The 72,089-nt window shown below is 37.6% G+C and overlaps 1 pseudogene; it reads left to right on the top strand.

The window, feature by feature from the left end:
* The first annotated feature begins 16,194 nt into the window (after positions 1 to 16,194).
* Positions 16,195 to 49,803, top strand: LOC149211655 (F-box/kelch-repeat protein At5g15710-like; annotated as a pseudogene).
* The last annotated feature ends 22,286 nt before the right edge of the window (positions 49,804 to 72,089 follow it).

Raw genomic sequence — 72,089 nt, 5'->3', positions numbered from 1 at the left:
TTCTAGAATGATTTCTGGATCCATGTGGTCAGATACTTCTATGTTTTCTACTCCTGAATTTACTTTATATGGTGGCCCATCAATGCTTCCTGGATATCAATCTCTTTCTGGGACATATTTACGAGTTTCTCCCTCAAATCAAACCTAATATGTCAACGGGTTTAATTGATCTTAAACTTTAGGGTTTGACATTTAATCAATACATAAACATGATTTCCGACAATGTAGGTAATCCTCAAACAAACCCAACAGGAAGTTATTACCTGCCTGGGGGGAAACCATCATATCCTCCTCTTGAAGGACAAATTTTATCTGGATCTTATCCTACAGGTGGAGGGTAACCTCCTATCAGAAATTATCCACCTTATGGTTAGATCCCTCAAGCCAGTTTGGGTCAACCTGTTGTATCTCAACCTGTTGTTGGTACTCTAGTCCCTAGGATGAACACAATGTAGAATCCTTGATATAACTAACATCCATTTCTAGCATTCCTCAAGTGCCAATCTATCAACCTATTCATCAAATGCATGTTCAAGGCATTAATATACAATTCCAACAGCCAGTTCAGGGTAATCCATCAGCACCTACTCGGTAACCATTACAGAAACCTATCCCAAGTTCTCCACAAACCCTGGTTCAATTTTCCATGCAAACATCTATTCAAAATCTAGTTTTGAGTTCCCCATAAACTCCCATCCCAGGAGTATCACAAGTATCTGTTCTAATTACTTTTCAAGTAACAGTGCAACCAACTACTTAAACTATTCCTCAGGTATCTGCTTATCAGACTCATTCTATGATTTAGTCTATACCCCAAATATGTATGGTGCAGTATGGGATATCATATGTCCAAACATAGTTTCAAGGGCAGGTTCTGCAAGGTCAACTCTAGAGTCAATTTTTTCAAGGCAAACCTTTTTAAAGTCAATTCTTGCAAGTTCAACCATACTAGAATCAACCCTTTATAGGACATTTTATCGAGGGTTAAATGGGTCAGGGTCATCCTTTCCAGAATCAACCATAGCCCGATCATACTTTTCAAGTACCTATTCAACCGCAATTCAGTATGGCTCATCCTCGATATCCAGGAGGTATGCAAATTCAAACTTCTCAAGTTATTCCAGGATATCCTGGGTATCCTCCTCCAGGAACATGACTTGTCCCTCAAGGTTATCAATACCCACAACAAGATCCTAACCATCATTTACCATTTATTGCAAATTTGGATTTATTGGACCTATCTGGGTTGACAAATGATCCCATTTTTAATCTACTATTTTGGCCACCAATCTCTACAAAGTTACCTAGTGAAATTCTGACATTGAAAGGTAAATTGGGAGAAGACCCATCAAACCATGTCATGACATATCCTCTTCGGTGCACGTCGAACTCGCTAATCATTGATTCCATTAGATCACATCTTTTCGAATGGACCTTAACCGATTTGGAAGCCAAGTGGTATGTTGAGTTACCACGAGGTTCTTTCAATGCCTTAACCACTGCCTTTCTGACACATTTTCAGTTACCTGCTCATTATGATAATTGTACCAAACTTTTAACTTCTTTAAAACATTCAACGTTAACCCATATTTTAGATCATATTCATGAATGGAGGTGAAGACGTCATTTAGTTAAAGTTTATATTCCAGACCAAATTTTGGCATAATGATTCATAAAATCACTTTTACCAGTAATTACTGAAGATGTTACCAAGGGTGTTGTTGTAAGTGAAGAAAAAGTTATTGTTCATGCCCAGTACTTAGATCTCATTTATACTCAATCTAGAACTTTGTATGAAAAAATTCCAGATCTGCCTCGTCTAGGTCAAACCAATCCAGCCTTGAAAATATCACACATTGCGGATGATGTGATTTGTTATGTGAGCCAACAATCTAAGCCTAAAAAGAAAATTTCTAAGAATACTCATATTTTGGCTTTACCTGATTCACTTGAAGAAGATCTTTCTCCTGAAATTACTTCTGAAATTAATGGCGTAGATTCGTCTACTGGAAAGAACAAACAAGGTGGAGGTAAAAAGAAAGGAAAAGGTAAAATTAAAGAAAGAACTTCCCCTAAGGAATAATCAAACAATAAATAACCATCTGACGAAAATACGAAACCTCGTTATCCTTGTTTAATCTGCGATGAAGATCATTACACCAAGGAGTGCCCTCATCACGCCAAACTTTCCAAATTTATTAAGGGTTCACCTACTCCCTCCATTTTGAAGGACCCATTTCCTCCTTCACATATTAAGATGGAATCCCATATACCATCTTCCTCTTCCACATCAACGAAGATCATGATGATGTCTTCACCAGTTATGGTAGCTACGAGATCCAAGTACTATTGATCAAAAAGTCCTATTGTTGATGGAGATGATTCTAGTTTACCTGATCAAAAATCCACATCTTCTCCTCCTACTTTTGAACCTTTACATATTAAGAAAACTAATACTGATATGGAAATTTGCTCGCTTGCTAAAGATGTTCTTCAAAATTCATCTTTTAATCCTCATGCTAGAATTGCTTAGAATTACAACATTGTTGAAGATTTGGACATGTCACCTTCTGCAATGTCAAATCTTGAACTGCTTCAGACTTGCCAGAATAAAAGAAATTATTATTATCAGCTATAGGAGGAGTAGTTCCGTAGGAATTGAATCTAATCATTTTGTATCTCAAAAATCATGTACCAGGACTCACACATCAACTCACATTTTAGTTACTAGTTTTTATCAAATCTAGACAAGTTTTTCAAATAGTAATTGATGAAGGAGCATATACATGCATTATGTCCATTGCTTGTTGGAAAGATTTAGGTTCTCCAATGATCAATCAGTCTCCCACGACTTTGAAAGAATTTGATAGAAGAGGTTTTTGACCTTGTATAATTTTGAACGATCTGCCCATAGAATTACAAGGTAAAACAGTTGTGATTGAAGTTGAGGTCATCGATGCTCAACTTGAGTATAATTTTTTACTTGGACGAAGTTGGACTTATGCCATGTCTGCAGTGGTCTCCTCATTTTTTCGAATGATTATGCCTCCTCATAAAGGAAATATTGTAAAAGTAGACCAATTTTCCTATTATACTTCAGACCTTAACTCTGCTGGTAGCATTCCTTTTGTTGGAAAATAGACTACTCTGTATGAAGATGTTGGTGTTGGTCTTCTTAATTACTCATCCCTTATGGGAAATTTTGCATTCCTTCCACCAAATTTTCCTCATAATTTTACCCTGATAAATATGATTACATCAAGCACTTTTGAGTCTTGTGATCCTTGGAAAGTGCCTTTAGAGTCAGAATTAACCTTATACAGAAGTGAGATTCCTCTTAGCCCTTTTAAATTGGATTATCTGGCAATTTAGTCCTTTTCTGACTGAACAACATCTGAAAATGATCGAGTGAATAAGATCATTGATGATTATTCTCATTTGTCTTGTTTAGAATTAATATCAATGCCTGAGCCTTTTGATAGAAAGTTCATAAACGATGAAGGGATTATGGAGGTAATGATGTGGGATGAAATGCCATGGGATAATTACCATCATCATCGATCTTTCTTACCTTGCCTTGAAAAAATCGAGAATGATTTTTCGTCTATGTTTTCACCAGAGATTATCAATGATCCTAAATGTTGGATTTCTATCCATTTTTTCAAATCTCAAAAGAATTTAGGAAATATATCAGTAACAATGCCCATTAACATCTCAGTGAAACCAAGGATTACCCAAAATATTCATGTAGGCGCTTCTTGTTATTTGGAAGAAATTTCAACATATAAATCCCTATTTCAGGAATTACAGGACATTTTTAACTCATCTTACGAAGAGATGCCAGGAATCAATTATAGCATTGTAGTGCATGAAATCAAGACTTATCTGGATGCCAATCCTATTAGGAAAAGATTGCGTCAGATTCATCCACGAAAATTTGTTGCTATAAAAGATGAGGTTGAAAAACTATTAAATGCAGATTTCATTTACCATGTTCCATTAACTAATTGGGTATCAAACATTATACCAGCCAATAAAAAATAAGGAGCTATTAGAGTATGTGTCGATTACAGGGATATTAAAAAAACTTTTCTAAAGGACAATTACCCAACCCCGTATATCGATTAAATTGTTGATGTTTGTGCCAGAAATGAGATATTCTCTTTTATGGATGCATTTTCTAGTTATAATCAAATAAACATACTCCCCGTTGATCAACATAAAAATGAATCCATCTATCCATGGGAAACTTTTTCTTATCACAAACTCCCATTTGGTTTGGAAAATGCCGGTGCAACTTTTCAAAGAGAAATGTCTTATGCATTTTATGATATCAAACATATTGTTCAACCCTACCTAGATGACCCACTGGCTTGTTCAACGAGATGGAAAGATCATCCATCACATTTGAAAGCAATTTTCATCAGATGTAAGCACTACAATATTTGTTTGAATCTGTACAAATGCATTTTTGCATATAATCTGGTCGACTTCTTAGTTTTATAGTTTCAAAATAAGGCATTCGTGTCGATCCTTTGAAGGTAGAGGCAATTCTAAATTTGCCTGCTCCTTCTACACTTTGTCAACTCCAAAGTTTGTAGGGGAAAGCAAACGTTTTGCATAGAGTCATCCATAACTGTGCCGAATTGACCCAGGTTTTTACCTGAATTTTGAAAAAGGGAATTCCTTTCATTTAGGATGAGCTTGCTGAAAAAGATTTTGATGCATTAAAATACGTGTTGACCCATGCAATGTTATTTCATCCACCTGATTATCACCAAGATTACTTTCTATACCTAGCTGCGTCAGATGCCACCATAGGCATGGTATTAGTATAAGAAGATGAGTCTAACAATGAACATGTGATTTACTATCTAATTTGAAATCTCACTAAAACTGAGATCAAGTATGCACTTGTGGGAGGAGCTAGCCTTGGCGACTATTCAAGTTGTTCAATGTTTTTGTCACTATATACTTTTGCGAAAAACAAGTGTCATTTTGGATTGTAGCCCTATGATGTATATTCTTACCAAACAATTGCTAGGTGGAAAATACTCAAAATGGATAGTATATTACATGAATTTGATTTAGAATTTCAAAGAGATAAATCAAAGAAATCATTAGTTTTCACTAAGTTCTTATGTGACTTTCCCTATACTTCAACTGAAACAGAGGTTGAAGATTCTCTTGTCGATGAATCACTCTTTCTAATCAGTACATCTGATCCTTGGTTTGGAGATATCATTATATATATTCAAACCCAAACTTTAAGGCCTTAGTTATCTTGAACTCATCGTCGTTGCATTCACTACCAATCCCAGCAATTAGATATTGTTGGAGACACTCTTCATCGCCACAATGATGATTGTATTTTCTGACAATGTTTAACTCCACAAGAGGTTGAAAAAGAAATGCATGATTTCCATTCTAGAGTGTGTGGCGGTCATATGTCTGGGTATGCCACTGCCCAAAATATATTGTGCGCTGGTTACTTTTGGCCATCCATGTTTAAGGATTTCATTATCGCAATTCTAAGTCACATAATTTCCAGCTTTATGATCACAAGATGCGAGCATGCCCAACTCCTCTTCACCCTATTATAAATGTTGGTCCTTTTGCAAAATGGGGCATATATTTCATTACATGTAACCCTCACTCGACCGAGGGGCATGGGTATATTATTCTTGTAGTTGATTATTTTACGAAATGGGTCAAGGAGATGCCTACATACAACAATGACAGTGAAACTGTAGCAATTTTCATTTTCAATCATATAATTTCTCAGTTCGGTGTACCATAGGACATAGCTACGGACCATGGTATCCATTTTTGAAATTTTATGATGACTGAACTATCTACACATCTTGGCCTACACCATGATAACTCTACGCCTTATTATCCTCAAGAAAATGGCGAAGTTGAAGCTGTTAATAAATTTTTGACAAACAAAATCAAATAGATAGTTGGTATTCATAAAGGAAATTGGCATACAATGCTTTTCCCAGCCTTGTGGGCATACTGTACTATTGGAAAAACATCCATGAGTTTTACTCCCTTCCAACTTGTCTAAGGTTTGGAGGCAGTTTTTTCGATTGAACGTGAAATTCCATCTTTGAAACTAGCCATCGAATTATTACCCGCTACCTCTACAAAGGAAGAGAGTTTTTTGTACTTACGACGTCTAGATGAAACTTGACGTGAGGCCGCTCTAGCCAACGAGGTTCATAAAAAACAAGTTAAGGCTCAATTTTATTAAAGTGAGAACCCTTGTTCTTATGAAGAAGGTGACCTAGTCTTGGTCTATGATTAAGCTCATGATAAACTAGGTGCAGGTAGATTCGACCCCATGTGGCATGACCCTTACATTATAAAATATGTATTAGCTAAAGTAGCCTATGAGCTGGTCGATTATGATGGTGTCTCGTTGGGAAAGCCTAGAAATAACCTCTACCTAAAGAGATATTATTTATAAACATTTCATGAATATTTGTACAATATTTACATTTTATTTTTGTGTGCGGTAAATTTATCATTTTTTACAATCTACTACTACTTATCCTTCTTATCTTATTTTACACTTTATTTGAAAATGTCGACGTCTCCTCAGACTTACATTGGCTTTGCTGATGGCGCTAGCCATAGTACTCAGAATTTGTCTTCCGCAACTTGGGTTATTTATTCACCCAGCGATGAGTTAATTTCCATTCATGGGATATGCCTTGGTCAAAAAAAAAAAATAACATACCAAAATATAGGGTAGTTATTGAACTGTTATCTAACTCCATTTCATTTGGCATTCGATGTTTGATCATTCGGTTATATTTGCAACTCATAGTATTACTTTTAAATAGTGTTTGCACAGTAAGAAGTTCGTCAATGTTAAGAATGTTTTTATGAGTTCATCCTTTGGAAAGGAAGATTGATTATATTGAATATCAACACATTCCAAGAAATTTAAACACATTAACCAATGCATTACCCAACCATGTGTTAAATACACATTTGTAACATTTGTAAGTAAAAGAAATATTCATCCACATATTAAAAAAAAAATTCTGAAATCAAAAGTAGTAGTTTTTCAGTTGATAAAGTTTGTAGATGGTGTGTTTTCCAAAAATATGTCATCCAAGGACATAAGACCCCATGGCTTTTATTTTCCAAATATTCCGATACAAAAAAATCAAAATGTAGCCGTAAAATAATAAGCAGCTAAGCGTGATGATGATCATGATAGCAGACTATGGCGCAAGCAACTCAGTGTAATAAGCACCTGAGTGGTCTTGGAACCCTAGTCACGTGCCACTGGTACCAAAGAGGCAAATCTTCCATCCTATTTTCTTAGATGTCAATAGTCAACCTCTCTAGGTTGTGCTCTATCTATTCTAGTGCCTCTGCCACCTCTGGCTTGGGTGCTACAACTGCTATAGGGTGGTCATCGTGCTTGTCAAAATGCAACGGTCTTGCTGGTCGAACTGGGCCTACATCTGCATATGCATTTCGAATAATTAGACTTGAAAGACAAAAAAACACATAAAAATTAAAAATTTAGAGAAAAACATCAAAATGAGAAATTATTACCTAGGTTACCCCACTATGTCCCCGTTGGAAGAGGGATATTTTGGTCGCCTGTATAATCCATCCCTACTCTATAAACGTCAGTCTTGGGAGCTCTAGGCTTAGTGGTTGACCCTTGGTCATTTCATGTAGAAATAGACCAAGAGCACAGGAGCATAATAACAAAGAAATTTCGGCCCCGATAGGCATAAAGTGGCTTTGTACCTCAAGGACTAGCCAACGGTCATAGTGACCTGGTCCTATGGTAGAACAATAGGTAAGGGATGAGAAAAAGGTGCTAAAGGATAAATTAGGTGGAACTATAAGTTTGACATTGCTTTTGGAAATAAATCCAAAGTTAACAACAAACAAAACATAAGAGACATTGCTAAAACCTATAAAAGGCTAGAATTGTTAAAATTAGTGAAATTAAGAAGTTTAACTAGCATAAAAGGATAATCAGGGTCAAATAACTTTGTGAACAGAGTTAGAACACTGAAATAGACAAGACAAAACGAAAAATTAACAATACATGCAACAATAGAAGAAAAGAAAAGAAGGAAAAAACATCAAGCCAAAATTCTATATAAGTAGGCTTGAGCAAGCTAGTTGAAAGATATGAATAGATATGTGTTTTTTGAACGAGGCGTGGTGAAGTTGGTGGTGTTTCCTCAGTGGTTATAAATTGCTGAAGGTATTGGTTATTGTGGAAATTAATTTATTTTGAAAGAAGAGAGGGAATTCATGGATTTAGTATGAAAATGGATGAAACATAAGTCTTTGAGTGTCAAACAAGTTGTAGCTTGCAAATCAGGGGTTGGTGCTCCTTCCAGTGGGTGTTGGTAAATATTTGGGGTTGCAGATCCATTTAGTTGTAGCCCAAAAATCAGGGATTTGTAGCTTTTTGTTGGTTATAGCCAGAGAATTGTAATAGAAAGTTGAAGATTGCCTTGTGAAGTAATAAAAGAACAGTCTTACCCCGACCAAGTAGATACAAATATGTAAAAATGCATGTGGTCTCACCCCGACCAGGTTTGTTGACCAATGTTATCACCATGGTAGAGAGATCCACAACCTTATAAGCCTTACATACTAAAAAACAAAAGGAACTAGAAATACATCGGTTAGCATAATTATTCATCATAAGTGATTGAATCAACATTATCTAGCCCCATTCTTGGAGGAGGAGTAGGACACTATAGGCAGTTGACATGCTTCTCAAAGTAAGAAATCCAAGCTTCCAGCTTTTGGATAATCTCGGTCAACATATTTTAGCCACGTCAAACAACAATAATTCTTTCATGGACGTGGTATTGAAAGTAATGGATTTGCTCTAGTGTGGCCATAACGACCTCGTGTTCTTCCCTCCAAACTCTATCATGAGACTCCAACATGTCCATGACAAATTGGAACATTGCCAGATGCATTTTATTTCTCTTGGTTCAGCTAGCTAATTCACACCTAATAGACCCCACGCTACCCATTTTGTTACTTCACCCCCATGCGCTCAAAACTCGGCCACATCCTGTGCCCCTTGTGCATGTTTCCTACTCCATGACCATTGTGATCCAGAATCCTAATACCCCTTCCATTAATAGGATTAACAGAAGTTGTTTCCCCACCAAGTACTCAACGACCCCTACACACAATGCCTTTCACAATTCTAACACCTTGGTTGCTGATATCGACACTTTCTCTCACACTACCACCCCAAACTCCATGAGGCACAATTAGCCTCTCTCTAAGCTGGGAAACATTCATCTTCACCTCTACAAGGGTGCGTGAGGAACGTGAACTCAACTTCATATTGATGGTCATGTCGTAACTCAGACTACAAAGACTAACCCAAATCAACACCAAGGTCCACCCAATCAGACCCAGAACCACGCATTGAGTTACAACGCACTGTACAAATTGGCAGACCTCCACTAGAAACCCAACACTCCGCACCACATTATGAGAAGGAAATATCGCATAGATCCAGTGGTCACCTCAACCTAATTTCAGCATGAAACAATCTCAAATATAGGCTATCACTTCCAAACGACCCCTCGCTTGGAAAGGCCATAGAAACACCTCTGATTTGCGCACAAGAAAAACTAGGAGTTTAGACTCCCAAAAAATCAAACGACATCAGAGCCATTGGGCTTCACCGAAGGGAATTCTTCATCCGACAGCCCGAGGAAGGAAAATCCAGGTAATTCCTATCCGAGAGAGCCAAAATAAAGCTAGCACCAAAGCCTGAGCCTAAACAAAACATCACCATCAGAAACCTTGGAACCAATTGTAATAGCAACAGAAGACAAATAAAAAAAGCACCACCACCTAGAATGCCAAAACAAGAAACGACCTTGGCCCAAGAAAAAAACTCCCAATACCATCTAGTTCTTCAACTAGCCCTCAACCGAGGAATGAAAAGGAAATTTTCACCTAGAGAAGAACGAAGAGATTTATTACCATATTAAGCCCGCAGGAGGACCGATAAATGGATGACCTCCACTAGACCCACACGACCTGAAGAAATTTGAACACAAGTAAGTTCTTATCCCTCAAAGAGCCAAATAACACCCAGACTATTGCATGCTACACACTAGTTCACCATTATAACGTTAGTGCCATGGATCCTCAAGACGGTACTATTCCTTCACACTCAGGTAAAGCGTGATGTTTCAAACATTTGAACGAAAAGTAGTTAAATAGGGCATAATGGAAGGGATTAATTCCTTCCCTCCTCCATTCATTCCATATGCTGAGTGTTATACCTCACGTGGCATAGATTTCAAAGTGTCGAACAACCTCATTGGGTAAGCCTCCTCTCTGGTGACAATTTGGCTAAGCTCAACCAGAAGCAGTGAGTTGGAGGGAAATGACCAATCTAGGAGAAGCTCCTAGTCATAATGATCACTACCCTAGTTAGCTAACTTATCTACAACTTGATTCCCTTGCCTTCAGACATCCTCCATGATTACATATTCCAAGGAGGACAAGCAAATATTTATTCTCTCACAAATAAATTCGAGTCTCCATCTCTTGACCACCTTTTCCAAAGGAGAACCATTGATCAACTTCTGTAACATAGAGATTACGAATTGGGAATCCCCTAAGATCTAAAGATTTGTAAGACCCATCTTTGGCACTAGTTGGAGACCCTTCTCCAAGGTCAAATACTCAGCAACATTATTAGTAGTGATACCACATTGTTACACATGATATTTTCACCATGACACTTAATCGATAAAATGGATTCTTGCCATCCTTGAACATGTACCATTGAATTCCCTTAGAGGTCAAATAATCAAAAACCCCTTTAATAAGATAAGAATTTTGGGAAAAATGGCTTGTATACCTTGTTAAGTATGACCTGTTCACTTTTCCTAGAAGTTTTTATGCATTCGTTTCACATATCCCTGAGAACGACGCAGAACTGCACTCTGTCTTCCACTATAGAGCACGCAGGTGAATCAATGAAAAGTTAAAATAAAAATTAAGATCTAGAAGCATTGTTGGGTGAATATATCACAACTGAAAGCTCCCAGGTCATATCTATTTGATCCAAAACCCTCAGATCATGGACATAATTTCCTTTCCTCAAGGAACTCTAATCACCCAATTAGGGGATCTCATCCTCCTCTTTTGGATCTGAAACTTTTTCCTCTTGGCCTATAAATTGACTAGAGGGTAGAGGGATTGACGAGGTCAGAGAAGATAGACTTATCCTAATAGTTTGATATTGGAAAGCTTATCATTTAAGGAGAGGGTTGGAAGAAATTGGCAGGAACCTTATGACATCAAGGCAAAGGTTGTAAGGATCTTATTTATCCTTGAATTAATACAAATGAATCCTTTTATCCATTGTATTGTCTTACTGAAATAATGAATGGTTTATCATTATTTGTATATTCATTAGATTAAGCTCGTTTGAATTGTTATGTTGCATATGCCTTTGATTATTCTTATGTCTCTGGTTGCATGTATCTTCAAGAATTCAGGAGCTACATCGAGACAGAGCAAGGATCTTCATCAAGCATTTTTCAAATAGGTCAGAGGTCTTTTCACTGTCTCTTATATTCATAATTTGAACGAAGTAAGCTTAGGTAAAGAGTTATTCAATTGTTTGTTTGTTTCTAGTTTCCTTTTAGGATCTAGGGAGATCACTCTTATCAGCAAGAGGGATTTATCCGCCTAACAAATTGGCAACCATACTGGGAACGTTATTGTTCTATTATCTTTTCTTGGTTTTTCTTTCCCATATGATTTGTCTAGTTGGACCTGAGTCTTAGAAAATTTATGATATTTCATATCCTTTTTGTTTGATTGCTTTATTTTTTGTTTTCCTTGGACTTCCCAAACCTACACAATTTATGTTTCATACATAGAGCACAAATATGTGCAATTTGCACGTTAAGCAACTTGCGCATGTGTAATGGTTTATACTACTTACCTACGCAGCTCCTAGAAATTTTTGAAAAATTAGGTTTTCCTCTACCCAGAGTCTGAATTTTGGTTTCTAAAAGAGCCATCATATTTTTTTCAGTTGTCCAATATCAATTTTGGACTTGTTTGAGTTATTTGTGAGGTCTTTCTAAGAATTGGCCCCTTTTGCAAAATTAGTTAGGGTTTTTTCTGCCTTGTTTTCTGACTGATAAAAAAGAGATAGGTTGTCTTTGAGATTATTGAATTCCTTTCCTTTTCTGTCAAATATACCAGATCCATTATCAATCTTTATTATTTGTGAAAAAATTGTTTGTTTAATTGCAAATTAGGGTTTCTCATAAATTAGTGTTCTTTTATGAAAAATGGTTGTCATCACTGAATGATTAAAATAATTTGTTTCTTTTCAGTTTTGAATTCTTTCATAATTTCAGTTTTGGCATCATTAGTTAAAATAATTTGTTAGGGAAATTAAATTTTTTTCAACTCTTGTTTGATTCTTGTGTGTTTTGAAAATTTCAAGTGATTAGTAATAAAGGACGTTTTGAGTTTGTTTTTTCTCTAGGAGAAATTGAAATCTTAGTTTATTTCTGCATCTAGATTGCATTCAAAGTGAAATTGGCTAGCTTGCAAAAATAATTTTAAGTCAAGTTTTGAGTTTTGAATTTTTATTTAAAGCAAAAATAAAAGAAACTCTTACTTTCTTATATATAAGATTTCATTGAACAATAGATTACAAATTGCATGTTCAATTGCATTAGAATTTTGAGTCGAGTCATAATATCATCAATTTCACTCTCATTACCTATTAAGTAAATAACAAATTAATAGCACAACATTAACTAAGATCAATTATTATTTTACATTTTTAAGGGCTCTTACCACGTATAGTAGCTTAAGTGTAGGGATTTGGAATAGGTAAGGAAGCAATCTTTCCAAAGCTACAAATAAACAATAGAATCTTGAGATAGGGACAGAAATCCAATTATTTTAGTTTTTCTCTGGGAAGCTCTTCTTATACATGAGTTAAGCACCAGATCATGTCAGATCTCGTGAAGTGATCGTACCGACTTCATTGGCTATGATAGATCAATTCTCACATATTACAACGATGCCGAAAGGTACTTGGGTCACTTGAAAGTAAACCTTTAATTAACCACGTTGAGGAGATTTCAAGGGGACTGAGCTTTGTTTCTCTTCCCTTGCATGTACATTGATTTAGGACTGTCCCCCCAGGTAAAATTGTTGTAGTTGGTAAACTTAGTGACCATAATCCTAGGGCTCTACCTAAGGTGACGACAGAGGGAAGGTCCTATTGTACTTGGAACAAATGTTGGCTAGACTCACTTGGACGTTTTGGAGGGTAATCTTTGATCAAGATGGCATCAGCGAAGTTACTTGCACCAGACTATTTCATTAAGTAGATTGTCAGGGTCACTGGTTCCAAACACTCATATCCATAAAGATTTTCACTTTGATCTCTGCGAAGTTGGATTTCATCACCAACTAGTAAGTATTTAGCTTTGCGAAAGGTGAGTTTGTATGGTTTGAATTCATAGATTTTTAGCGTGTGTTACTTTGTTTGTTTTTCACTTTTTAGAGACTTTAGGTGTAATTTTGATAATGTGTGAATTATTAATTTAAAAAATTCATCATGGTTTAATTACCAAGACAATCATATAGAATGTTGGGTCAACACCCCAAATATATGTTGAGTCATCTACAAAAAATTAAATCTGAAAAATCAAAATCAAAAGGATCCGGGATTACAGACGAACCTGAAACTTCTACTATTATAGAATCTGATGTAACAGGAGCTGAAGTGAATCAACCAGAAACATATACTATTCTAGGACCTGAAGTAACAAAATATGAATTTGATCAACCTCAAACACTAGAATCACACTCATAAGTAATTGATCCAATAGTTACCGAACTTATTCAATCAAAATCAGGTACTAGTGAAACTTCAAACTCTCAATTGACTGAACTTGATATTGAAGAAGTTGAATATGAAGCTTCATAAAATAAATCACCTTCAGTACTTTAGCCCCTACTCCTCCATGAGCACCACTAGTAAAACTCCTTATTACTAATAGTCTACCTCCTGGTCTTATTAGTATTGAAGAACTTACTTCTGACGAAGATAAAGAATCTCCCAATATGCTAGCTTTTACTGGTGACCAAAATGATTTTCAGTAACTTCTATTTTCCTCTTTTCGACCTGACCTTTGGTATTTTACACCCTTGAACGTTTTAGGTCATGGAATTCCACGATACACTAGTCCTTATTCTACCGTACCAGGTTTCTATTATTCTAGAATGATTTTTGGAGCCATTCCATTAGATACTTCTATGTTTTATACTCTTCCAGAATTGAATTTATATGGTGGCCCATCAGTGCTTCCTACATATCAATCTCTTTATTCGACATATTAAGGATATTCTCCCTCGGTTCAACCTTTAACTATGTCAATTGGTTTAATTGATCCTACACTTAAGGGTGACATCTGATCAATACATAAACCTAATTTCCGACAATGTAGGTAATCCTCAAACAAACCCAACATGTATTTATTACCCGTGTGGGGGAAAACCATCATATCCTCCTCCTGAAGGATAAATTTTAGTTGGATCTTATCCTATAGGTGGAGGGAAACCTCCTACCAAAATTACCCACCTTATGGTCAGATCCCTCAAGCTGGTTTAGGTCAACCTATTGTATCTCAACTTGTTGTTGGTACTCTAGTCCCTGGGATGAACACAATTTGGAATCCTTCATATAACCAACAACCATTGCCAATTTCTCCTCAAGTGCGAATCTATCAACCTATTGGACAACCTGTTCATCAAATTCATGTAAAAGGAATTCATTTATAAGTCCAACATCATGTTTAGGGTAATCTATCAAGACCTACTTGGGAACCATTACAAAAACCTATCCCGAGTTCTCCACAAACCCCGGTTCAGTCTGTTGCGCAAACATCTATTCAGAATCTAGTTCTGAGTCCCCCATAAACTCCCATCCGAGGAGTATCGCAAGTAACTGTTCTAGTTAATTCTCAAGTAACTATTCTAGGTAATTCTCAAGTAACGGTGCAAGAAACTACTCAGAATATTCGTTAGGTATCTACTTATCAAACTTGTTTTATGATTTAGTCTATACCCCAAACACCTATGGTGCAGTATGGTATACTCTATGTCCAAACACCGTTTGAAGGGAAGGTTCTGCAAGGTCAACCCTAGAGTCAATTTTTTCAAGGCCAACCTTTTCAAAGTCAATTCTTCCAAGTTCAACCATATCAAAATCAACCCTTTCAAGGACATTTTATCCAGGGTTAAATGGGTTAGGTTCCTCCTTTCCAGAATCAACCGTACCATGGTTATACTTTTCAAGTACCTATTCAACCGTAATTCGGTATGGCTCATCCTGGATATCAGGAGGTATGGAAATTCCAACTTCTCAAGCTATTCCAGGATATCCTGGGTATCCTCCTCTAGGAACAAGGCTTGTCACTAAAGGATATCAATACCAAAAATAGGATCCTAACCATCAATTACCATTTATTGCAACTTTAGATTTATTGGACCTATGTCGGTTGACAAATGATCCCATTTTTTATCTACTATTTTGGCTACCAATCCCTACAAAGTTACCTACTGACATTCTAAAATTTAAAGGTATTGGGAGAAGACCCATCAAACCATGTCATGACTTATCATCTTTGGGGAGCGTTGAACTCGCTAATCGATGATTCCATTAGATTACGTCTTTTCCAACGGACCTTAACTGGTTTGGTGGCCAAGTGGTATGTTCAGTTACCATGAGGTTTTTTCAATGCCATAACCACTTCCTTTTTGACACATTTTTAATTACCCACTGATTATGATAATGGCACCTAACTTTTAACTTCTTTAAAACATTCAACGTCAACCCATATTTCAGATCATATTCATGAATGGAGGCGAAGATGTTGTTTAGTTAAAGTTTATATTCCAAACCATATTTTGGCCTAATGGTTCATAAAATCACTTTTACCAGTAATTAATGAAGATGTTACCAAGGGTGTTGTTGTAAGTGAATAACAAGTTATTTCTCGTTCCCGGTACTTAGATCTCATTTATACTCAATCTGGCACTTTGTATGAAAAAATTCCAGATTTGCCTCGTCCAGGTCAAACCAATCTAGCCTTGACAGGATCACACATTATGGATGGTGTGATTGCTCATGTGAGCCAACAATCTAAGCCTAAAAAGAAAATTTCTAAGAATACTCAAATTTTGGCTTTACCTGATTCACCTGAAGAAGATACTTCTCCTAAAATTACTTCGGAAATTAATGTCGTAGATTTGTCTACTGGAAAGAACATGCAATATGGAGGTAAAAAGAGAGGAAAAGGTAAAATTAAAGAAATAACTGCACCTAAGGAGAAATCAAACAATAAATAACCATATGACGAAAATAAGAAACCTCGTTATCCTTGTTTAATATGTGATGAAGATCATTACACTAAGGAGTTCCCTGATCATGCCGAAGTTTCCAAATTTGTTAAGGGTTCACCTACTCCCGCTGTTTTGAAGGACCCATTTCCTCCTTCAGATAGTAAGATGGTCTCCCATATACCATATTCCTCTTCCACATCGGCAGACATCATGATGATGTCTTCACCAGTTATGGTAGCTATGAGATCCAAAGACTATGGATCAAAAAGTTCTATTGTAGATGGAGATGAATCTAGTTTACCTAATCAAAAATCCACATTTGCTTCTCCTTATTTTGAACCTTTACGTATTGAGAAACCTAATCCTAATATGGTAATTCGCCCTCATGCTAGAGCTTCTTAGAATTACAACATTGTTAAAGATTTGGCCATGTCACCTTCGGCAATGTCAGCTCTTGAAGTGCTTCAGACTTTCCCAACACAAAGGAAATTAATATTATCAACTATAGGAGCAGTAGATCCTCAGGACTTGAATCTAATCATTTTGTATCTCAAAAATAATGTACCACGACTCCCACATTAACTCACATTTCAATTACCAATTTTTGTCAAATATAGATGATTTTTTCAAATAGTAATTGACGAAGTAGTGTCTACATGCATTATGTCCATTGCTTGTTGGAAATATTTAGGTTCTCCAATGATCAATCAGTCTCGCATGACTTTGAAATAATTTGACGGAAGAGGTTTTTGACCTTATGGAATTTTGAATGATCTTCCCATAAAATTAGAAGGTAAAATAGTTGCAATTGAAGTTGAAGTCGTCGATGCTCAACTTGATTATAACTGCTTACTTGGACAAAGTTGGACTTATGCCATGTCTGTAGTGGTCTCCTCATTTTTTCAAATGGTTATGCTTCCTCATAAAGGAAATATTGTAAAAGTAGACCAGCTGTCCTATTATACTTCATACCCTAACCTTGCTGGTAGTGTTCCTTTTGTTGGAAAATCGACTACTCCGTATGAAGATGTTGGTGTTGGTCTTCTTAAATACTCATCCCTTATGGGAAATTTTGCATTCATTTCACCAATTTTTCTTGATAATGTTTCCCATATCAATATGATTACATCAAGCACTTCCGAGCCTTCTGATCCTTGGAAAGTGCCTGTAGAGTCAGAACTAACCTTATGTGGTATTGACCTTCCTCTTAGCCCTTTTGAATTGGCTTATCTTGCAGTTCAATCCTTTTCCAACTGAACAACATCTAAAAATGATCGAGTGAATACGATCATTGATGATTATTCTCATATGTCTCGTTTAGAATCAATATCAATGCTTGATCCTTTTGATAGAAAATCCATAATGAATGAAGGGATTATGGAGGTAATGACATTGGATGAAATTCCATGGGATGATTACCATCATCGTTGATCTTTCTTACCTTGCCTTGAAAAAATCGAGAATGATTTTTCATCTATGTTTTCACCATATATTGTCAATGATCCTGATTATCTTATTTCTATCCTTTATTTCGAATTTGAAAATAATTTAGGAAATATATTAGCAATAGTTCCCATTAACATCCCAGTGAAACCAGGGGTTACTGAAAATATTCATGTAGGTGATTCTTGTTATTGGACGAAATTTCAACATATAAAGCCCTGTTTTCGGAATTTTGGGAATTTTTTTCCTTGTCTTATGAAGAGATGCCAGAAATCAGTACTAGCATTGTAGTTCATGAAATCAAGACTTATTCGGATTCCAAACTGCTTAGGAAAATATTGTGTCTGATTCATCCACCAAAAGTTGTTGCTATAAAAGTTGAGGTTGAAAAACTGTTAAAAGCATGTTTCATTTACCCTGTTCCATTAACTAATTGGGTATCAAACATTGTACTAGTCAATAAAAAACAAGGAACCATTAGAGTATGCATCTATTATAGGGATATTAAAAAAAAAAATTCTAAAGGACAATTACCCAACCCCATATATCGATCAAATCATTGATGTTTGTAAGAGAAATGAGATATTCTCTTTTATGGATGAATTTTTTGGTTACAATCAAATAGACATACTCCCTACTGATCAGCATAAAAATGCATTCATCTATCCATGGGGACCTTTTGCTTATCACAAACTCCCATTTAGTTTGAAGAATGTTGGCGCAACGTTTCAAAGAGAAATGTCTTATGTGTTTCATGATATCAAAAATATTGTTCAACGCTACCTGGATGACCTACTAGCTCGTTCAATGAGATGGAAAGATCATCCATCACATTTGAAAGAAATTTTCATCAGATGTAAGCACTACACTATTCATTTGAATCCGCACAAATGCATTTTTTGTGTACAATCTGGTCGAATTCTCAGTTTTATAGTTTCAAAATAAGACATTTGTGTTGATCCTTTGAAGGCAGAGGCAATTCTAAATTTACCTTCTCCTTCTACACTTTGTCAACTCCAAAGTTTGTAGGGGAAAGCAAAAATTTTGCATAGATTCATCCATAACTATGCCGAACCGGTCCAGGATTTTACCTGACTTTTGAAAAAGGGAATTCCTTTCATTTAGGATGAGCTTGCTGAAAAATCTTTTGATGCATTCAAATACGCATTGACCCATGCACCATTATTGCATCCACCTGATTATCATTGGGATTACTTTCTATACCTAGCTACGTTAGATGCCATCATAGGAGTGGTATTAGTACAAGAAGATAAATCTAATAATGAACATGTGATTTACTATCTAATTTGAAATCTCACTAAAACTGAGATCAAGTATGCATATGTGGATAAACTAGCCTTGGTAGCTATTCAACTTGTTCAACATTTTTGTCACTATATAGTTTTGCGAAAAATAACTTTCATTTCAGATTGCAACCCTATGATGTATATTCTTACCAAACAATTACTAGGGGGAAAATACTCAAAATGGATAGTATATTACATGAATTTGATTTAGAAATTGAAAGAGATAAATCAAAGAAATCATTAGTTTTCATTGAGTTCTTATGTGACTTTCCCTATACTTAAACCGAAACAGAGGTAGAAGATTCTCTTGTCGATGAATCTCTCATTCTAATAATTATGTCTGATAACTGGTGTGGAGATATCATTATATATATTCAAACCCAAACTATTAGGTCTAACTTATCTTGAACTCATGTTCATCACATTCGCTACCAATCCTAGCAATAAAATATTTTTATAGACACTCTATATCATCGCGGTGCTGATTGTATTCTCTAACGATGTTTAACTCTTCAAGATGTTGAAAAAGCATTGAATGATTTCCATTCTGGAGTGTGTGGCAGTCATATGTCTGGGTTTGCCACTGCCCAAAAGATATTGTGCACTGATTATTTTTGGCGATCCATGTTTAAGTCACATAATTTCCAGGTTTATGATCAGAATATGCGAGCGCCCTCAACTCCTCTTCATTATTTGATAGATGTTGGTCCTTTTGCAAAATGGGGCATACAAACCCTGACTCGACCGAGGGGCTTGGGTATATTATTCTTGCAGTTTATTATTTTATGAAATCATTCAAGGCGATCCCTACATACAAGGAGGATTGTGAAATTGTAGCAATTTTCATTTTCAATCATGTAATTTCTCAGTTCGGTGTACCATAGGCCATAGCTACGGACCATGGTATCCATTTTCACAATTTTATGATGACTGAACTATATACACATATTGGCCTACGCCATGATAAATCTACACCTTATTATCCGCAAGAAAATGGCCAGGTTGAAGTTGTCAATAAAGTTTTGACAAACAAAATCAAATGGATAGTTGGTATTCATAAAGGAAACTAGCATACCATGATTTTCCCAGCCTTGTGGACATACTATACTATTGCAAAAAGATCCATGGGTTTTACTCCTTTCCAACTTGTCTATGGTTTGGAGGCAGTTTTGTCGATTGAATGTGAAATTCCATCTTTGAAACTTGCCATCGAATTATTAACAACTACCTCTGCAATGGAAGAGAACATTTTGTACTTATCACATCTAGATGAAACTTGACGTGAGGCCGCTCTAGCCAGCGAAGCTCATAAAAAATAAGTTAAGGCTCAATTTGATTAAAGCGTGAACCCTTGTTCTGATGCAGATGGTGACCTAGTCTTGGTCTATGTTCAAGCTCATGATAAACTAGGTGCAGATAAATTTGACCCCATGTGGCATGGCCCTTACATTGTAAAACACGTATTAGATAAAGGAGCCTATGAGCTAGTTGATTATGATGGTGTCTCTTTGTGAAAGCCCAAAGACAACCTTTACCTAAAGATATTATGTATAAATATTTCATGAAGATTTGTACAATATTTACATTTTATTTTTGTGTGTGGTAGTTTTATGATTGTTTACAATCCACTACTACTTTTCCTCCTTATCTTGTTTTACACTTGGTTTTCAAATGTCGATGTCTCCTCAGACTTACATTGGATTTTCTGATGGCCCTAGCTGTAGTACTCAAAATTTGTCTTCTGCAACTTGGGTTATTTATTCACCCAGCATGCGTTAGTTTCCATTTGTGGGACCTCGGTCAAACAACGAATATCATAGCAGAATATAGTGTAGTTATTGAACTATTATCTGACGACATTTCATTTGGCATTCGACGTTTGATAATTAGGTTATATTTGCAACTCATAGTATTACATTTAAATAGTGTCTACACAGTAAGAAGTTTGTCAATGTTAAGAATGTTTTTACGAGTTTGTCTTTTGGAAAGGCAGATTGATTATATTGAATATCAACATATTCCAAGAAATTTAAACACATTCACCAATGCATTAGCCAAACATGTGTTAAATAGACATTTGCAACGTTTGTAAGTAAAAGAAATATTCATCCACATATTGAACAAAGTAAGTTGAAATAAAAAATAGTAGTTTTTCATTAGATAGAGTTTATAGACAGCGTATTTTGCAAAAATATGTCATCCAAGGACATAAGACCCCATGGCCTTTATTATATGAATATTTCGATACAAAAAATCAAAATGTATCCCTAAAAGACTAAACAACTAAGCATGATGATGATCATGATAACAGACTATGGCGTGAGAAACTTAGTGTAACAGTCGCCTGAGTGGTCCTCGAATCCTAGTCACGTGCCTCTAGTATCGGATAGGAAAATTGTCCATCCTAGTTTCTTGGATGTCAATAATCCACCTCTCTAGGTTGTTCTCTATCTCTGCCAGTGACTCTACCACCTCTGGGTTGGGTGCTACAACTGCTATAGGGTGGTCATCGTGCCTGTCAAAATGCATTAGTCTTGCTGGTCAAATTGGGCCTACATCTGCATATACATTTCAAATAATTAGCCTTGAAAGTAAAAAAACACATGAAAATTAAAAATTTAGAGAAGAACATTAAAATGAGAAATTCTTACCTAGGTCACCCATTGTGTCCCTGCTAGAAGAGGGATATTTTTGTTGCCTCTATAATCCATCCCTGTATATGGAAAGTCTTTGATAGAGATGTTATGCTGCCTTAACCATACAAAGAACTAAGGGACATATCGTACCACTGGACCATTGTTTCCATGACGAGCCATGAGGGAGACCCACCTAAGCATCTGTGGGTCCTCGAGTCCTGTCTCATCCACTAGAATTTGTTGTGGCTTGAGGAATGGAATCCTCTCTAGAGAAAAACAAATCAAAATGGCACCATAACTAAAGTTCTTCAGTTTTCCATTCTTTACTCTAGTCAATTTTCCTTTCATGTTGACAGCCACTGACTCGCACCAGTTGAAAACCATGGACTCCCAATAAATGGCTCGTGATTTCTTCCAGTGGTTTGCTCAGAACCAACTTAGGAATTTTGGTGGTAAAAATCCCTCTTTCTGCTCTCCAAATGGGTAAAAACCAAATGGTGAAAATATAATTACTTTTTCAACTTTTATAAGTTTTAGGGTGATTAAAATATTATTCTTATGCCTAAGACCTTTTAAAAGTCAAAATTTTCAGTGTTTTTACCCCAATTTTCAATAGTTATGATAATTTATTTGAGTTTTATTTGTAGAACAATTTACAGTGTGAAAATGAATCATTTTGGCCACGAGAAGACTTTTATCACTTTCCATTCTCCTTAAAAATTATGAAAAGAGAAACTAAGGAGTCCTATTTTAAGCCCTTTTCATACTCTTAAAACATGAAAATATTGTCAAGCACTTGATTATTCAAACTTGTAAAAGTAAATGAACAATCATCCACTTAGTATAAGTTTAACCCTTTTACAAACTGAATTGAACTATTTATGAAAAAGGTATACATTGACTGATTAGGGTCAGTAGAGTTCTCTCTTGTATTATTTTATCCTTTTTCGGACCTGAGAGACTAAATTTATGAAAAAGAACATGACATAGTTTACTTATGTTTTTCTTCTGAATCCCTAAAACTGAAAAACATCAAGCTTTTCTTTCTCCAGGCACATTAAAATTTTACAGTAAAAGAATTGAATGAGTTTCCTTTTTGTGTTTTTTTTAAACTCTTAAAAGAAAACGACATCGAGTTACTTCTTTACTGGACTCATACAAATTAAATAGTATAGGACTCGTTAAGCATACGAGACTAAACCACTACTTCTTAGGGTTCATTAAAAATACTTCGATGGACTCATCTGAAGGATGTGCTTACAAGACAAGCATATGTTATCCTCCTCAAACTTGTAAAAAATAAAGAGGTACTTGCCAGTAATGGTGGGGGAATTTGGGAAAAGGTGTTCATTTTACATTCATCATAAAGGCAGTATGTTTCTCTTGAACACGATAGTCCATCATAATTATGCTTGGGTTGGGAAATCCATTTTTCTTACAGTTAATTGAACTTCATTGAAAGCCTTCAATTGGTTTTGAGTATTATCGTTGAGTCAAATGATACCAAGACAGTTTTTATGTTGCTATGTATTCAAGAGAAGTTCAACCTCAGTTCATGTTCCTTTGTAAATTTTAGCCTTCAATCACGTTGTCCATCCCTGAGTCAATCATTTCAAACTATTTTCCAAAATTTGACATTGCAATTCATGTCATAGCCTTTCTTGCAATGTGTCACTTCTTATCGACTTCAACTCATTATCTAGGAAGTTGATCTAGAAAACTTTAGTACCTTGAAGCTTACATGCCTTAATGGCAAGTTTATCACCTTCGACAACATGTTCTCATCATTGGCCTTCGATCGAATGATTCTATGAGTGTTTGACTTCAGATCACTTATTCACACCTCACAAGTTGTACTAGAGTACCATGAGGGTCATTGTCATTATTGGTGGTTTCTCTCACGCTTGTTAACGATTCACATCATTGACTAGTAATCAAGTGGTTTCTACCATGTTCGAATTCGAGACATTAACTCTCATGGCTATATTTGTACTATGGATTGGGAAAGGGATATCAAGACCCTGGATCTATTTTCATCAATCTAGGTTGCGAGGAGTTTTATATTCATGATTATGTAGACAAATTCATAACATATGGTTTTGTCCATACTGTGTCTACTATTGATATGATTCTTGATTTTTCTCGTACTTATTCATTGAGTTAGCTTTACTCCGAGTATGGGAATGCCTACCTAAGTGATGATTATACATATACATTTTCATTGTAATCCTTGAATGTTTCTTGCAGGTTTCCGACCATTGTCTTTGATCCAATCTTTGGCACGATAAATCGCTTCAATCTTTTAAAAACTTATTATACAGACTTAGCACTTTAGGGGGCAATCTATTACACATCATTTTGTCACCATGACACTTGATCAATAAAATGGATTTATCGTCATCCATGAACATGTACCACTAAACTCCCTTAGAGGTAAAACAATAAAAAAGATGAGAATTTTGGGGAAAATGGATTGTATACATTGTTCAGTATGACATGCACACTTTTCCTAGAAGTTTTTGTGCATTCGTTGTACTTATCCCTGAGAACAGCATAGAACTATGCTCTGTCTGCCACTATAGACGGTGTAGGTAAATCAAAGAAAAGTAAAAATAAAAAATAATATCTAGAAGCATTGTTGGGCGAATATATCCCAACTGAAAGCTCCCAGGTCATATCTATTTGAGCCAAACCCCTCAGATAATGGACCTAATTCTATTTCCTCAAGGAACCCTAATCCCCCAATTAGGGGATCTCATCCTCCTCTTTTGGATCTAAACTTTCTTCCTCTTGGCCCATAAACTGACTAAAGGGAAGAGGGATTGAGGAGGTCAAAGAAGATAGACTTATGCTGCTAGTTTGAGATTGGAAAGCTTATCATATAAGGAGAGGGTTGGAGGCATTTTGGAGGAACCTCATGACATCAAGGGAAAGGTTATAAGGCTCTTCTTTATACAAATGAATAATTTTTTACATTGTATTGTCTTACTAAAATGATGAATGGTTTATAGTTATTTGGATATTCATTGAGAAAATTTCAATTTCTAATCTCCTTGATCAATAGATTAAGCTTGGTTGAATTGTTATGTTGCATATGCCTTTGATTTTTCTTATGTTTGTGGTTGAAGGTCTCTTCAAGCATTGAGGAGCTACATCAAAATAGAGTGAGGATCTTCATCAATCATTTCGAAAATAGGTATTCATTGTCTCTTATATTCACAATTCGAACAAAATAAGCTTTAGGAAAGATCTATTCAATTGTTTGTTTCTTTCTATTTTCATTTTAGGATCTAGGGAGATCCCTCTTGTCAGCAAGAGGGATTTATCTACCTAACACACATGGTGCTGCAAATATTTTAGTTTCCCTTCCCTTAGCATCCCAGATCAAGCTGCCCTATCCTATAGGACTAGGGTTACCTTTAGAGGCACCATCAAATTTCAATTTGAAGAATCCTTAAGGAGGTCAAAGAAAAATTTCTAGCGATGATCTTCTCACCGATCACACTCAAGAGAGATCTAGGGGAGAAGTAACAAGACAAATATCTAGGGCTCGAAGAATATAGGACTCCCTTCCATCAGCTTCCCAATATTCATCCTCCCAACGTTCACCAAGGATGGCCTCTTTGATATTGCGTTTGGTAGCTTACCATATTTGATTAATCCTATTGGGCTCCGAGTGGAATACCACTTTATTCCTAGCTTTCCAAAGGTTCCATAAAGTAAAACCTTGAGATAGGTGCCATGCTTTATTGACTATTGGATTCTTGAAGATGTTCCAACACCATAGCTCCAGAGATTCTTTCAGACTATTTACTGATCGATCTTGAGCTCCAAAAATATTTTCTACTTGTGTCCATATCTCTTTTTCCACTGTGAAAATGTTTAGGAGATGATCTGTTGTCTCTCCCTCATTTATATAAAGAGGGCACTGAGATGGTCCTTCAAAACCTTTTCTTCGGATTCTATCCCAAGTAAGGATTTTACTGTGACTAATTAGCAAGATAAAGAAGGCTACTTTGGGCCAAAAACCTGAATACCACATTCTCTTCCAGAGAGGATCTTGATTAGGATCCTCATTGGTTGAAAGAATGGAATACACTTCGTTTACTGAAAACATTCCACTAGAGAGATGTTCCCACTAGAGTCTATCTAGACCTTCACTTCATAATATGTGGTGCTCTTGGAGAATGTTAGTTAGCTCATCCCATGGCAAGGGTGGATCTCGATTTGGCTAGTGATATTATATCTTCCATTCTCTCCATTTTGAAGGAGATTTGGAAGATACCTAGAAATATTTAACAGACACCACCCCTAATTGAGAGGAAAAGGTCTAGATGTCCCTAAGATTTTCATACTGAGCCAACTTGGGATGTTTCATCCATGCTTCCTCTAAAAATATTTCTTTATGACCATTCTATATCTCCCAGAATCTATGCTTATACATTAAATGACTACTTTCTTTTCCCAAGGACCAAATAGAGGAGCCAATGGGCAGGGTCTGAGGGTCTGATAGAGGATGATGGATGCAGTTCTGACCGCACTTTTGTAACCATAGTGTTTTTCACATTTCTTGTCCTCCTTGAAGCCATTTCCACCAAATATTTACACCTAAATCCCTTGATAAAATGTTCGGATTTTTCAACCTTAAACCCTTGTGAGTTTTAGGCTTGCAGAGCTTGTTCCAAGAAACTAGGGACCATTTTCTATTGATTTGAGCACCCGACCAAAGGAAATTTTGAAACGTAGCAACTAGATATTTGTAGACAATATTTGGGGAAATGAGATCCAAGAGGTGGTAAACAGGGTGGGCTTGGAGAACTAATTTCAAAAGAGTAGGTCTACTTGTCGAGTTCAGAATACTAAAATTCCAACTTGAGAGTTTCTAATCCTTGCATTCTAGAATATATTTCCAGCAAGATGACCTTAGATAACTTGGGACCAAGGGGATCCCCAAATAAGTTCTAGGAAATGATCCAATTTGATAACCAAGGGACCTTTCCAGGTGATTTTGAAACCCTGGGTGAGTATTAAAGAAACAAATTTCATATGTTCCCCATTAGCAACCATTCCTGAAGCTTGCTGAAAAAATTACAGGATAGAACGTAGTTTATGAGATTCTCGTAAAGTAGGCTTACCAAAAAGCATATTATCATCCACAAATTGGTGGTGTGATACAAGAGGGGCCTCCAGGGAAATTCTTAGACCTTGAATGAGACATTTCTCGAAGGCTAATTTGATTAATCTCCCCAAGCCTTCTAATGAAATAATGTATATGAAAGGAGAGGGGGTCCCTTTTCCTCAGGCCCCTTAATACCCTGAAAGGGCGAGAGGGGAAACCATTAGCAATAATAGAGTAGAAGGGGGTTTCTATTATAGATTTCACCCAAGAAATCCAAGAGAGAGAAAAACCAAAAGCTTCAAGAATAGAAAGGAGATAATTCCATATCATACCATCATATGCTTTAGACATGTCTAATTTGATGATCATACCTTGGGATTTAGATGATTTCAGCGAGTGCACCATTTTGTGAGTTGTAGTGATATCACCCATCATTTGTTTGCCTTTAACGAACCCTATCTCCTCAGGGCTAATGATATGTTTCATTAAGGGTTTGAGCCAACGAACCATGATGCCTAAGATTATATTATAGATAACATTGCATAGGGAACTGAGTATGTGACAAATTAGGCCCTCTAATTTAGGAGTCTCACACACACACACACACACAGATATATATATATATATATATAACTTATGGAGTGACATGAAACCCCCTCATCCTTGAAGAATTTCATATAAACAAAATCACCCAAAATATATTTATCTTTATAAAAATGTGTACTTTCATATATTGGAGTACATACTTGTAATTTTTTTTCAATAGGATATAATATAAAGAATTAATCAATAGGACTAACATAAAATTACAAAAGAATTTACTATTCATTAAACAAACATAATTTTCTTTATATAGCTTTAAATTTTACAACCTTTAACTTTTTTTTAGTTAAAAGGCTATAATAAATTCATTTTCAATTTGTAATAATGTGACCTAAAAAATATAGAAAACACAAAATTGAGAATTCAGGATACACATGCCAACTCAATATTCAACAAAATCAACTTGTTAAAATGCATAAAGAAGTCAAATCATATCTAGAACTGAAGTAGCCCTAAACACTTTGGATCTAGTGATCATAGTGGTGATCTTCACGGTGAAGAGATTTCATGACATAGAGCTTGTTAATTTTATTGTTAGTATAAGAAATTTCACTTCCCTAGACTAAATAGTTTAATTTTTTCCAAACCAAGTTAAGAATACATCTTAGAATCCAAGAAATTAAACTCTCTACTTTACTACCAAAACATTTAAAATGATAAATAAATGTTTCATATATATCAATCCCTTATGCTTAGTAAAAAATTAAAATAAAATAATAGTAAATATTGATATCATAAAAAATATTTATATTTCAACTAGCTATCATGTGGTTTTATAATGGAGAACAAGTTTTGAAGGAACCCTAACCATGGCTAGGGATTAAGGTTTGAATATGGCTTCATCCATGCTTGGGCCACAAGAAGGTAGCTGGGGATGGGGAGCACTGATTTTAAACTATTTTTGAGTTCGATATATTTCACATTGTGGCTGAAAGGAGCGTTTGGTTTTTTGTTAAGGCAACTTTGACTTGTTTTTTACCTACTTTCCTGCTAAATGAGTGTTTGTTTCTTTACTTTATTTCGTTTACCTTGGGATCTACTGAATGCCAGTAGTTTAACTTGCTAATGTGGTGGTTTATCTTTAATTTTTGGGTAGCAAATGGTTGTTTCATAGTTTTCTAGGAGTATTACATAACATGAATGGATATGGGGATATGGGGATATTATTGTGGACTATGAGCCTAAGGAAGATGTTGGTGTCTTCTGTTGGGCCACATTGATAAGGTTTTTGACCTCATAAAGTTTTTAAGGACCACAAGGAAACCATAAGAAGCTAAAAACTATCGGAGTATTTAGCTCATCACCTTTGGAGATCTTTGAAGCCAAAACCTTTTTTCAAGGTGAGTTCCCACAAGTTTCATTTTTTACTCGTATTTTAAATTTCTGATAACTTTTTTGGAATAGTAAATAGAGATATCGCTTCAATGGAGGAAGGACATTTTATCATCTCTTTGTATCACCTGGTTCAAGAGACTTCATTCGATAATTTTAATATAGTGGATACATTCCATACTTCTGGGAGTTTGGAGTTCTTTTCTTACAATCCTCCATTAACTAGTATTGATCTTTTTGGTGGATTTGGAATCTCCTCTGGATTTCATCATGGATACTTAGTCAGTAATGATGGGGATTCACATTATTTTGTCTCAGGGGAGCCATGTCTAAGTGGGGTCTCGTGCAATCCTCTAGGCATCTCTTCGAGAGTCCTATTCAGGCCATTTTTTGAATTTTGTGTAGGGTCTATTGGAATTTCTGTCTGTAGCCAAAGAAGTGTTGGGTTTCTAGGTGGTTTTGAATCTAGAGCGACAGTAGGAATTTTAGGGTAGATCGAGGACTTGGGATATTAAGGTTGTGGAGTGCATGCAGAAGGGTGAACAATAGGAATCTCGTCAAGTCCCTCAGGATCTATCCATACATTTGGAAGGGAGGAATTATCATAGGATCAAAATAAAAGCATATGTAAACAACAAGTAGAGGGGTTTCATGTCAACCTATGGTTAGGTAAAGAAATTAAAATGGCATGTGTCAAATAATTGGAAGAGTAAATATTGGTAGAGAAAATTCAAGGGAAGAATATTGAGATGAAAAGAGTCAAGAAGTGGGTAGCAAAGGACATAAAGCCAGAATGTAAGAGGGAGGTTGCGATTTGCTGGCAAGGTAATAGTTGGATTATACTCTCCTTTAAAAATAAGGAGGATGCAACCAAAGTATAGAAGGTTCATTGAAATATATTTAATTTTCAAATTAAGTTAAAATTGTGGCATATAAGTTTCAATGCATAGAAAGGAAAATCAAACTAGATGTTAATCTAGGTCCACCTCCCTGGGTGATCGTTGGAATATTTGCATGAGGTAATTTTCAGGGATATTTTCATAGAATTGGGGAATGTTATGGCATATGATCAATCATATATTATTTTAGGTGAGAAATCGATGGCTTGCATTCTTCTCAATGTCGATATACCACATGTTTTATATCCACACTACACTTTGGGGGAAGGAGAGGAGAAAATAGTCCATAAACTAGACTATGAAGGGATTTTGTTTCATTGTCGGAGATGCCATGAATACATTCATTTGGTTAGTAGATTCCCTTTGATAATGATCCCCAATAGATCTTTGTAGGATGGAGAAGATGTTAGGCCCCTATACTACTAGTGTAACCCCTTATTGTTATTAGTATAACCCACTTATTATATTGATGTACCCATGTAGTGCCCATATTGTTACTATTGTGCCCCATAGAAGCCCACTATTGTTATTATTGTGCCCTTACATTATTATTGTTATGTCGGCTCTGATTATGTTATGACCCCTTAGACTCCTATATATAGAAAGGAGGTCTTTTCATTTGTATCATCAAAGAATTGTTCATTTATGTAATGTAAAGGAGGTTTCCCCCTCGAAGAGGCTGAATTATAAGGCGTTGATCTATATTTTCTATCTTTTCTTGAGCTGGTTTCATAACATTTGGTATCAGAGCTTTGGATTCTAGGGTTTCGCTGCTCCAAACAGGTCATTGTGGCATTTTCGCTATAACTTTTTTTCTGTGACGTTTCAGAAGTCGCAAAACAAACCCATTTGAGAAGCAATCACGCTGAACCTTGGGTCCAAATTTCATAGTGTTGCGCATGATAGTTTCAGAGATATGATCTGAGGAAGTTGGTCTTTTTGCAGACTCCTGAATTACATTCAAAACAGGTGACCTGGGGAAAATCGTCATAACTTTCTCTCTGAGCATTGGATTGAAATTTCGTAAGAAGGTACAGAAAGAGGACGGACTGTAGTTTCTTTTATATCGTTTTCAAAGCCAAAGGTCGAAAAATTGACACGTGGTACTTCATACAAGTTCGCTCTTCTGGAAAGGTCTATAATCAGGTCATCTTGGGAGATTGTGCATAACTCTTTTTTGGAGAATCCAATTTGGATCAGATTGGTGGCATTGGAAAGAGGACACAGAGGGCTACTATAGGTAGCAATTTCAAAACTTAAATATCCGCAAGTACAGAGTTACAGTCGTTTCAAGTTCGAGGTCCTAAAATCAAGAAAAAGCAAGATGAGGAAGTTTGATGGCAAGGATCCGGTAAATTGGATACTTCAGATGGAGCAATATTTTGATCTACATGGTGTACCATTGTTACAAAAGGTATGTATTGCATCTTCATATTTAGAACCAGATCAATTTTTATGGTATAAAGGGCTTTGTTCTCGTAAAAAACTTGTTACGTGGTCAATTCTCACGGAGGAAATGATAGCACATTATGAGGATACAAAGAGCAACACCTTCTTTAGAGCAACACCACAACAATTGGAAAGAGTAAAAGGGCTTTGTGACATATTTGAAAGTAAAATTATGGCAACAAGGAAGTCTACCCCTCACAACTATAAATATGGACGTGTTGTTCCTCGTAGCCTTCCACAACCTACAAGGGTTACACCACAACAATTGGAAGAAAAAAGAGAAAAAGGGCTTTGTTACAATTGTGATAGCAAATGCACTAAAGGTCATAAGTGTGCTGAGAAGAAATTATTTTACATAGAGTATGAAGAGGAGGAAGAAAAGGATCAAGAAACATCAAAAGAAGATGATATATGCCAGGACCCGACCCCAGAGAAAGAAGAAATGAATCAGAACATATCTTGTAAACTATTGGCAAGAATGACCACTCCTCAAATTCTCAAGATAGAAGGAAATATCAAGAAGAAAAATGTGCAAGAAGTGAAAGATCACATCAAGAAAGAAGAAATGAATCCAACCATATCTTGTACTTCACTGGTCAGAATTACCACTCCTCAAACTAGCAAGACAGAAGGACATATCAAGAAGAAAAATGTTCAAGAAGTGAAAGATCACAACGAGTGTCAAGAAATGAATCCGACCATATCTTGTAAAGGATTGGAAGAAATTACCACTCCTCAAACTCTAAATATAGAAGGACATATCAAGAAGAAAAAGGTTCAGGCAGTGAAAGATCACATCGAGCATCAACAACAAGTTCTCCAACTTTTAAAGGATAGCGTCACTTCAGTGCAAAATCAAATGAAACAACAGGAAATGTTGGCAATACTACATGCACTTAAAAAATGGCGACCTTACCGAATGGGAAGACTCTTCAAGGATGAGGATGTGGAAGCATTGTTTTGTGCTATTTCTATTATCCAACCAGATTGGATAAATGAAGCAAGGGATGAATGGAAGAAGGACGAAGAAGTATGGCCACTTATTCAAAAGTTGCAAAAGATCCCAATTCAAACAATATTGCCAGAAATTGAAGAGGAAGGAAAAATCATATTGGAACCTGGAGTAGTCACAGAAACAAGAACCCGACAGCTACGAAATCGATCAATTTCAGAGTATCTGATCAAGTGGAAGAACTTACCCGCTGAATATTCCACATGGGAGGACAAGAATTTTATAAAGCATCAAGAACTACTCAAGCGTTGAGGACAACGCTTTTTGAAGGAGAGGGGCATGTTAGGCCCCTATACTACTAGTGTAACCCCTTATTGTCATTAGTATAACCCACTTATTATATTGATGTACCCATGTAGTGCCCATATTGTTACTATTGTGCCCCATAGAAGCCCACTATTGTTATTATTGTGCCCTTACATTATTATTGTTATGTCGGCTCTGATTATGTTATGACCCCTTAGACTCCTATATATAGAAAGGAGGTCTTTTCATTTGTTTCATCAAAGAATTGTTCATTTATGTAATGTAAAGGAGGTTGCCCCCTCGAAAAGGCTGAATTATAAGTTGTTGATCTATCTTTTCTATCTTTTCTTGAGCTGGTTTCATAACAGAAGAAGAATCAGACTCAAGAGGGGAGGTTGTGGTTGACTCGATATCTTTGTTCCAGGAGATGGAAGGTGAAGAAGAACACCTTCCGTAGCTAAAGAGGTCCCCTCGAGATCCAAAAGGAAAAGCACCAGTGGACGTTGCATATTCAGTGGAAGTTTCAGAAGTGGGGAATTGGAAAACAATGGTATCAGAAGGAGGAGGTGGGGATGGAGCCGCGACCCTGTGGTTAGTAGCAATAGCGAGAATGATCCCTTTAATGATTCAATGCATATCGATTTAATATGCATACATATCTTCTTATACTGGACTAGGTAACACTCCACTTTTTACTTTTGTTCCAGCTTTATTTGATGCTATATATGTAATGCCTGAGCTTCCAGTTCCTATGCCTATGAAATTTGATATTTGTGTTGACAACTCAAAGTCCCAAAGATGTGAGAAACCTAGGCCAAGTCTACTACTGGTTGTATATGAAATTTCTTAGTTTATCGGTACCTTTCCTTCTCTTATGATTTCCTCCTTTAGGAGCTCTTTAGAGTCCTAACAAAGGGGAGAAGGTTGATATAATATTCGGTCCAAAAATGTAATTTTCCTTGCAGAAGGCTTATTGGGGGGGGTTTGGGAAGGTCTCATTAATACAAAAAATGATAAGGGGAGGGGCATAATCTCTTTTATATCTAGAGTGAATGATTAAGATAGGGAGGATCTAGTCGCAGGTAGACAAAACTCCAAGAAAGAGGTGCTTAGAGGCTCAAATCCTTAGAGGAAGTTCCCAAATGAATATTTTGTCCTTAAATTGTAGGGGGATTGCATGCCGCTTAAAGAAGAATAATCTAGTTTGTCTTTTGGAACTAAATAAACCTCACATCCTACTTCTGTAGGGAATCCTAGGGGAAGGAGATGTGATCTCTAAAATCGTGGAGACCCTTCTAAAGTGATGGAATTTTGTAGGGAATAGATGCCTTGGGGAGGTCTAGGGGTCTGGCCTTGGGATGCAATGATGGGTCTATAAAGGTTAGGAACTCTTAAGGTCTAGAAGGAGGTATTTATGTAAAATTATTTTCACTAGAGCTTGATGAATGGTTTACTTTAATCAATATTTATGGTCCCTCTATATACAATATTAGATGTTAGGAAAAATCTTTTGATAGTTCTTTCAGTAAGAGTAAAAATTTGATAGTGGGAGGAGATATGATTTTGTCTATTGGGAGTGTGGAGACATGGAAGCCAAGGGATGAACCAATTTCATTATCTGAGTATTTTTTGCGTAAACTAAGTTCATCAAACCTAATTAATATAGATTCAGTGAGACTCCAAGCCACCTAGAGGAATAGGAGAGCAAGGTAGGAAAGAGTAGCTAAGAGATTGGATTTTTTTTTTTGTCTCAGAGGATTTGAGTGATTTACCCACGCTCATTATTTTTTCTGGAGATTAGTAATGGTGCTCTTAAGCTAGCGACCCCTTTTACGATGAATTCCCAATGACTATAAGACAAGATATTTGTCGATATTATCAGATTCCACTGGAATAATTTTGCAATCAAAGAAGATGCCTTAGCCTTAGTGAAATATGTTGCAAATGTTAAGAATTTAAAGAAGGTGATAAAAGACTTGGATGTCTAGAGAAGCAAAAAGGAAGAGAATGAACTATAAGAAGTGGAGAAGAAGCTTGAGGAAGTAGCCTAGTCAAGGTTACATCCATGGAGCTAGTCTTCATACAAGAAGGATGAAGGAAATCCCTACTAGAAGGTAGGAAAGAAGCATGGAGGTTGAAGGGTCATGCCTTATGGATGGAAAATGGGGATGAAAACACAAAAAAATTCCAAGCCTTTGCAAAGGGCTAGAAAATCCAAAACACCATTTGGAGTTTGGTAAATGATGAAGGTGGGGTGATTAGAGGGTTCAATGAGTTGGCAACCTTTGGGAAGGCTCATTTTTAATATTTGTTTAAGGAGCCACAAGGTCCTTCACTTGCAAAGGCTGTCTAGGTGGCCCTGACTTTTCCAAGTTTTGTTCAGGAGGAAGAAAACCAAGCTCTTCAGGAGGAGGTTACAGAGGCAAAATTGAAGGTGGTGCTCCAATATTTCAAAATGGACAAAATCCTTGGGACAAATAGATGCGAAGTTGAATTTTCACATGTATCTTTGAAATTGTTGGAAGCAGTCTCCTGCAGGTAGTCGATGAATCAAGGGAATACAAAGTCTTGTCGGGTTTCAACTTTACTTTTATTTCCCTAATTCTAAAAGTGCACAATCCCTGAAATATGTCAAATTTATATCCCATTTCCCTATGCAATAAAATTTACAAGGTCATTCTAAAAGATAATGCATTAATAATTAATCATATCCTCTCCAAAGTTATTTCCAAGGAATAATTTGTCTTCTTGGATGGGAGATAGATTCATGAGGCCATTGGTAGTTATTAAGATAGACCTTTCAAAGGAATATGACAGAGCCAACTGGATGTACATATGGTTTCTTATTACTTGAGTGGGTTTCAATTGGGAAACAACAATTTGGATCGTGAGCTACCTGCAAATTGTGTCTTTTTCAATCCTTATCAATGGTTTAGCCTTCGTTTTATTCCAACATGAAACATGATTAAGGCAGTGATGCCATCTCTTTCATCTCTTGTTCCTGCTAGTGGTTGAAGGTCTTAGCAGATCAATCACAGATGCCACTAGAAGAGGGTGATATGTTGGTATTCAAATCACATAAGGATAGGCTATTACACACCTCCTTTTTCTGTATGGTGTGATAATATTCTGAAAAGGGAATAGGAAATATGTGGAGACTCCAACACGTATACTTAGACTCTTCAATATAGTAATAGTAATCTTGATAACTGACAAAAAATATTGCACTTCTATGCACAATATGGAGGAAGAAGAGATTCAAGGTTTGATATGTTTATTTTCTTTCAACCTTGCTCAGCTTGATGAAGGCTTAAATTATCTTGTATTTCAATTAAAACCAAATAAATACACTAACGAGGATTGGTCAGCTCTTAGTAAAGTTGGAGAAAAGGCTAAAAGTATGGAGTGATAGATGGATTTTTAGAGTTGGAAGATTAGTCTTGGTGAAATCAGTGTTGGAAGCAATCGTGGTATATTGGATGTCTTTGGATTATATCCCAAAATGCATTTTAGAAAAATTGAGGTGTATATGCTTCAAATTCCTTTGGGCTGGTTAGAGTGAGCAGGTAGTTCTTCCTTTAGGTAAAATGGGAACGATTTGTTGTGCTGAAAGTAATGGAAGGGTGGGGGATATAAAACATTTTAATGTTTTCAAAATACCTTGCAGAAAAATGTGGTTGGTAGTTGATTTCTTGTCAAAACTTGTGTACTTTTCTTGTTTATTAGGAATACACGGTGCCAAGCCCTCTAGACGAATGACTTAGTCACCCAGTAAAGGAGAGATCCAATTGTTATATTATGTAGAGATAAGTTTTAAATTTTTTTGTCTAAATGACTCTGGATTGGCTTAAAGAGTTGGAAACGGTAAAAAGGTGTGGATAGGCCAAGAACCCTAGCCTGGTTGGGGAGACGATTTATGTCTACCACAGGTAGTCATAGAGCACCTATGGGATCGTGATTTTTTATTCTGCTTTAAATTTCTAATCTATGTTTGAATACTATATGGAGGCAGGGGTGGCTATTAACAAAGGATTTGGATCTAAGAGGCGAGTAGTCAGAGTATTGGTCTAGATATATAGAAGCTCTCAGAGTAGGCCATATCAAAATTATAGAAATGGAAAATGAATTGGTGTGGGAAGCATCCTGAAATGGGGTGTATTCCCAAAAAGTTTTTTACTTTTTACTTCTTTTAGATCAAGGTCACGGGGAGGAAATTGGGTGGTGGAAGGCACTGCAGAAAGTTTTGTGTCCTTCAAAAGCTAAATTGTTCATGTGGCGCATTTTAATAACAAATCTCCAACTTTGGAAGTGATGCAACATAGGTATATTATAAAACCACGTTGGTTCAAAATGTGCAAGAAAAATGGAGAATTTTCAAAGAGTTTGTTCATAAATTGCCCTTTTTCATAGATCATTTGGAATCTTGTTTAGCAAGCATCTAGGAAAGACTGGGTTTGGGATGGGGAGACTATAGAAGAGGAATGAAGGTCTTGTAAATCTAATCAAAGCACTCATTTGATTAGATCTCTCCCCTTAATTCTTATTTACGATTCTATATCGCCAAGAACTAGAAAATCTACAAGTATCCACTCCCCTCTCCTATCTAAGTGGTTAGGGAAGGGTTGACCATATTAAGCCGTTTCCCTCAATTCAAAGATGACATCACTCTAGAAAGTTTCCTTCAAAAGTAACCTAATACTTCAATGCCATGGGATTATTTTTATGGAGTTACACAAGATCAAAATAATGTGTGTGGTGGAGGCACAATGTTGTTCCTGGCAGGCTCACATTCCTTATATCCATGGGTTTCCGTAGTGGCACAAATAATAAGTTGGAGTTGATGGCGTGCAAGTATCTTATTCGATAAGCTCTAGAAAAGGGTTGTACTTCTTTACAACTCTATGAGGGCTAAAATTAGTTGTCAATTGGGAGAAAAAAACCTAGGCATGCAGGAACATATATCATTTTCTTATTTTGGAAGACATATTTCATCTTATTTATTTGTTTAATGTTTTTACATGCTCTCATATTTATTCCCTATTAAAATGTGGATTAAGACTAGAGAAAGGGCTTTGGTAAGTGGTCGAGTAGAGGAATTGTGAATAAGATCGGTTCTATCATCATCTGTATATCGACATGGCTAAAAAAGGCCACAAGGTGTTCTAGACTTGCTTCCCTCATTAGGGAACCATTTTTCATAATCCTTTCTCCTCTGATGCGACAAATAATTTTTAGGTTTTCTAGGCAGCATCTGTTCTCTTCCCTTTCTTTCAGACTATTTTTGCGGTACTGCAAAAAGTGAACCGATAGGTTATCAACTTTTGGTCATGACTTTGATAGTATGTGTTTTCCTACTATGATATATGGTAACTTCATACATATCGTTCATGATATTGGTGATGTTTTGACTTTATGATGTTCATATTTATGTTTAGATCCTATTATTTTCTCCTCAACTACCAGTAAACATTATGTAGGGGCTAAAGACTATCTGTTTTAGCTGATCCATGTTTTGAAATGCACTCCAACATATCTGCAATGTAATTATTTTATTGTTTGGTAGTAAACCTATAGACTTATTTTTTGCAAAAAAATAAAATTAAATAAAAATACAATTATTTAGTAAATATTATACTTCATCATTAAAAAATTCAACAATAATAATTTCTAATAATTTAATAAATTTAATATCTTAAAATTCCCAATAATTTAAAGTGGTTTAAAATAAAGTAATGAATTGTATTTGATCTTATTAAAATAATATACTGCGAATTAGTTTCTAATTTATTGATTTAAAATATTATTTATAGATTCAAAATTTAAAATTTAAAATTGAAATATATATAACTAGATAATATTATTAAAAATTAAAATATATCATCATTCATGAGGCATATCATAGGTGGTGATAGGGAATTCTATCAAGGTACTCTATGGTGAAAATATCACAGGTTGGAAACCTCATGGGAAAAACTTGAGCCATGCTAAGGGTTGGTGTGGCCAAAGTTGTGTGTAATCCTTGGGTAATTTTGATGGCTTAGATGTCCCTCGGTCATGTTTACTCAAGCCACATGTTAGGCGTGGAAGTCATCTAAAGACTCACATTACCTAACAAACAAAAAAAATAAAAATATATAATCAAATAATATCATAATGTATATATTAATTATTTTATAAAATTATTACTCATATTATAATAAAATCATTTATTAACCTAAAAAGGTAATTAAAGATGTTTATAATAACTTAATACATCTTGAACTTCTTCTTTGAGATTTATTACATTGATAGTTTTTATGTCAATGTTTCAAATCATAGAATGTCACTCATGGATCCAAAAGAAAAACCCCAACATAATTCAACCCACAAAAGCTTTAATTTTGAAATACTTATTACATTTTATTATGTAAAGATCTTAAATTCTTATTTAAAAATTAAAAAATGTATAACTAAACAATATCATAAAAATTAAGAAAATATAGAATGGATAATATCATAATATATATATTTACGTCATAAGGCATTCCCTTTTGAAAATAATTGCCCCAACTGCCACCGTGTACCGATTTGCACCATCCGATTAAATGTTAGACAATTGAAGTTTTGTACACCATCAGATTAATACTTAGTAATTACTTAATAGTTGAGACAAAATGGTAGGACATTGTATACGGACAGACCTAATAATTACAACAAAAACTATATAACGACTTTCCTCCCTTAGACGCAAATCGATAATGACAGAGAGATGCTCTTGATCGCTTTCATTGCTTTGATATGAAATTTTAGAAGCTATTTATATGAGCTGCTAAAGTTGGTCCGTCAAGAGTTAACCCCTTTCAACTTTGAGTTGCCGGAGAATTAAAATATCTACATAAACAGAGGGCACTTGCTGCAGGTGTTGTACTATGACATTGTCCTGGTCTACCATTACACAGAACCTCAGTTCCTTATGGAAGACTCTGACCTCTATTAAGTTTGGACCCATTCGATTTCTCACTAGGTTTCCCCAGCGAGCGCTGAACAAGAGGCTTGTGTAATTTGCGAATAAATTTCCCTTGTATCTTATTTTTACTGTGGGGAATCTACTAGTTCTGAGAGCTCTCAAGAAAATCTTGGCAGTTCTTGTGAAAATTGAAAAAACAGATAGGGTAATTGTCTGTCTCTCCCGTTCTGTGCGACCTCCATTTTCACTCTTACCCTTACCAGGAGGGCTTTGCAACTATCCTGTCTGTAGGGTCTGAATGTACTGCCTCTTCGGGTGGTAGCTCCTGTTCATTAACCAAACCTTCCTCATGGTGACAGTCGGCTTGCAGACAAGTAACTCCCTCGATACACCATCCACAGCACGGTAGCCTCTCAGTGTAACACCAGCGCAACACCAACAACAATCTCATTGTGACCCTTGTGAAGCCCCAAAAACACACCCACATCAGACAATTTCATGGATTAGTAACAAACTATTATATTACTTTTTATTTTTATTGTGTAACTGGAATTTGTTTGGATTTTGTTTTTATATTTTTGTTTCAAATTGGATTTTTTATATTTTATCGAGTGATGGCACATTCATTGCCCCCGTCACCACTTCTATAGTTGTTAGAGGAGATAGGAGGAAGACGGTAAAAATGCAAATGCCCAACACTAAGATTGTCGTTGTTGTCACCATCGTTGCTTCTATGGTTCTTAGAGGAGATGGGAGGAAGATAGAAAAAATGTGAATGCCCAACACTAAGACAAGCTTAGAAGCAGCCATTGATATCAGATAGAAATTTTTTGAAATTCCAAAAAGAAATGAAGCACGAATGGGGAATTCCAGAAATAGAGAAATGAAGCACAAAGGAGATGAGGATGAGGGTGGAATTGTAGGAATTTGATAAACACCTCGATACAACTTTCAATCTTTTCCTCTAGTGAAGGTATATAATCTTTGTAATTTTTTTGTTTTTTTTTTTAAATTTGTTGTAATTCTTTTAAAGGAGCATCATTTATTCGTCATACCAGGAGGCTCCTAGGCCCATTGTAGGTGCATCAATGACTTCTCCGGAGTTAATAACAGTGACCCACAAAGTGAAACGCATTCTTTCGAGTTAAGGGTTGAGTTATTATGGCCCAGTGTTTTTTTTTTGTTTTTTTTTGGGCTATCAATGAATTCTGCTTTTAGGCGCAGGGTTCAACCCCAATTTCTCATTTCTTCCTCGAATCTACAGGTATAATATTCGGTGAGTCCTCGTGGATGTGATTTTATTGGTATGTGTAGTAGTATTTTAACATGTTTGTGTAGTAGGACCTTATTTTATATTTTAGTCATTAATCCCTGGGCATATCTAGCCCCAAACATTATTTAATCTTATCGCTCAACCAGAAAATCAAAAGGGGAGGATGGTAGGATGTTCAACGAATTGGACAAAAATTAGGTACCAATCATCTGTGTACATGGACAAGAACACAACATTCAGAAATAAAGGTATGTCCCCATTCAATTCAATTCAATTTTTTGCATTATATGCTTATCAGATTGCCTGCAAGTTCATTCAGTGACAACCTTTTGTAGAAATTGATTGAGAATTATTGAATTAGGTAAGCATCTTTTATGCATGCTCGTATTTTTGTATGTATTGACCATTAACTTTGTAATTGTTTTTGATCCCGTGTTGAAAGAATTTGTGAATTAGGGTCTTCTGATGTCACATTTTTTCTACAACCACATGTTCACATACAACAGTTGGAGTGGTTCTTCTTGTAGTACAACAGTTGTATCTGGAGCCTTGAAATAGTTGGATCTTCCTGAATATTGCAACAGGCTTTCAGCTGCATCTTGGACAGCGATGTAGGTCTCCCACAGTGGGCCAAAGATGGAAACCAATTTTTATAGACATTTTTGTGCCTTACAGCTATAAGCATGAAATGTCCATAAACCAAGGGATCCTAAGTCCCTAAAAGTGTTGTTCCAGCTCCTAAAGAAACAAGGTCAACAAATTACAGCTTCTCCCAGAAGTTCTCCACCAGAAACTGCTCAGAACTAGTCAAATCAGGATCATTTCAGATGCTCCACTAGCTAACTGCGTTGCAAAGCACCCAAATACACTGGCTAGGTGCGTTGCAACGCACTTGAATGCACTACCAGGGTGCGTTGAGCGGGAAATGACAAGTGGCAGAGTCATTCCACGAGGTGGAGAGACAATGGAAGCTTCCAGAATCTTCTCCAATGACACTTGCCTCACTGAATTCGACCAGTGATGAGTAAGAGGCTCTCAGTCTCCAAGTGGAAGCAAGAACTGACAGAGAGAAGCCACTAATCAATTCATGAGCTAACTCATCCTCTTTGCATACATCTATATATGGATCCCTCACCAAGAGATCCAGGGGCTGGAATTTTGTACATTGCAGAGAATTGCTGTTGGTTTTGTGATAGATATCAGAGTATTGGGTGATTTATGCTTTGTTGGAGGTGAAGAAGGGATTCTATGCTGGGAGGTTGATGCTGGATCAGGAATCATCGGTTGTAACTCCTCCTGGATCTTCTTGTTTTATCAATAAAACTATTTGAGTTTCTCCTACATGCTTGTATATTTGATGTGTGTTATATTTGCATGTTTAGCTTAAATCTGATCCTAAGCTTTTTATGAACATAAATCCATGTCTTTGTGTAGTTTCTTTCTTCTGTGAACTTGCAGGAACTTGGTGACGCTGGGCAAGTGAGGGAGCAGATAGCTGGAAGCTGTCAAAGAGAAGAGAGATTGGATCAAAGGACTAGCGCAAGACACAGGTTGGTTCATCTTAATCATCTTCGTTTATAGTTCATAAAGGAGAATACAAGAGTAGTTTTCCCTGTTTGTTTCTGAGGTCTCTGTCACAACCCAATGGGATAAGGTCGTTCTGAATAGACACTTTTCCCGAAAACAAAATGGCGACTCCGCTGGGGATCGTGTCTAGTTAGTTTGTTTGTGTTTCAATTGTTGTTCATCTCATAAACTTAGGAGTAGCGAATCGAACTGCATTTGCCATTTACAAATGCAAAGTAGACATCTGCTACTCTAATCCATTCACTGGATCTGTTTATGATCTGAACAATTGATTCACAAATGATCTGATTACCCTTTGTGATAGCTCATAAACCTCTTGTAAATCAACCCTCTGATTGTGCATTACTGATTGCTTTTACCCAACCAAAAACCATAGATTAAACTGCAAACCGTGACCCAGAACCCGGAGAGAATTCTCGTTTCTGCTCCAGCGCAGGCTCTGTGAAGAGACTCTGCATTTCAGCGCAGTTCCCGAGAGGGCTACCTGCGTTGCAATTCAGTTTCTCTGTGTAGTAGGTGCGTTGATCAGCCTAGCCCTGCCTAGCTGAGGTTCTTTGCTCACTTTTTCCAGTTTTGCCTCTGATTTTTGCAGCCTGTGATCAGTGTGTTTGTCTGTTTAAAAGCCCCTTTTCTTTGCCTTAATTCCGCCTCAGTTGTATAAAAGAAACTGTATTTGTTTTTGTGTGTTTGTTACATCATTTACAGTTTCCCATTGCAAAAGTAAACTAGTCATACTGTCGTCCTTGGATTTAGATCTGTTGTAAGTGTCGATTTTGATCTTAGGAGAAAGTTTATTTGCTGTTGATAGTCGATTATGCTTTTACTTTTGCCTTTGGCTTGAATTTGTGAATTTCTAGTGTCGAAACAAGTGTTTACTTCAAAATCATAAAGTGTCGTAATCGTCTCTACCTTTTGATTTCGAAAAGAAGCTTGTTTGTGTTTTTCACTTGAAAGCGAATTCAAATTTGTACAACAACTTTCTTTTTAGGCATCAATATTAAGAAAGTGAAAAACAAATACATGCACATGTGCATTTGCATATTGACACTCTGTATGGCTTGATTTAGGAAAAGTGCATTTACAGTGTGCTCTTTGCTCTTTGAGAAAAGATTGTGTCTTTCTTTTCCCCTTGTAGCTAGGATTTTCATTGCTGAAAAGAGATAAAAGCTTGCTTATCATCTTTAGATTGCATTTTAGGAATTACATCTACATTTCATGGTGAACCCAAAAGGCAAACTTCATGAGAAAGATCAACCTGAAATAAATTCAATGAACTTAACAACGCTTTGTAACTTAACGCACAACATTTAGAGGTCTAGGCTAGAGACGTATTCCGGCGTCGTAAAGCCTGGTAACTGTTGTCCTCACTGATGGTTGGGTGATTCCTCCACTTTGAGACGATAAGTGCCAGTACGGACATGTGCTCCCACGTACCGTCGAGTATATATTGGGAGACCCCTATAGGCATAAAACCTTTATCCATAGGAAGCCGTGTCGGCCGCCCTACTGATCGCAATGCACCGAACACAGCATTCGGGAAGATTGACTGCCATACCCTAAAAAGTATTCTGCAGTTTTGTGATTGGTTTGGTACTCCCTCTACCTAGACCTCCAGAGCAGTCCCTTTCGTTCCTTTTCAGACTCCTTAACGGAAAAGGTCCATCTGAGCACTTGTCACTTCAGGCTCATTAAAAATCGAAGGATACTAGAGTCATCTTTTGTTTTTTCTCGACTCTTTAAAACTGAAAAAACAAGTTGTGTCAAAGCTTGTTAAAATTTATTTTAAATGGAATATTCATACCCTTTTCCTACGTTGATCTTTAGGTTGAGAAAATGGAGCCTACCAACCAAGGAATTCCCCTTGGTGGAAATCCTAGTCCCTTCTCCTCTTGGGGAGATGTTGGTGCGCCCCATATGGCCACATTGTTGCTTCCAGGACTGACAATTGGCTTGCCAGTATGGCTCTTCTCAACCAATGTCGTTTAGAACACCACTATTCCTGAACAATCGAATCAGCAATTAGACGAGTCCAGAGTTACCCACCAGCCTTCTACTTCCTCTAATTCTTCCTCTCCTCCTTCCTCTTCGCTTTACGGGACTAGTAAAGCTAAAAGCCAAGTTCCTAAGGAGAAGAAGGAAAAGAAGAAGAAAGAGAAAAAGAAGAAGGAGCCAAAGGCGAATAAGGGAAAACGAGTGTCGTCTAATGAAAATCCACACACAGCACCGACCAGGCCTAAATCGCCATGTGTCATTTGTAGAGGAGACCACTTTCACAAAGATTGTCCTTGCATCCCCCGGATACTAAGGGACTGGTCTCCTCGTTTGCACAATCCGGTGTCATCAACCTCTAGAGATCATGTTGAAAGCACACCGTCAACTAGTGAAAGTGAAGCCCCAGGACAAAAAGGGAAAGCTAGATTTCCCTGTAGACTGTGCGAAGGCGACCATGCCCTCCACTGTTGTCCCTTCTTAGACGAGGCTAAAAGAGTTTTGGATGATCGTCCGGTTTCACCGTTACGACTTCCTCCTGGATAGAAAAAACTCTTGCCGAGTCCGTCACTAGTTGAGAATCCAGCTGGCCCGCTCAAGTGGCCGGCTGAAGCATCTATCATTGAAGATAAACCAATTGAATCCATACCAGACGAAAGTCAAAAGGTCGAGGCGGCAGTTGACCCGGTCTTGCCTTCAGAGGTCTTATCTTCGAATGATACAGTCACTGAAGAGAATAAGGATGACACCGTCCAAATTCTCTTCATCGACACAGACTGCGACGAACATGGGGGCAATCCATCCATTCCTTTACCGCAGGAAGGAAGTTCGTCAGAGCCATACCCGGCCGTCTACTCGGTCTCACCTCCAAGCAACCTAGTTGTATCCTTCGACTGGAATCAACTAGGCAGATCTCGTTTGCCAGCAAGAATACCATTCCGAATTATCGTTCAAATATATAGAATGGTCATGGATGGCACCATCATAGATGAGGGGGCTTTTGTGAGTATCCTTTCCTCTATTGCTTGGAAAGCGCTTGGTTCACCATCGCTATTTCCTGAAATGAGAAATCTGAAAGGCTTTGATAAAGGAACCAGTCGACCTTTAGGGATCCTTCCCGATGTGCCCATAACATTGAGAAGGAAGATAGTTCACATGAACGTCATGGTCGTTCAAGGACCCTTGGATTATAACCTACTCCTTGGACGAGACTATATTTATTGCATGGGAAGCATCGTCTCCTCACTCTTTAGGGTAATGTGTTTTCCGCACGAAGGAAGAGTGGTCAAGCTCGTGGACCAGCTTTCATTTCCCGGATCACGCATAGCAAATAGTCATATACTGTCCCTAAATGGTCTCTTCACGCAAGAAATGTCTCAATTCCCAGTCCGTCCTCCCGATGAGCGCGAGTAATTCGGAGGGATATGACTGAAACCCAGGGGGCATGCATCCTGGTCTGCTTCGGCAAGAAAACTTCGGGTATAGGGTAGGTTTCCGCGGGAGAATATGACTAGTCTGTACCCCGTCCGTCGATGGAAGAGGGGTTATTCTAGAATAAGATTCTCTTGTCAAAGTTATGTGGGTTGACAGACGGAGTCACTCACCTTTGTTTATCTCGGTAGACATCGCCAAAGAAGTGTTTTGTTTGCACCGCAAATAGAGCAATCTTTGGGTAGCCTGTAAGAGGTAGGCCTCTCCTGATAGAACAAATGTTTTGTCTGCAAATTGAGGGGTAACTTTGAAACTCTGTTTTATACCTGGGGGCATGCAAACCTTTTGGCATGCAAGCAAGGGGCGGCTATTTATTTTTTAAATTTTTAGGACCTCTAACCCTTTAAACTCGTAGGACTAGTCGTCACCAAACTTGCATAAAGAAAGGATGTGGGGCAAAACTCTAAAAGTTGCCGTTTTTATATGAGACATTCTTATCATATGACTGGATTAATCGAGCAGTGTTTACCGCAAGGTTCAAGCTCGTTAAAAAATAAACCCGGACCGAGCAAATGTTTCCACCCGCGTTTAAGCTCGTTAAAAAATGAAGTATTCCCTCGGTAAATAACCACTGTGAATGAAACATTTTCAGCCATTAAAGCCTTGGTCGTGTTTGCACCGTCACCTCCACTTTTCATTGGCCGATCATTCACCTCCATTTGATTGTTTACCCATTTTGAGGAACAGCTGCGAAGAGTGATTTCACTAGCCATCCTTGTGACACTGCCGTGATTGGAAAATTCCAAACCTTACCTGGAATCAGCTGCTACCCATTTTATCACTCGTTCCTCAAAAGACGAGTCTTCTTTAAGCTCTTTTCATCTGACTCGTAAAATATGAAAAGATTGCCGAGTTTTGGCCTTCCAGCTCGTTAAAGCGACCGGAAGTGCTATCCCTCCTCTAGATTTTAATCTTTTTGGACCTGAGGGATTATTGCACAAAAAGATCGAGCACTTATTTTGTTCAGCTCGTTAAAACTATCGAAAATTCATCCCTTTTGTATGGTTTTATACTTTTTCGGACTTAAGGGATTAGATGACGAAAAATGAATTCCGGAGTTATCTTTACGTACCTTTTCAGACTCTCTAAAAATGAAAAGGATCGAGTTATCTTTGTCGTTAGACTCGTTAAAAAGATTAATAGCGACAAACTTGTCTTTAGACGAGAACGAGTTTCACTATCGCTAGGCTCGTTAAAACATAGCGATGGGTTTGCCCGAAGGGAAAATTATAGAACAAGCATATGTTATCCTCCTCAAGCATGACAAAAATAAAGAGGTACTGGTCAGAAATGACTGGGGAAAAATTGGGAAGAAAACTCAAAGAAACTTTATTGGTAGCAAGTCGCTCTTGAACATGACACTTCCACTCCGTGCCTGAGTCGGGTTGGGTTGTTTCATTCACCGGTCACATCACCATGGTCACACCATACCATCCACATTTGGGGTAAATGCTACCGATCCATCACATAAGTGTCGCCGACATGTTCAAGAGAAGTCGTCCAGAGAAGTCACCCGTGTCCCATCCACTACCATACTTATACTTCATTCTTTCATGACCGCCACCCTGAACCGTATATTACCAGATTGTTTTCACCTCCATCAAAATCATTTGCTCCGTTCCGTGTCATTGATGTGGGATTCATTAAGGCCCTCCTTTGACGGATCGCTTCTTGTCGACATCAGCTCATTATCCAAGAAGTTGATCTAGGAACACCCCTTCAGTACTTTGAAGCTTGCATGCCCCAATGGCAAGTTTCTCACTTCCGGCGATGGGTATACATCAATGACCTTCGACCGAAAGATTTTGTGTGGTGTTCGATGCCAAGTCCTTTATTCACACCACGTGAATTGTACTGCAATACCTTGAGGGTCATTATCATTATCGGTGATTCCTCTCACCCTTGTTAACAGTTTACATCATTGACTGGCAATCAAGCGATGTCTTTCCATGTTCGACTTCAAAACATTTCTCACATGGATCGACTTGTACTTAGAGTGAAGATCGGACGAGATTGAAGACCCCGGATCTAGTTTCATCCATCCGGGCTGCGATATATATTCAGGAAAAATAAAAACATTGAAATGTACAGCATTACAGCACAGATAATCATCCTACCAAAAGGATGATGACTTCATCAGAATCATCAGTCTAACATCAGACGATTGTCTGTCCTATGTACATGAAAATGAATTTGTAAAGCTGAGCATGGGAATGCTCGCCTCAGCTAGATCATGAAAACAGTATGAAGATAATGTATTGTATTGTATCTTATTACAGGTCTCCTCCCCAGCATTAGAAGAACTTCGGATCCTCCTAATAAAGCATTTCACCTGATAAACGGCCTCATACTTTAGGGGGCAACTGTTATAGACATTTTTGTGCCTTACAGCTATAAGCATGAAATGTCCATAAACCAAGGGATCCTAAGTCCCTAAAAGTGTTGTTCCAGCTCCTAAAGAAACAAGGTCAACAAATTACAGCTTCTCCCAGAAGTTCTCCACCAGAAACTGCTCAGAACTAGTCAAATCAGGATCATTTCAGATGCTCCACTAGCTAACTGCGTTGCAAAGCACCCAAATACACTGGCTAGGTGCGTTGCAACGCACTTGAATGCACTACCAGGGTGCGTTGAGCGGGAAATGACAAGTGGCAGAGTCATTCCACGAGGTGGAGAGACAATGGAAGCTTCCAAAATCTTCTCCAATGACACTTGCCTCACTGAATTCGACCAGTGATGAGTAAGAGGCTCTCAGTCTCCAAGTGGAAGCAAGAACTGACAGAGAGAAGCCACTAATCAATTCATGAGCTAACTCATCCTCTTTGCATACATCTATATATGGATCCCTCACCAAGAGATCCAGGGGCTGGAATTTTGTACATTGCAGAGAATTGCTGTTGGTTTTGTGATAGATATCAGAGTATTGGGTGATTTATGCTTTGTTGGAGGTGAAGAAGGGATTCTATGCTGGGAGGTTGATGCTGGATCAGGAATCATCGGTTGTAACTCCTCCTGGATCTTCTTGTTTTATCAATAAAACTATTTGAGTTTCTCCTACATGCTTGTATATTTGATGTGTGTTATATTTGTATGTTTAGCTTAAATCTGATCCTAAGCTTTTTATGAACATAAATCCATGTCTTTGTGTAGTTTCTTTCTTCTGTGAACTTGAAGGAACTTGGTGACGCTGGGCAAGTGAGGGAGCAGATAGCTGGAAGCTGTCAAAGAGAAGAGAGATTGGATCAAAGGACTAGCGCAAGACATAGGTTGGTTCATCTTAATCATCTTCGTTTATAGTTCATAAAGGAGAATACAAGAGTAGTTTTCCCTGTTTGTTTCTGAGGTCTCTGTCACAACCCAGTGGGATAGGGTCGTTCTGAATAGACACTTTTCCCGAAAACACCAATATCTGGAGCAATCTTCCCGATGATGTGGTGGATAGAATCCTTGCCAGGCTACCGACATAATCCTTTCTCTTCCTCCGTTATGTATGCAAGAGATGGAATGCTCTTCTATCATCACTAAGTTTCCTTTCACTTTATAGAAAAATATCTACTGGCAGGCCCTGGTTAATCATGTTGAAGATCCAGGATGAAAGAAATTTTTGGGCTTATGATAGCTTTCTTAACATGTGGCACAACATATCACTTTCGTTCTTTCCCTATCCAACTGCGGAGGTAGTAGCTGCATCAAGTGGATTATTGTGCTTGAAAACTGCATTCCGTCTTTTGGTTTGCAATCCTCTTACTAAAAATTAGAGGGAGTTCCCCTATAATTCATTTGAACATAATTTGTGTGCCATTGCAATGGTGGATTTGGAAGAACCTAGAGGGTACAATATTCTATTGGCTGGTGGTTTTCCAGATAGAAGAACCGAGGCCTATGACTCAGTAACTGATAACTGGAAGAGAACAGGGGATTTCATTCTAAGTAAAAATCTTAGATATGAGGCAACTTACTGTGACAATGTGATTTACTTCACAACTTCAGAGCCTTTTATGATTATGGGGTGTGATAATTTATTTAATATTTTCTATTTCTAATTTAGTTACCGATTTACAAGGTATTCGTTTTCTGTATAGGATTGAACTTGCATATGAAGAATTGGAAGGTAAAGACATACCAAAGGTTGAGAACCCATGTAATAATTACAGTATAAATTTAGGAGTAGAAGGAAAAAAAAATTGAACCCTGTAATTATTACAACAGATTGAAATATACCTATATAAATTCATAACTCTGCAATTTAATAGAAGAGCGGGTTGTGCAAATTTGAGTGTTCCTATCTGTTTGTAATATTTAAAAATTGTGTACAACTGTTTTCTCTGTTTGAATATTTATAGCCCTAATTGTTGTTGTTGTTTAAATGCCAACATTCGTTGTGCCAGGAAGAAAAAACCATTATTTTGTTTAAAAATAAAACAATCCCGTTAGATTTTCCATGAGTTTTTTATAATTTGGATGACACTTCCCTACATTTCAATATTTCAGATTGCGAGGTGAAATTTAGTATTACCTGAGTTTCCACCTATGAATAATTCAAAAGGTACTAGCATCCTAGCAGAAGTAGCGGTACTCATGCAATTATTTATTTTATTGCTCATAGTCAAACTTAGAAGCGGTGATCGTAAATGAAAAACCAGAGCTATTTTTTAAGTATATATATATATATATATATATATATATATATATATTGCATTTCATGTGCGTCAAGGCCAGACTATACTATTGGGAAATTAATTCATTAAATGAAAATAGAGTCTCTTATATAATTTAAAACCTTCACAGGATGGAATAGAGGCATGAATGTTTTCTATATAAACTAGTTACATTTCATGACTTTCAACGTTTTTTTTAAATTAAATGAGAGATGTTTTCATGGTATGAGACCAAATGGTATGAAAACATGGTTTTTTATGGAGATGTGCATTAAGATAATTGCATCTTATGCTTACTGGTTAACTGCGAGTAGTGTTTATTTGTTATTTAGACTATGGATTCAATGAGCTTGACAATTATGCTTACTTCTTTTGTGATTTGAACTAAAATAAGGATGGTAACAATTTCCCATTTATAGGCTACTAAAACTCTGGTCACTTATGTGACAGTTAAACCATTTCACGGTGGTCACATAGTGTTCACTTTCAATTTTCTTAGCAACAACTACTAAGAAAAAGGATGGAGTAGCTAGTCCAGGAAAAATAGTATGGAAAAATAGTATGGGGCTCGCATGAATTCTCCCTTTCTATGATCTACGACTTAAGTATTTTTGGAAAACTTTCAATGTCCTGCTCCTGATTACAACGCCCTTATTCCACTAGGGATGGAAGTTTTTTCCAATAGAAGTTTGTTGGGAATGCTATACAATGAAATCAATTTTTTTATATATAGAAGATTGACAAATATTGCTGGCAAACTTCCAATGTCCAACCCCTGATTCCAATGCCCTTATTCCAGTGGGGGATGATAAAAAATAAAGAAAAAAATATCAATCTAAACAATAGGACTGACTACTTTTAGGGTAAGTTTTGGTTTGTTTAAATCAATGCTTTTGTTCTTGTTTCATAAGACCGCCCAAAAATGTGAAGCTTAGTAGAGTCCAACAAACTACTAGGTTAAAACTAATGCCTAACTCCATATAATTGTGGGTTATTTTCTATGTTTGAAATTAAGTATTCGATAAACATTTCTCTTATTTATTTTCTAGGAAAACTGCATCATCATAGGTCCTACTATGGTCTCTTTGATCCTATTTTGTTGGCACCTTAGAAATTACAAAGTTAATTTAGAAAATTAATTTCTTGGATAACATTTACCTTGAGGGGGTGATAGCATATATTGCATGTTGAAACTACTAAGCATCACTATATAATCATATGGAGTTTCTCTAAAATTGGTGGTTTAAATTTGAAATTATCTACAATCGGTAAATTTGGAGAGGAATAAGAAGAAATTAGCTTTGTATGGTATTTGAAGTGGCTTCAACATTTGTTCCATAAGCCTAGCATGGGAGCTTTCTTCTCAGGTGAGAAAGGTAAGTCTACCTTGCCCATGCTTGGCTACAACTCCATATCCCCCAAGAAAAATTGTGGGGGGGACGAGAAAATTATGCACCATTATGCCCAGAAAGTGCAGAGGGAAGTTCTCGAAATTTTTGTGGGTTTGCTTCATTCTTTAGAGAGAGTGGTAGTCACATGCAGGAGCTTAGAAAAACTTCCCTCTAGGCCACTTGTCATCCGTCTATGTGGTTGGATTATATGTTAGACGATTGTAGAGTGTTCAGCATTCAATCAGGCTAATTTAGTTGGATGAAGCAAGCATTTGGAGCCTAATTCCTGAAGCTAATCAAAGAATTTAAGGTTGAACAGTGATGTCCTAACCAAACACCCACTATGGGTTTATTTTGAATAATCTTAAGGACATTTGGAAGTTATATTTGTTAGAATTCTTGGCACATTTTAAAGGTTAAAGTCTTGGCATAATTGTGAGGGTAAGTCTGGAGAGTTGTTGCAAACAACTACAAAGATTTGAACTTACAAATCTAAGTCAGCTTCTGTGAGTTGGCAATGTCTACGCTTTCAACTATCCCTTGAAATGAGTGAATTATGTATGCACAATTTAAGCTTATCCAAGACAAACAGTCCAACAGCAATCTACATCCTTTCTTGAGGCTACTGTGGAAGATTTTTTCTACAAAACTACATCATAATTACATAATATGCACCTATTTTGATCATGATGTGAATTTATCTTTTCTTTAATAAGAACTTCTTCAGAGAACCTGAATTATGTTGGTTATCTAACATATTAATCCAACATGTTTGCTAAGTTTCACAGTAAAAACTATACAACATCTATTGTTGATTACCATAGAAGTTGCCCAAATTGTTGTTATGATCTCTGTCTCATTTGTTGTTGTAAGCTTCAAGAAGGCCATCAACCTGGTGTTGATGAAGCAAAGTCTGCTCAACATAAATCTCAGGAAAGAGCTAATTCTCTTGTTTGAGACAATCTTGGTGCTTTAGCAAGGAGATCTGGCATTCTCGATCAAAACTTTTACTTGATTGTCAGCCACATGAACCTTGTGTTGTACAAAATTTATATTGACTGTGAAGGAATTAAGGAACAATAATGTTGTTTTTGCTGAGCCTAAAAAGGATTATCAAATAGACTGTTTATTGGTCCTTGTGGTATGAATTCTTTGGATCTTGTTTGTTCCCTTAATTGTAAGTGCATAAAAATATTAGATTCATAGTACAAGGTACCATTAATCATGTGAGCCATTAATCGTTAAGTGAAAAGTGTGGATTATTAGACATGCATTCTAGCTAAAAAAATTAATAGAAGTAGGAAGTCCAATTGGTCAATTTTCTTTGCCAACTGTACAACTTTCAAAATCACATGTATTACTTTGTTTAGGTTTCAAAGACCTTTTAGGGAAAATTAATAAGCATTGAGTCAGTCATTAAATTTAGGTGATTTGCAGAAGCAAAAATGAAGCTTCTATCAAATGGATTAAAGGAAGCAATATTAATTCAATAATTAATAAAAAATATAGTCTTAGGCACCCTAAATCAATTTTAGTTTATACAACTTTAGAATTTCATTTCTGCTACATGTCTGCATGTTATTTAGATTTTCCCATTCCCATGTCACGATTGTTCTTCAATTTATACCTTACTGCATTTCCTTTGCAACATCTGGTGCAAATGCTAGTTTATTAATTTATTATTTAAATATAGTAATGATGTTATCTATTAATTTCATAATAATAGTAATAACAAGGAGTTATTTATTAATATAGAAAATATTATAAGGAATTTAGTCGATTTTCATGCCAGCCATGGATTTTCCTATTGTCCAAATCACTAATCTTTATTAACATGATTTTATAGGCCATTTGTTTCAATAAGCTATTCAAGTCTTGTATTAGAATGATTCAAAAAGATAGTACATGAGATTTGTTTTCTATAAGTATTGATCTATCACTACGAAAACTATATATCAATCACATAGAAAATTTGACTTTATTTATTGAAACAATATAAAACAATATTGTGTACTTAATCTACTACTAGCCTGCCTACTATATTCCATCTCCTATAAACTATTGATTCCAAAAAAAGCAAAAAATGATAACAAATTTTAACAGTGTGAGTAATCATTCAGAGGGGATATCCATCTACATGGTTATGTGTGGACTAATTTCTTCCTATGAATCAATAAATTCCAACTTCATGAGAGCATGAACCATCTTTGTCACCTTGCTATCCAACACCCTCCTCTATTTTTGGGTCTCGTCTAAGAAAAGTATAATTTCTTGCTGCTCCTCTAATCACTAAATTAAATATTTCCCCATGATGGTTTTTAAATGCCAATATATATATATATCCATTGTATGCATGTATTATGCATTTTTAGTCCTTTTAATGTTTGAATTGAGTATCGAATTTCCCACCTATGTTATCACTTCCTCATTAGAAATGAAATTACACTCTATTTAAGCTTCTCACTTTGTGTTCTTGATATCTTGATGGATGAATATAGGATTAATTCTATAATATATCCTAAACAGTCCTTTTGAAATAGTTTGAGTCTAGGAGGTGGAGGGCCTCATGCCATCATAATAACCTCTCATTAATTAGGCTCCTTTACCTCTAGGCATGAATCTCAAGATATGGAGTAACAACAAAAGAAGGATAGAGGGTGACTATGGTTCCTTAGACTGAAGAGAGGTCAAAATTTAAGCTACATAACCATTGGAGGGAATTGTAGAGAGGATACCTCAATACTGTTGACAAATTAAACCCACTTGGTCTTGGACAAAGAGAGGAGTGATTCCTTTGATCCCCAACAAAAGTGAGAAGCATAAAAAAAAAATTGTATATAAATAAGGAGAGCTTCCCAAATCTTCTAACCAAGGAGAAAAATGAGGGAAGATAGAGTAGCGTAAGAAATAAGTGGAATCCTCATAACAAATTTTGTTGGAGAGAGAAGGGGGGAGCCTTTCACAGATAGCACAATCACAAAACAAAAGTGTTGAATAGGAAGGAATGTCGAACACAAATAAAGAGACTTGGAGTGAATAAAACAATTGAGGTTGTAAGCAAATATTAAACTATGAAAATTAAATAGAAGCAATGCATCAACTTCTGAGAGCAAGGGGTAAAACTTTGAAAATTCTTGCAAAAGAGGAAAAATTTTTAGACAACATGAATATAATAATTTAGAAACAACTCACAGAAAGGACATAACAACACACACTAAGATAAAATCTAGTATATGTGATATCCCCAGTGATTTGACTAAATACTTTATTGGTTCAAGATGAACTAAGGTTAAACTAGGATATTTAAATTTAAATTATTATTTAAAAATAACAATGTTTTATTTATATTGAGAGAAAATCAACGAAATTTATTTGCACTAATATTATTTGGAATATGTAAAACGTTATTAGGTAGGACTAATCCCTACCAGTGAGAGAAATGGTTGGAAAAGTAGTTATGTTATAAGATGGAATAACAAAAGAGGAAAAATTCTTAGTTCTGGCCCATTCGCTTTAGGAAAAATAGGAAGGAAAATGGGGCATCAGAGGAAAAATGGATGGAGATAAATGCCATAAATATAGAATTTATTAGGGAGACCAGATATAGATGGTTGGAGATAAATGTCAAAATTCTGCTACTCTAAAGGAACTTATTGTGGGAGAGAAAGATAGTAATTCCTAACAACACCATTGGGAGAGAAATATTGGTGAAAGAACCCTTAGATTAAAGCAAGATGTTTCTTTGGGGTTGTAAAGAGATAATCTTTGACGTTCAAAGGAAAATACTAGATATCTCATTGGAGAAAGGAAAAGCTTGGGGTAAGCTAGGCTAGTAGCTAGCTTATGGTGGGGTGGATCGTTAGAGCTTTTTACATATTTCCCATAAGAATAGATAGGTATTTATTCCATTCTCTTGTATTATAAGAAAACTGAAAGTTGAAATGTTGTAAAAATGTGGTGACTACTAACATAAATGGGAAGAAACATTGTATGCATTTTGTAGTAGATATAGTATGTGAATGTGAATGTGCAAGTCTAGGCATTGTTTGTAAAAATGTTGTACCCGAACTGGTATGGAAAAATACTAGCGAACAACATATAGAGAAGAGAGGTAATAAAAGAATTGGTAAGTAGTCGACATGATTGGCCATACATTTGACATGCAAAAATGACCAAGTATTGATACACCTTCCATAGTATCTTCGTCTTGTAGATATGGTTTGGTGTCATCCTGAATCTAGCCGACTCCTTCACCCAGTTCTTCAAGATTTATTTGGAGTTGGAATTGCTACTGGGTATGCTGAAGGGACTCTCCATGATGGTCACAGGCTCCGACATCTGATACATCTCATCATAATCCTATGCCCTGAAGGTTGCAATATTCTTCCCACCGACAATGCTCAATGTCATTGTCTCAGGATCTGTGTGTTAGACGATCCAGTGTATCATGTCCGTGCATGGGAACGCGAGGTATCTGCATGCAATATGGTACAAGCCAGACTTTTGAATTTTCACAAATACCTGGTGGTCTTTGAGGTCTTCCCCAAATGTGCCTGAAAATGCATCATTGACCTCTTGCCATTTCAACTTGATGTCCTTGTCTAGAAATAGCTTGGTATCTTCATAGATTGGTAGACTTGAGGACACTCACTCAACTGCTGCTCCAGTTGCACTTCCGTCAGTGTCCTTTGATCCTGCTCTCTTGGAGGCCATTGACCTTGTATTGCTAAGAGGCAGATGAACACCTGAAAGATATGAAGACAAAGTGACATGCATGGCAAGAAATCTGTCAGTGAAAACCAAAGCAAACTTAAGGAATGACATAACACATACCTGGGGATTAATTGGGAGGGATTGCGCAATTTATTCTTGGAGGATGGGAGACTGTTATGAAACCAGCTCAAGAAAAGATAGATCAACGCCTTAGAATTTAGCCTCTTCGAGGGGGCAACCTCCTTGACATTACATAAATGAACAATTCTTGGATGATACAAATGACAAAACCTCCTTTCTATATATAGGAGTCTAAGGAGTCACAATATAATCCAGCCGACCTAACAATAATAATATAAAGCCACAAAAATAACAATAGAGGGATTCTATGGGGCACAGAAATAACAATATGGGGGTAATAGGGGCACAACAATATAAATAAGGGGTATAACTACAATAGTAATGGGGTAATCACTAGTATTATAGGGACCCAACATGCCCCTCTCCTTCAAAAAAGTGTTGTCCTCAACGCTTGAGTAGTTTTGGATACTTCTGCATAAAATTTTCATCCTCCCATGTGGAATCTTCAGCAAATAAGTTCTTCCACTTGATAAGATACTCTGAAATTGATCGATTTCGTAGCTGTCGAGTTCTTGTTTCTGTGACTGCTTCCGGTTCCAATATCATTTTTCCTTCCTCGTCAAGTTCTGGCAATATTGTTTGAACTGGGAGCTTGTCGCCTATAACCTTCTTTAAACATGAAACATGGAAAATTGGGTGCAATCGAGAAGCTGCAGGAAGCTCCAATTTGTATGCCATAGTACCAATCTTTTGCAACACCTTGTACGGACCATAATACTTTGGTGATAATTTATTATCCTTCTTAGCTTGCTTTAGGGAAATTTGCTTATATGGTTGTAGCCGTAGGAATACCCAATCACCTACATCAAAACTTCTTTCACTGCGATGTTCATCTGCCTGTTGCTTCATTCTGTTTTGTGCCAACACGAGGTTATCCTTTAAGAGTTGGAGGACTTGTTGTTGATGTTCGATGTGATGTTCCACTGCCTGAACCTTAGAATTTTCTCTTAAATATGATGTGATGGATGGTGGTTGGTACCCATAAAGTGCCATAAATGGGGTCATTTTTGTTGCTGTATGGAAGGAAGTGTTATACCACCATTCAGCCAGAGGCAACCATTTGACCCATTGTGTCTGTTTATCAGATACAAAGAAACGAAGATATCCTTCCAAACATTTGTTTACTATCTCAGTTTGCCCATCAGATTGAGGATGATAAGATGAGCTATGAGCTAACTGAGTACCAAGACAAGAAAATAATTTTGTCCAAAAATTTCCAGTGAAAATGGGATCTCTGTCACTTACAATAATCTTTGGGTTTCCATGTAGCTTTTGAACTGTTTCCATAAATGCAGTAGAAACTGTACTGGCTTTAAATGGATGTGATAATGCACAAAAGTGTGCATACTTGGTAAGTCTGTAACTACCACCATGATGACACTCTTTCCCTCAGACTTGGGTAAACCTGTGATAAAATCCATTGAAACCTCCTCCCAACGTTGGCTTGGAATGGATAAAGGTTGTAATAGACCCGGTGTCTTAATTGTTTCAACTTTATTTTGTTGGCAAACCAAACATTCCGCCACAAACTTTTGAATATCTAATTTAAGGCCATCCCAAAAAAATTCCTTCTTAACCCTGTGGTAAGTTTTAAAAATCCTGAGTGCCCTCCTAAGGGAGAAGTGTGCAATTCCATAAGAATCTTTTGTTTTAGCTGGGAATTCTTACAGAGGTATAAGCGATCTTTGTACCATAACGAATCATTTTGCCAGCTAAATGTATCAGAAGTATTGGAATATTGTTGTAGCTTTCGAATAAGTGCCCACACTTCTTCATCATTCTTCCATTCCTCCTGTTAACACCCAGGTTGTTCCCTATGACTCCCAAGGGAATACGGCCGGGGTAACCACTAACCAAGCTTTGGATTGCAGTCTCTAGCCAAACTGCAATCAGAGAGGGCTCTCTCTTTAAGATTTATCTCTGTCTTGTGAAGATTTTAGGCTAGTTATGAAGTAAAGGTTTGTTTTGAATTTTGGTTGAATGATATCTTTCAATACCTAAGATGTAGTGTTCAGACAGTTGTAATTCATTGGGCAATGGAGTCTAGAGCTGTGAATTGTTTAAGATGCTTAAGTGGGAGTGTTCAGAAATGCAGGGCCTATTGGGTATTCCAACAAACAAACTTAAAACTGTGGTGATGTTGTATGATTAGCCAATGGAAAGCATTTAAGAATTTTCCACTAGGCTAGTGGTGTGAAAGTGAAGTATATTGCACAGGAGCAAACTTGAATTCCTGAAACAAGGGTCACTGTGAAAGATATATTCTGAAAGTGCAGCAACTAAGAATTACACTTATCAAGATTATAACTGAAGAAAACATTCATTAACAACGTAGATTGAGCTCAGGGTATTTCATGAATAAATCCTGAAAGCTATTCTTTTCCTTTGCTGTTAAATACTAGAATTTAGAAACATGTATGGATTGTAAAAGACTGAAACACATAACGAAGAGAGTTACAGAAGACTTATTGTATTGTGAGATGCCCAGGGATCCTACAACTTTTAACAAACACCATGAACGCATTCAAACAGCTCAGAACTTGAGAAATTCCATCACTTCTTTTATTAAACTCTGAACAAATTACAGCATAGGATCTCTTCAAAAGGAAATCAACAACCACTGCAAGCTTATGCGAGGGGCAAATATATACAAACGGTAATACAAAATATCTAAGGCGTTGAGTCATCTGAGAAATAAATGTTTTCACCAACTTTGTACAGAACAGTAGATAAGAAGTTATTGCTGCTTTTAATACAACATAAATACTCTTTATGTCTGTCAGAAGATATTTTGGCCTTTGGAGGCCACTGAGTCGGTTGGAATGATCTGCTTTTAATGCTGGAAAATGCGCTTTCGTGGCTGCTCTGCTGTAACTTCTCGGCCCTGTCACCTGTAGCTGTCCATATTGCTTTTGTTGGCCGAATATGATCTGCTGAGTTGGCTCAGCCCTTCCCTTTCCATGCACGCTGAGTTTACTAAGTTTTCCTGTGCATGCCACTTATGAAATTGAGTAAAAACTTGATTTACAGGCCCTGGCTTACAATATTAACTGTATCATCTTGGTCCAGTATTCCTGTGTGGGCAATTGGTGTCTCATAATTGCCTCTAATGTCTCATCTGCCTCTATGTATTTGTAGAAATTGGGAGGCACTTCAAACAGGTGTTTGATCTCGTTCATTATAAAAAATAAGTTCTCTACCCTGTTGTAGAGACTTTGACCTGTGGCTGGCCCTGTTTCCTCTGAGGTGCTGGCCTTTTCTGTGATCTGATTCGTGGCAAAGGTGTTAACCCTCTTGGCATAGTTCTCATGTGAGAGTAGTCTTCCAGCGCTGTTCAGTAAGCTTGGAAGACCTCTGTTCTGCAGTGCCACAAATTTGTACATGAATCTTTTGACCTCGGTCTGCATATCTTGGGTCCTTCTCTCTAGTGTCTGCACTAGGCTTTTCAATGTTAGGACCCTTTTTATTAACTGAATAGTCTCAGTCCTGTTGGAGATTCCCATAGTGGCCAACTGAGCACTTGTTCTATTATTAAGCACATTGATCATCCTATTGGCAACTTCAGGCATATTGCCTAGAGAGGCCCTTGATCTCTGAATTTCCTTCTGTGCTTTTGGAATGAGCTCCAACTGCTCATGAATTGTCTCAATATACTACCACTGGTCCGTGATAGATTGGCCAATGTTGGCCCATAGGACAGTCTTAAGCTCAGCCACTACCTTGTCCAAAGTGAGCTCCTTTTCTAGCTCCTTTATTCTCTCCTTGAGTGCTTTGATCTCTCTCCCTTTCTCAGCAACACTCTGCTTGGATTTATCATATTTCTCATTAATCTTGGCAAGGCTTTCCCTGGCCTCATTCAGCTCTGTCATTTGTGCCTCTAAGGCTTGAATCTCATTCCTCAACTTTTGCATATCCAGGCTTGGGGCCTGCTCGGTTGTTGGTGTTGTTGCTGAGGTGGATGGTGCTGCCTGCTCTGTTTGTTGAGTGGGGGGAGCAGTGGTTTGAGGAGCTTCCTCCAAGTTAATAATTTCAGGAGGAGACTGAGAGGCTTGTCCTCCTTCCTTTTCCTGCAATGCTGCCTGTAATGCTGCCTGGGCAGCTTCTGACTCTCCCAACTTCTCTTGGGTTTGGATCAGCTGTTTGTATAGGGATACCAGCATAGCTGCTGCATCCTGATCATGCCTCAGCTGAGCAACTTCTTCAGTTTGTGGGTGAATTGTTGCTGGGACCTTGATCATTTTCCTAAGGGCTGCCATGTCTGCATCCCTCAACTTCAACAAAGCCTGCACAGCCTTGACATCCTTGGGATCATGCCCAAGTTCTATGATTATCTCCTCCAAGGCTTTGATTCTATTATCTTTTGCTTGAGAGGATGCCCTTTCCAACTCAAGCTGGGCAGTTGTATTATTTAGGCTATTCTCTAGCCTGTAATTCACCAGTGTTTTATCTGCCAAGGAGGCATATACCATCTCACCCGTTTGCTTATGGAGTTCAATCTGATCCATTGGGTGGATGTCCTTGGCAAGGACCTCAAGATTGGTCCTTATGTAATCTGTTGGGGACTGAGGCTGTACCACAGCTGGCATAAAGTGACTCATAATCATCTTACCCTCATGAACATCATAGGCAGACATCAGCCTTTGCTGGTTGGTAGGAGCCATTTTCAGCAGATGGTTATAGAGCTGTATTTTAAGTGGCTCATTTCTCCTTTTAATATCAATGAATTGCTGCTTGATGCCTCCTTCAGCTTCTCTTTGGTGGCTTGAGGAGCTGACTTCTCCTCCCACTGTTCTGTCTTGTCCCTGTTGGAAGGAACTTGCAGATGCTTCCCTACTCGGTGGGCCCATGCCCAAAGACTGTCCCATTGGCATTTCCTCCTCAGAAAGGGGATTCATTCTATGCCTTTTTTCTCCCTGATTTATGGATGATGCGAGGGGAGTTTCTCTGTCCCTTTTTCTGCTTATATCCTCTTTTTGTGGAGTTTGGAGGACTGAGGCTTAAGTAGTAGTTTCTTGCCTAGGAGGCACAGTGTCCTGAGCCTACTGATCAGTGAAAATTGGGGCCTCAGCTGCCCTTTCTTGTTGTAGGGGCGGCTCTTTGTCATGCTGCCCTTCTTCTTGCTGTAGACCCTGTTGTTGTGGCTGCTCTACTTGCTGGTGTTGCTGCTGCACCTCCTCATGAGGTGGCTGTTCTGTTTCCATCTCTTTTCCCTTGCCTTTGCTTGAAGTTGGCTCACTAGCCTTGGCCGCTTGTTGGTTTGCAGTTGAGGAAGAGGCAACTGCTCCCACTTGTGTGCTTGGAAGAGTGAACACCTGTGAACAAAGTTCAAGGTCAGCCATCTTCTTTAGATTTCTCACTGCTCTTTGATTCAGCTCTTCTTGTGTAATAGGCTCCTCTAGGGTTCCTCTCCTCCATTTTTCTTGGTTTGCATATTTTTCAATGTGAGGAATCCTTACATGATCATAACCGGACAGCCTATACTTGACCCTTCTTAAAGTTATGAAGTGATTAGGGTCATAGGGTTTCCAAAGGAAACTGGTCTGAAGGCCAAGGGATTCATGCATTTTGTCTGCTTCTTTCCAACCTTCCTCCCTCTTGTTATAGATAAAGTGGCCAAGTTGGTTCCTGACCTTCAGCTGTGCTTTCTTGCCTTTGCCTGAAAAGTGAAGCACATCAACATTCCCAAACTGCCTGAAGTATTCCAGGGCAAACAGTCTCATGGGTACATATCTGGGTAATCTGTAGGGAGGCAATTCACACCCATATATCCTGATGACTGTGTGGTTCTGGTAGAAGTACCAGTCCCCAATGCTATATGCCTTAGATAGTTGAAGAATTCTCTGCATATCATCAGTCAATCTTGGAGGAGGTGAGCTCATCAGCATAGACATGGCTGGGTGGATAAAGAGATCTATGAACTCACAGTAAGTATAAGGAGATTGAGATCTGCAGTGGAAGGCAGAGGACCAATAAACCACAGACCTTGGGTTGCCTTGGGCATCCACTCTTTTAATAGGAAAGGAAAACTTGTCATGTTGATAATATAAAATCAGATGGTAAATGTAGGAGGTGTATCTAAACACCCTTTCTCTGGCCAAGTTCATCAGCTGCTCATGTATTTTATCAGAGATGTAAGTGGCATAGTCATAGCAGATTGGAGACTTGCCAGGAGTGAACATGAGCATCATTACCAGCACAGTTTGATCCACCAATTCAATTGAGTTATAGCCCAGAATGGGACTAATCATGTCTACCAGGTCTCTGCCCAACTGGTTGAGGTATACCTGGTTCAAAGGAGGGTATTTCACAGAGTCAGAGTCAATGTACAGCTGATTAAGTTTGGTGACCTGAGCATCTGTCAGCCTGGCTCCTTGATTGATCAAGTCTATCAATGATAGAGGGACCAATTTCTTCTCAGTCTTGAAGCAGAGCATCTCTTTGATAGCTTCAGGGGTGATGTAGAAAACAGTTGAGCCTGAAGGGTCAAGCACAGCCCTCTGAGTAGGATCATAGTTTTCAGCACACAGATGGATCAAATCAGGGAACTGGTTGACCTGAGGGAGCTTGAAGATAAGGAGGAAGGAGTCCCATATGCCCAGCACATCTGTTCCAGTCTCATGTTTGGCCTTCAGTTCATTGAGCAGGTGGATATGGAACTTGGTTCTCATCAGCATCTCCTTTGAGATTTGATAGTCCAGGTCTGCTAGAGGCTGCCACTCCAATTCTCTCTGAGGGGCGTTCAAAGGAGCAATGTTTAATGCCACAGGGGCTACTGGTGGATCCATGATTTGTTTTAGGATTCTGCTGCTTGTGGACTAGTGTTACTGTGCAGAGCAACACCAAAGAGTTTTCTTTGAACAGAAAGGTGGATTACTCAGGAACAGAGGACAAAAGGTGAATTACAGCAATTGAAATACTGTTTAAAACATGAATAAGGCAAATGTCTAACCTTAATCTCTCTTTTACAGCAAGTTGGTATAGTTGGGTTACCAGTTCGCGATTGCGCGAACAGAATGCAGTTTATGGAAAACACTCGGGCAAACAAAGCTTAGTTGTTGAATTTCATCGTTACAGGTGCAAATGGGGACCAGGCACAGGGGATTTGCCGGTGAATTATAAGTTTCTCAGTGTTTTAAGCTTTTTATGGTAATTTACAGACAAAACCAGGTGTATGAAGGTTTCACACGGATAAATACCTGATATACAGTCAGCAATGGTCAAGAATGCAGGTGAAATGGCGCGCCAGCGGTCTCCAGGTCGAGTTCAGCAGGTTGGCGAAGTTTCGGACGTGAAATTCATGCAGAGGATACAACAGCGTGTTTTGCAAAAAGTGCAAAAAACGCGACATTTCGGCCAAAATATAGTTTTTTCGGGACTTTGGCGCTTTTTTTGGATGACGTCAGCATGACGTCATCAGGTGGGGTCAAGGTCGGATGACGTCAGCATGACGTCATCGGGTGACGTGGCGGCATACGAGAGGTCCACGGGGATGATGAGGTGGCAGACAGGTGGAGCAACTGGCGGACGGGGCGCTGACACGGCGGTGACGTTGGCGGTGACGTAGGCAGGGCGGATCAATCGAAACCAGAAGTGGTTAGCGGTTTCGTATCGCACCGCTTTTGATACGGAAGCGGAATTGTTAGGTGTACCTCCGATACGACGTGGGGGTGACGCATGGCAGAGGCCTAACGTCACCCTTTGACAGATATCGGAAGCTATCTTTCGGACGTCGGGGCCGGTCCGATATGCACGAGGGCCGTTGGATCAAAAGGGCCCGATCCGACGGTCGACGGATCGCTGAGGTGGCCGGACGATACGGACCGGGAGCGGGATATAAAATAATATATTTTTTGAGATTTGCGCCTGGCGGGACTTTTGGGAATATGGTGGGTTTCCATGGTTTTCAATGTTTTTCATGAAAAATGCGCATAGCGCTAAGACTTTGGGTAAACGGAAAAAGTGGGTTTTTTACATGTTTTTTGCAAATGAAGCGGGTTATGGGTAAAAAGGGGTTTTTACAAGGTTTTTTAGCAAATAAGGGGTTTGAATGAATTACATGACTTCAAAAGGGGAAAGAGGGGTAGGGGTTAGGGCTCTTAAACTGGCCAGATGTCAATTTAATCCCTGATAGTGAACATATGGCTATAATGCCAAGGGGAGGGATATTTATACAATGCTTGGGGTTTATACACCATAGTGTTATAATAGTAGGGAAAGGGTAACATAGGGGATTTAGATAATAGAAGTTAGAGGTTAATATGGATGGAACAGATGAATGAGGGGTGATATTACTAAGTTTATTTGAAAATCACTTAGTTTAGGGAGTAGATCAAAATGAAAAGAATTTTTAGACAAGAAATGTGGCTTTTAAAGGAACAAGAACCACCATGAAACCTCAAATTCTTCCATGAATCTCAACTGATGAGGGGATGTTAGTAATGAGAGTGAAAGGGGAAACTGGGAAGCTAGACATGCTCCCTTGCTTTGCTGCAACATAATGGAGAAGAGGACCTTCTCAATTCACTGTTATTTCTTTGTAAACAGTTTATCAAACACTCAACTAGAAAGGAATGACACTTCTGCAACCCCAACTGCCTACCCATCTATTTGCCTAGCATTTTTTGTTTCTTCATGGAGGGTGCACTTAGACTTGCAGACCCTTATGTGCCTTTTCTTTTCTTTGGCTTTTTCCTTTTGATTCTCTATCTACTGCTACCCTTATTGCTTCCAAGGTCCCAGATTAAGCAGTTGGGAACCTTACTTCTCTACCTAGCTACTGGTTTGCCAAGATTAAACAGTTTGGACAGACTTCTTCCTCTATTCTACAACAGAAAATTGAAACATGGCATGATCCAGATTAGGCTTTTGGATCACCCATCAAAACTGAGTCAACATAGAACTATGTACATACACTGTTTTCCCTAGGAAATATGGGATCTTTGCATCGCCAAAGCAAAGCATATTTGGACCTTTCTTTGCCAATCATGAAATATGAAACCTATTGATATAGGTAGCTAACAGTGGCTCCACATGGGGATGGTTTTTCATTTGAAAGACCAAGAACAGCAGGTCAGAGTGCCTTGGCCCTTAACTTCTTGTATCAAAACTTGGAGTATTTCCTCTTTAACAATCCAAAATTGTGTTCTTCCTATCTTGGTAAAACTTGAAACTTATTTACCCTTTGCTGATAACCTATAAGACTTGAGAAACTGCAATTTTACATGTGAAAAGAAAGTGATATATACACCTAAATATGTACAAGGGAAGTTCAGGCTGCCCTCATGGATGGTAGTCAAAATAGTGCTTCAACATCCTGCCATTTACAGGACCTTCATTCAAATCAGCTTCATCAAGACTTTTAAGGAAATAAGTATTGTTTCCTTGCACTGCTTGAACAGAAAATGGTCATGTCCAAAGGGAATCAAATTTTCCATGTTTTCCTTTATCTTCCCTTCTTGAATCCCATTTGAGGACTTTGTCTCCAATATTGAAATCTTCTGCCTTAGTCCTTTTGTCAAAAGCTTTCTTTAATTTTTCTTGTAACACTTGAACTCTGCTGTAAACTTGATCTCTAGTTTGCTGCAAACATATTATTTGATTTATCCTTCTTTGCATATCATTTGGTTCAGCTTGACTTTCTTGAAGAAGTTTCATAACAGGAATCCCTAGTGCTGAAGGGAATTTGGCTTCTAGTCCATAAACTAACTCGTATGGGCTGGTCCCAATTGATCTCTTGGTTGATAGTCTATCTGCCCATAAGGCATTCACAAGTTTCTTGTGCCAGTTCTTTTTATTTTCTTCTAACACCTTCTTTATAATGTTTACCAGGCTTTTATTTGATGATTCAGCAAGGCCATTTCCTTGGGGATAGTATGCAGTAGAATGGCCCAAGGTAATGTGAAATTTGTGGCAGAAATTCACCATCTTCTTGGACCTGAAAGCAGCAACATTGTCTGTTATTATTTTGTCAGGACAACCAAATCTAGCCAATATGTTATTCTCCAAAAACTGAATTATTGTTGAATCATTTGCTTGTCTGCATGGAACAGCTTCAATCCACTTAGTGAAGTAGTCTATAGCTGTTAGAATCCATCTGTGTTGGCCTGAGGATGAGGGATGAATTTCCCCAATGAAATCCAAGCCCCATTGTTGAAAAGGTCTCTCTGTTGCAATAGGCCTCAAGGGAAGTGGTAGTAACTTTCTCTTTCCCTCAAACACTTGACATTTATGACATGATGTGGTAAACTTTTTAACATCAGAGAACAAGGTGGGCCAATAATAACCAGCCCTCAGTATTTTATCCACGATGGACTTCCAATACAAGTGTCCACCACAGTCACCTGCATGAAATTCTTTTATGATGTTGTTAGTCTCATTATCAATTAAGCAGTTTAGCAATATCCCTTCATGGTTTTTGCAAAGCAAATTGCCATCCATGACACAAAATCTTGAAGCTTTCATTTTAAGGAACCTACATTTAGTTCTGGACAGTCCTGGGGGAGCACACAGGTTTTGTAACACATAATAGATATCAGAGTACCAAGGGGATTGTTCAAAGGCTACATTGATCTTTGGAGTCGCCAGCTCCGGTTCATTGTCCAGCTGGTTTATGTCTAAGGCTTGGAAGTTTGCTTCTGTCATTAATTTGGCCAAGCCTTGCCCTTTTATTAGTTTTGTAGGTTTTATCTCAATATCAAATTCCAAGATGTTGGCAATCCATTTTCCTCTTCTACCCTCTAAGTTTTCTTGGGTGAGGATGTCTTTCACTATGGGACTTGGCACATAAGCTATAACATGTGAATAGAGGATGTAAATCCTGAAGTCTTTGATGGCCTTGACCAAAGCATAAGCCTGTTTCTCCATGATTTGATATTTCAGAGGTGCATCTCTGAGGGCTCTACTAAAGAAAGCAATAGGTTTTTCATTTCCTTGGTCATCTTTCTGTAATAAGACAACAGCAATTGTGTGTTGGGAAGCAAAGGAAAATATGATAAATTCCCTATCAAATTGAGGGTTGGTTAAGACTGGGGTTTGGGTGAGGGCCAATTTGATACCTTCAAAGGCTTGATTTGCCTCAACCGTCCATTTCACTTTTGAATCCTTCTTTAGCATGTTATTCAATAATCTGATCAGTTCAGCTAAGTTTGGGATAAACCTTCTCAAGAAGTTGATCTTCCCCAAGAATGCTTGCAATTCTTTGATATTTCTTGGGTGGGGCATCTGTAAGATAGCTTGTATCCTATCTGGGTCAATTCTTATGCCATCCTTTGAAATGATGTGTCCTAACAGCTTACCTTCTTCCAAACCAAACAGGGACTTCTTGGGATTTAAGGAAATTCCATATTTCGTACATGTTAAGAAGATCTGCCTTAGATGTTTCAAATGTTCTTGATCTGATTTTGAGAAAGGTGTGAGGTCATCTAAGTAAATGACTAGAAAGTCATGAATCTCCTTGGCAAAAGCAATATCCATTGCTCTTTGAAATGTTGCCCCTGCATTTTTCAATCAAAAAGGCATTTTTACATATTTGAAAGTTCCCCATGGGGTTGTAAATGCAGTTTTGTCTTGATCATCAGGGTGTACTAGGATTTGATTAAAGCCTGAGAACCCATCAAGTAGTGAGATCCTTGAGGCACCTACCACTCTCTGGAGGATGTGATCCATCTTGGGCAGGGGATAGTTGTCTTTGAGGGATACTTGATTCAAGTTCCTAAGATCCACACAAAGCCTTATTTCACCAGTTTTCTTTCTTGTGGGCACCAAATTTGAAATCCAATCAGAAAACCTGATTGGAGCTATGATGCCAGCTTTAAACATTTTTTGCAATTCCTTTTCAATTGAAGGGAGAAGCATGGGATTGATCCTTCTCAATTTCTGCTTGAATGGCTTTTGATTAGGCTTGAGAGGGATGGTATGCTGGATAACAGAGGTATCATAGGATTTTAAATCCTCATAACCCCATGCAAAGACATCCTGGAACTCTTTGAACAGGTCAATGTATTTAGGTTTTTGATCAGGAGGTAAAGATGTAGACAATTTTATTATCTTGGGTTTTTCAATGGTTCCAATGTTGCATTCCTCAATGGCAGCATTTAGGGGCTGCATTTTTGGCTTTCTAGGGATGTCATTTGAGTCAAAGATATCTTCTAATGGAGTTAGGCCTGTTGGAAGAAAATTGTCTTTCAGCTCTATGATTTCAGCCTCTACAACAGCTGCTTCTTCACAACTGATTTGTTGAATTTGTTGTATGTTTTCCTTGCTGAAAATAGTTGGATGTAGCATTTGTTTTGCTGTTTTGGGTGATATTGGGTGGTTATTCTGTTCACACTGTATTTGTGATTGACTTGCTCTCTCAGTGTCAATATTTAATCCTGCAAATTCTTGTTGCAAAGTTAAAAAATTGTTTATTTGTATATCATCCTCAAATACTTGCCAATCCTTGACATTGTTTGGAATAGAGGGCCTATGTTTTATCTCTGCTGTAAAGCAATTACTAGGTTCAAAAGGTAGTTTGCAGGTACTTGCAAATGTGGCCAAACTATGAGCATGAAGATTGTGGGTCCTGGCAATTTTGGTGATTTGGAATTCAGTGAAGGAGTTTAGTATTTCAGCAACAGCAGTCCTGTAAGACCTCAATATTTTGTCATTAGTGACAAAATTTCCCTTTACTTGTTGGATGACTAAATCTGAATCTCCCATAATTGAGACTTTTCTGGCTTGTAATGACTTTACTAGCTTGAGGCCTAGTAGAAGAGCTTCATATTCTGCCATGTTATTAGTGCATCTGAAATTTAGTCTATAAGCTCTACCTTCTGCATGACTGCTGTGTTTATTATGTATCCAAACCCCAACTCTTGCCCCTAATTTGTTCACTGACCCATCAAATTCAAGGAACCACGGGATATCTTGTTCTAGGGGAGAGTTAATGACCTCTTCATGGGCTGGAATTGTAAGTTGAAGCTCTGGTTTGTCATCTGATTTGTTTTCTAGGACAATCTCATCACTTGATTGAATCTGTTCGATTTCTGGAGCAGCAGCTGTGTTTAATGTTTGTTTAACCATTGTTTCTTGGGCAGCAGTTTGTTCATTAGTGTCCTGCTCTTGTTTGAGTATCTTGGTTTCAACCTCATTATTTGAGAGACCTGTATTGTCATTGAAAAGGATGTATGAGTCTATGTCTGAATGGACAGCATATATGGGGAAGTTTTGAGGCTTTTCTTCACTGCTGACCATGTATTTCATGAGTGTTTCTCTGTATAGTCTTTTTGGTTGCCCAAAAACAGAGATGGTAGCATATGACATATCTAACTGCAGGGAACCTTGGAGTTTAGCCCCCCATGATCTTGATAACAGCATTCCATACTTGGGTGGGATATCAGCAACTACCACATCCATTAGAATTGTTTTATTTGGGTACTGGACAAGTGAGACACAGAGGTCTTTGATCAGGCCCAAGCACTTGACTTGGCTGGAATCAAAGGAGAATAGGTCCTTATATGGTCTTGTAATATCCAGGTTTAGTCTCTCCATGACTGATTTAGGCATCAGGTTGTGAGAGGCACCTGAGTCAAACATTGCATTGTGTAATATCTTGTCATGAACATGCAAGCTGACATAGAAAGGTAAAATGCCTGCAACTGCTGTCTTTCCATCCACCTCTGGGCCGAAAAGTAGCTCTGGGGTATCATCCAACACATTAACATCATCTTTGTTGCTAGTAAGTTGAAGGGATTTCCTGATTTGTTGTTTATAAATGTCATGCTTGGCTAGTGCTGAAAGAGGAATTGCTATCTTCAATTTGCCAATCTCGGTTTCTAGGTCAAAGGGTTTTTCAAATTGGGTTTTGGGATTGTGCATGACAGCCCTTTCCTTGTTGACTAACTCTTCTTCCTGTTTGTTATCTTGATCTTGAGGCTTGTCCTTCTTACTCATCTCTTGAAGTGTGATACTTGGATGAGGGAGCAAGGATGATGTAGCCATGGGCCGCTGTTGTGAAGAAATTGGTTCAGTGATTTCTTCAATGATTACTTCTTTTGCAAATGAATCTATTGTGTTATTTGGCTCTGTGACTATGGCTCTTTTGGGCTGCTTGTTATCCTTTGTTTTTTCAGGCTGTGTTATATTTACAGTTCTGCTCCTTAGCTTGTATTGTTTATGGACTTCATAAACAGTTGTGTCATAGCCTTGTTTAAAGTCAAATGACTCACCTGATTTGGTTGGGAACAGCTTGATTTCATCATCCCCATGGTCTTCTTGTGTTAAAAAGACTTGACTTTCACCATCCAGACCCATTAAATTAATGTGAGAATCTTCATTGGGTTCACTTGATGTGGAAGTTTCAGCATAAATTTCTTGGAAAGGGGGTCTAATGTCTTGGTCAGCACTGGCCTTGCCAACGTTTGGATTTTGAGTTCTCCTAAAATTTGGATTCCTAGGAGGGTTGTTTAGTGGTGCTTCCCATGATGACTTTCTCTCCACAGATTCCACTCTATCACCCAATCTCTTCATACCAGTGAGTATTGCATCCAGTTTTTGGTCAAAGGCTAAGGGTTCTTCTTTGAAGGTGGTTCTCTTTTCCACCCTTGCTCTGTTTCTTTTGGCAATCAGGTTAGCTTCCACTGTGACAGCAACCTTTTGGGCATCTGCAAGGGTTTCAGGAGCTCTCTCCTTCAATTGATATGCCATGTCAGGGTCAAAACCATCCGGGAATTTGTACAAGGCTAAATCAGGAGGGGGTCTTAAATTTTGTGGGATTGCATTATATACATTGTTGAATCTTGCACAATACTCTAAAACAGTCTCTTGAGGAGCTCGCTTGATAGTGTCATATTCACCAAGTATGTGCAGAGGATCTTTCTTTTTCTCCCATCGGTTAGTGAAGGCTTGATAAAGCTCATCAGGAGTTGTGATGGAATTTACATTCAGGGATCTAAACCAAGTTCTCACATCCCCGGTCGGACTTTGAACAAACATCCTCATTCTCACACTGTCATCATCTATTTCATAGTTCTCAAAATGGTCTTGCATCCTTTTGGAGTGCTGAATTGCTGTGAAAGGGCCAGTGGAGTCAAAATATGAGATCTTAGATTGGTAATCCTGGGGTAGAGCTGCAGCATTAGCAGGTAACTGCAAGGGTGCATACCTATTGGCCATATTAGCAGGATTTATAGGATTAACAGGGACAAAGGGGATAACAGGAACGACTGGTACTACAGGGGTAATGGGAATGGTAGAAGTTAGAGTGCTGGTCAAGGGAATATGTGCAGTGGATGAAGGTGTGAAAGGAGAGCTTTGAGGTGTAGAGGGGGAACTGGGGGAAACAGGGGTAGACCGGAATAGAACCTTGATTGGGGTTTGAACTGCTTCTGGATAAGCCGTCTCAGGACTCAAATCAATGGGATTTTCCTGCCTTTGCTGCTTCCTAAT

This window comes from Pinus tabuliformis, chromosome 1_1 (genome assembly GCF_031772625.1).
Source record: "Pinus tabuliformis cultivar Carrire ecotype Pingquan chromosome 1_1, CPIR1, whole genome shotgun sequence".
Lineage (NCBI taxonomy): Eukaryota > Viridiplantae > Streptophyta > Pinopsida > Pinales > Pinaceae > Pinus > Pinus tabuliformis.
Note: the sequence above shows the minus strand (reverse complement) of the source record. Positions and strands in the feature narration are given on the sequence as shown.